Source organism: Agelaius phoeniceus, chromosome 10 (assembly GCF_051311805.1).
Source record: "Agelaius phoeniceus isolate bAgePho1 chromosome 10, bAgePho1.hap1, whole genome shotgun sequence".
In the NCBI taxonomy this organism is placed as follows: domain Eukaryota; kingdom Metazoa; phylum Chordata; class Aves; order Passeriformes; family Icteridae; genus Agelaius; species Agelaius phoeniceus.
The window spans coordinates 25,182,907-25,254,995 of NC_135274.1; the positions used below are offsets into that span (position 1 = coordinate 25,182,907).

Sequence of the window (72,089 nt, forward strand, 5' to 3'; positions counted from 1 at the left end):
ACTGCCTTGATTTGGGAGCAAACAGGGAAAAGAGCCTTTCCTCTGCCTCTTTCAAAGCTTTCCCAAAGAGAACCACGAACTGATGGGAAATGCAGTTTGCGAGTTAAAGACGAAAAGCGGGAGTGGGGAATTAACACGTGGAATTTGGGAGGTGAGTCCTCCTCTGGAAATGTTTTTGTATGTATTTCCAGATCAATTTGGAATTTCCCCAGCCTTTTCTTTGCCTTTCCCCTTTGCTACACAAGAAAAAAGCTGAAATTAAGGGCCACTGCTCATCTACAGCAGATTTGGAGGGGACAGGTGACAGAAAAGTGAGGACACCATGAAGAAGTCTCAGGTGAGAAAGGTTCCCTGCAGAAGAGACAGGACACAAGGAATTAATGCCATCTGCTCAGTTCCACAATTCTAAGGGGTTGTGTTGTTTTCTAAGATGTTTTAATTGGTTTTTTTTCTCCTTCAAGGACTGCCTAGAGAGGTTTGGAGTTCCCATCCCTGGAGGTGTCCAACGAGTGACTGGACTGGGCAGGGTGACAAGGTGGGAGCTGGGCACAGCTTTGATGATCCCGGAGAGTTTTTCCAACCAAAATCACCCTGTGATTTCCCAGTTTGTCTTTTGCCACTCTCCACCTCTCAGACTTTTGATCAAATCTGCTCCTATTTCCCTGCCAAAGCATTTTAAGCCTCCAGGAGTGTGGGGGGCACTACATATTTTTGGTTTATGCTCTCGTAAGAAACCCCACGCCCTCCCTGTGTTCCTTTTCCAGCCTTGTCTCCCAGTTTGAGCTGCACTACTGCTGTTTTCCCTGAGCTGCTCTGTCAGGACTTTGGCTCATCGTTTTTGGCAATCAGAAAGGATTGTGGAGGATTTCCTCCCCAGCTGGGGCAAGATCTGGAGCCCAGGAATGAGCCCAAGCCAGCTGGGCTGTATGAAACCTCCTGTGCACATGAGAGTGAATCCCCTCAAGTTGATTTTTCAATTATTGGAAAATGGGTTTTTAAATACCAAACAAGGAGCCTGAGATTGTATTAAAAAAGATCTATTTTGTCCCTTTGGAAATCAATTTATTGCTCAGAGCTGCTATTGAAGCTGATGTTTGCTTTTCAATCCCATCAAGCCGCTCCAGGATACTCGGTGTCCTATCACCCTCAATATCTGTGGGATTTTAGGGATGCTGGGAGGGAGGATTGGAGGGATGCTCCGAGGGAGAATCTGCCCTGCAAGATTAAGAATCATATTTAAAAAAAAAAAAAAAGAGTAATTTGAAGTGTTTGGAAGGGGCAGGCTTTGCACAAAACCTGTCCCAATAATTCCAGCCAGCAGCAATTGAGTCCCCCCAGCTCACACCCGGCCACTTTCTGCTTCTGGTGCCTTTTACGGGGCTGACAAAATCCAGAGGCAATTCCAGATTTTCCATGGGAATTTGGTGTCACAATGTGGACATTCTGTCCGTTCATTCAGTGTGGTTTCAGGTGAATTTAGATCAGCCCTGGGCACCCAGGCCAGGCGGGATCAATCCAGCCCTGTTTGTGTCAAAGGCACCGACAGCAGCTTGAAAAGGGCTCAATAAACAACTTCTCTCTGAAAGACAAAGTCAGCCCTCAAAGGCAAAGTTTCGCAGGCAGTTCCTTAAGAAAGTTGGCCAGGAAAAACTGACTTTATTAATTATTCAGCTTGTCTATTTGACTCCCAGTTAAATAGCTCCATGCATTCTCTAAGTAGGCAAAAAAATCACCTGAAAATTCCTTTTAAATTCTGCTTTTCTGCTCAGGAGTGGGGTGTGCTTGATCAACACCTGAAATATAAAAATACATTTTTGAACTAAAAGAATCCAAATACCAGGAAGTCATCTGCAATAAAAATGGCTTTACCTATGATACATGAAATTAAACAGCAAGAAATATGGATTGAGAATCCAAATTAGTTCTTTATAAAGAAATGGGGTTGGACCAAACAAATTTATCAGCATTTCCAGTCAAATGACATTCAGATTTTTATATGAACAATATTTGCTTAGCAGGCTGAGATATATTTTATGCAAAATTAATGTAATTAATCCAAATTTAAGTAATTTCCGTTACAAATACTCACCCACCACAAAGTGGTGTAATAAAACAGGTTCTGGTTTATTCCTTTCAATCCCTCCCTGTGCTCATCTCCCAGCTCTCTCTGTCCCCTTCCATTGCTTCCCACAATGTTTTTATCCACTAAAACCATTTTATGCCTATGAAAACATTTAAATAACTCTCTAATTTCCAATTTCAGCCAAATTTTGCTGTCCCTTTCCCCTTTGCTGAATACAATCCCTGCCTTCCAGGTGTGCATCCCTCCTTCCATCTGCAGCAGAGCCCCAGACATGGATTTGTTCCCTGCTCAGACACTCCACAATCACCAAACAGAGCAGCCACCTCCTATCGACAAAAAATCTCCACTTGCAACTAAGAATGTCAATTATTCAATATTTCAGGATTCTGTCTTAAGCTCTGCCAGAAGTGTTACTTCCACAAGTGACAGGATCTGGCTTCTCCCCAGCTCCACAAGAGGCAAACACCAAAGGCCACTTTTTGCTGATGCTGTTGGAAGGATTTGGAGCATAATTAAAAAGCCAAAAGGATTTGCAGAAAGTTGGAAGGAAAGGTAAGGAGGGTAAAAGCAAAAAAATTCAAAAATATAAACCTGGGGGAGGAGGGGAGGGGGGAAAATGCAGTGCTTTATATTCTATTTTTTTTTTAATTTTAGTTTTACCATTAATACAATTTTCCTCCTCAGATGCTCTCTGGGCATGAATGATCCTGACCAAGGGTTACTGGAATCAGGTGGCTGCTCTCATCCCAAGGCAGGGATTTAACACAATCTGGGGTGGTTTCCATGTTTTATTGGAAGAGACCAGGAGAGTTCGTGTGCTGGGTTAACACTGCACAGAAATTTCCAATGAGGAGTCTCAGCTCTCCTGCCTGGGAGAGCTTCTCTGTTCTGCCCTGGACCTGGGAAAGCTCTCCCAGCTAACCTGGAATGGAGAGCAGCACTTCAGGAAATGCTGTTCAGTGCATTTGGGGCCTTATCTCTTGGTCTTTCCTGGTTTTCTGTGGAAAGGTGCAATATTCCTTTTCAAAGGATTATTAAAAAATCCTACAGGTGGGTAAGAATATTGGGATGAACATCTGAAATTGCCTGTGGTGGGAACAGACCTTGGTGTCCTGTTGGGAATGCGCAATCACCTCACTTGTGGAGAGCTGGCATTGATCAGCCTGGGGGAGAAAAGGCTCCAGGGAGAGCCCAGAGCCCCTGGCAGGGCCTGAGGGGGCTCCAGGAGAGCTGGAGAGGGACTGGGGACAAGGATGGAGGGACAGGAGCCAGGGAATGGCTCCCAGTGCCAGAGGGCAGGGATGGGTGGGACATTGGGAACTGGGAATTGTTCCCTGTGAGGGTGGGGAGGGGCTGGCACAGGGTGCCCAGAGCAGCTGAGGCTGCCCCTGGCAGTGCCCCAAGCCCAGGTGGGATGAGGCTGGGAACAACCTGGGATAGTGGAAGGTGTCCAGGGCTCTGGAATGAGATGGTCTTGAAGGTCTCTCCCAACCCAAACCACTCTACAATTCTCTCACTCAGCAAAAAGAGAATTGTATTATTATTCTCCCCATATTTTGCTTTTAAGAATTCAGTTCTTTAACTGGTGCTGGAGATTATCCACAGAAAATCTTAGCCTGATTTTTTAGATAATTTTTTTGAAGCAAGAAATTTGAGTTGAGCTGGGTTTTGGTGCCATTGGCATCAATCTGGTTGTGCCATAATCACTCTTCACCTTCCCCAGGAGGTTCATGGAACAAAACAAACACAAGAAAACCCTCAAAAGAAACCAGAAACAATCAAAAAACACAATATTGAAACCTGGGCTCTAAGTGCTGTTTGGGAACTGGTACAAAACTGCACAGCACTGATTTGGGAAGCCACAAAAGGCTTGGACACCTTTGGAGAGCACAGGGAAGAGCTTCTCCAATGCCACACCCCTACAGAAGCAGCCAGCCAGGAGACAGCCATGGTCTGATTGATCTGAGCCCCAAACAATCTGATTTTCTGCCCAAGGAATCAAGCAGGAGCAGGAGGATTGATGGCTCTGCTCAGAAATCTCCTCCTCAGCACCATCCCTGCACCATTCCTTCCATCCCAGAGGGAATCCCCTGCCTCCTGCTGCATCCTTGGAACGCTTGGAGATGTTCACCAGAGCCACAGCCACCTTCAGAGGGGACAAGTGAGAGCCTCAGGGGCTTTGGAGAGAGAGTTTGGGCAGCTGTGCTCACCAAAAGCAGCATTTCCATGACCAGGAGCATGCAAAGATCTGTCACTAAAAGCCATCATTTCTCCCAGCCTCCCAAAGGTGACACTGAGTGACTTTGGAGCTGGAATCTGTCTCTGATATAACAAATTCAGGCTGTCAGCTCCCTTTGAATTCTAATTCTAGCATTAACTCAAAAAAAAAAATAAATTATAATCAATTACCCCTTCAATTTTTTAGGAAACCTGGGAATTCTCTGCATTTAACAGAAGGTGACTGCAGTACCTCAAACTCCTTTTGCATCAACTGCAAGGAATTGTGATTTTTCCCTGGCAAGGCTGAATTGTTGAAGGTATCTTTTATTTTGGGAACTTCAGGCACCTCTCAGACATTGATTCAGGAGGGCTGGCACCAGCTCCACCTTGGAGAGAAGCACTGCTGTCCCTTTTTCAGGTGAGCCATGGACACTTTAAGTGCTTTGCTTGAGGCCAGGAGTGAGTCACTGGGAGAACCAGAACATTTCTCACATTGCTGCCAACACCAGCTCAGGAAAATAACTGCAATAATTCATGGAAACCTCAGAATTTATGGCAGAATTTAAGGAGTTCGTGGTCTGAGCCCACTGGGCTAAGAATCCTTCAGCTGTAATTGATGTGGTTAATGTTCATAGCCATTCTCACCTGACTACTTGGGAAAAAATCCCACAAACTGATCCTTTATAATGCTAAAATAACCAAATTTCCCCAAAATACACAAGTGCTGAATTCATTAAAAACAACCCAAATGCCACGAAAAACCCTCTAAGACCCAAGTCACAGTTTGGGGCACCACACCAGCCACTTTCCATCCCTAAAAGGAAATTGCAAACAGGAAAGGACATTTACTCACAAAAGGGAACAAGGACCAGGACTTTTCCAGGGGCCTTCACCAAGCTGGGATTTGTTTTTCATTCTCCTAAATGAAAATTTCCAATGTACAGCTGTCATTTGTAGGAGAGAGCTGTTTATGGATCATTTCCTAATATTTTGTGCGTTCTCCTCTCCTTTCAGCTATAAAAAGGAAATTGTTGGTTATGATTCATTGGTCAGACCAATGCAAATGCTGCCCTTTAAATATGGCGTGATTAATTTAATACTTTACTTCTGCTGCAGGAAATTATCCCCTGGATAGAAACAAATAATCCAATTCCTGAGGAATTTCACATTGTTTTTACAACACTTCCAGCAATGGTATAAACAACTCAGAAGTCTCTCAGAAACGTTTTGAGTGGTAATTGCCATATGTCACCATAAAAAATTACCTTAATTCTTGCTCAATTACAATAAAGTGAAATATTTCCACGGAAATAACACCGGAGTGTTTACCTGGTGGTTTCGCAGCCTTTGGGATGTTGTGATTCCCAGAGTAACTGGGTTTTTAAATGGCTTTAGAAAGGGGAGGCTGAAATATGCAAATAAGTCCAAGGCATAGAAAGCAGCTCAGTTAATTCTCGGGAGGTGCTGAATGGGAGGATTTTGAATAGAACTTGGTTGTAGGGGGAGAAAAAAACCCCAGCATTGCCCAAATCCATCAATCTTCTCACAGGACCAAAACACTCTGTTGTAGCACTCCATATTCATCATCTTTTTGGGGACAAACCACTCTTTTTGTTCAGTGAGAGGTATAAAACACCTCGACTGCTGAGCACGGCTTTGTGATGTTCCCAGGGCAGGGATGGCAATTTTTTACATGGGATTGCAATGTTGGAGACATTTGGAGTGTGCAATTAGCCACGGCACTCTGCAATTTGGCTGTCAGCAGGGAGGAGGAGATTCCTCCTCCGAATCCCTCAGGATTTTCCTGCAGTGCCACGAAAATGTCACCACGTGCTGGTGTTGCAGGTGCCTGATGTGACAAATTCCTGTCCCCACAACCCACCTGCAACTCTGTTTTGGGGCTGGGAAAAGGCTGGAATTTTCCCAAGGTGGCTCCAACTAAACCAAATGTGCTTCAAAACCACGCTGGAGGTGACAAACTACATCTAAAGCACTTCAGACTCGATTTATTTGGACAAGGAAGGGCTGGGTGGGGTTTGATCCATACCAAGAGCAGCCCCAAGTGTCACAGTGAGTTCTCCAAGGCCAGACCTTAAGAAGATACCATGGACAGCCCCATAAAGTCACACCAGCCACCCCTTTTTGCCAAGATCCCAAGTTCTGTCAAGGCATGCAGGGGATCACTTGCAGAACACCAGGCTCACTCAGCCCTTTGCCATGGAAAGCACCAGGAAAAGCCCAAAAAGTGCTGGAGGTGGTGGGTCTGTGTCTGAAATGGAAGGAATCTCTGCAGGAAGACCTGGATTGGCGACATGCCATGAGCCTACAATCCCTGAAGTCCAAGCAGAGGCCCAATAACACATTCCCATGCCAAGGAGATTCTGACTGACCACATCCATCTTTAATGATGGAGGACACAGGAAGATCCTCTTGGATTTACCAGCTTGGGCTGTTGCTTTTCATTTCAAGCGAGCTCAATTTTTTGAAGAGTAGGAACAGGTACAGCAGCAGCCTAAAAAAATAATCAGTGGGGTTTGCCTCCTCAGCCTGTGATAAGAGGCAAAAAACCAAACCTGAGTGTCCTTGTTCCCATCTCCTCCTGGAAAAATGAGGAAGAAATGACAAAGGAGCAAAATGCCAGAGCCTGGACTCATCCTGGTGCTTGAAGTCAAACATCTCAACACTGTCATGTTCATCCAGAGCCAGCCTGAGCTTCAGCGTGTCCCCAGGGTCTCCAACACATGAAAGTGCTAGAGAAGGTCCCCTGGCCTGAAAAGGAGGTCACATTAATATTTCAGACCACATTTAAGCACAAGTCCTTCAAGAGAGTTTCCAGCACACTTCTCTGCGTACCTGGAAATCCTCTGTTAAGCTGCTTTCTTACCCAGGCTGTGTCCAGCTGTGCTCTGCAGCTGCAAACATCTGCCTGCAGCTCTGCCACCTGCCTGGGCCAGCTGTGACTGCATATTCTGTCACCACTCAGATGATGAATGACACTGAGGAATGTTTTGTGGAGGACATCAGTGACCAGCTGGCAGCACAAGGGGACAGAGCCTCCAGCTGTGCCAGGGGAGGCTCAGCTTGGACACCAGCTGGAATTTCCCCATGGAAAGGGTGGTCAGGCTTCGGCAGGAGCTGCCCAGGGAGGTTTGGAGTGCCCATCCCTGGAGGTGCCCAGGGAATTCCTGGAGGTGGCACTCAGAACTCTGGGCTGGGCACAAGGTGGGAATCTGGCACAGCTTGGCCTCAATGGTCTTGGAAATCTTTACAACCTTAATGACTCTGTAATTAAGCTAAAAAATTAAACCAGCTGAATTTCTTAATGGAAATTATTCACCCCTTCCCAATCACCTGAGCCCAAAGCCATCCATCCCCTTTATCAACACTACAGCGCAGCAGGGGAGCAGAGTTCATAGGGAGACCCAGAATCAGCTCTGCAATTGTCTCCAACAATTATGGAAATTGGCCATTTCCATAGATTTTAAACTTCTCAGCATTCCCTGAAGATCTTCCCAAGAAATAAACCTTTTTATGTGATCAATTTATCCAGCACAAACTAGAAATACAGATCTGTATTACACACATCTCCTAGTCCAGGCAGCTTTCCAAAATACCTTTGCCATGAATTTCAACTAATTAAGTCATTTCCAAGGTACAGTATTGCCTGGAAGAAGAAGTTAATGAAATGAGTATATGATCCTTTAGCTAAGCTTCATAGTTTAGGAAAGAATTTGAACCTGTCATCAGGTCAGTCTGAAATTATTCATGTTTAAGGCAAAAATGATTCTGAATTAGCCTTAAGTTAATAATATGCTTGATAAAGGTTTTTGTGGAAGGAAACCTTAGGAAAACTCTTGTGGAATTTTTAGTTTAGCTTTTTTTTTATGATGGAATTTCCCAGAGGAAAGACAAGCCATTCAAACAGTGCCTTTGATCTGCTAAATTTCATATAAAAATTTGTCATTAGCACTCACAAAAATTAATCTTTCTGCATCCAGAGTGATTTAAGCCATGCATGCTTATGAGATGTACATCTCCACACTATATATGATAAAAAGTGAATTTGATCAACTCCACTCATCCTTCAGCAGCTCTGATCACTTCTGAAGGTACTTTGCCCTCACCAGTTCGTTTTCATCTGAACTATTTCTTATAATCCCCATCTTTGTGCTCCCAGCAGCTGCATAAGAACAAAGCCCTGCTCAAGAAACATTTCCTTGCAGGACATGTAATTATTAAATTGGGTTCTAATTACAGATCAGAAATTACAGACACTTCTTTAGCGAGAAAATACCCAGAATGCCACAGAGAAATTCAATGCCCATTTTGAAGTCAAACTAAGACCATTTTAGTTCAAAAAAAAGAAAAAAAAAAAAGAAGATATTTAGGGCTCAACTCATGCCTCCTGTATGAATTACATGTGATGATATTTCAGATGCTGCTAGGCATTATTGTACACAAATATTACTTCCTATTAAAACATCTAAAAACATATGTCACTTCTGTGTGGCAGCAGCAGCAGAAGAGTCGTTCAGTCGGCATTTTCTGTGGGAACAGAAAGGGAAGGTGCCTCTGGATATGTTCTTTCTATAGAAAGACAGACATCAGCGTGCTGCCAAAGCCCTCCAGGAAAGCCTGAGCTCCAACAGGAGCACTCAGCTCCCAAAAAGCAACTGGGAGCCAAGGGAAGATTAAAGAGATTAAAGCAACCAGCAAACGCTTGGTGCAGGCTCCAGCTGAACCTCAGCTCCTCAGCAGGGCCTTGGCAGCACCCAAAAACTGAGTGAACAGACACCCAAGTGCAAAATTCAGCACTGTTGGAGCACAGCAAAGGTTGGTGGCTGGAAATCAGAGGCAATGTGGAGGTAAAACCTGAGGTTTGGCTCCAGAGCTCCTGGCAGGGAGCCCAGCGCTCAGCAGGGGCGATGGCAGGGACAGGCGAACACCCACACCCCACAGGTGGTCATCCCACAGACACTCCCACAGGAAAAGTCCATCCCAAGTGATCCCAGCAAAGAGAGATCACCCAAAACACAAAGTTCTTGCAGTAACTCAGAATTTGGCTGGTGCAGCCAAGTGACACAAACCGGAGCTGGGCCTTCCCCCCACGGCCAAGGACGTCGCCCTCAGGATGTCAGAGAGGGCCTTGGCCATGGCTGGGGAACCCAGAGTGGAGCCCTCCCAGCTGCACCAGTCCCCCCAGCTGGGTGAGATGAGCTTCCAGATATCACAGATATCCCAGATTCCAGATGGGAATCTGGAACCCCAGGATGGGTCAGGCTGGAAGGGCCCACAGGTTGTCACTGGTGCCACCTCCCCGCTCCAGCAGGGCCATCCCAGAGCAGAGGGCGCAGGGTTGTGTCCAGAGGTGGTGCCACAGTTTTAGCTTTTATATTTTTCACATTCTGTGCTGCTTTAGTGTGCAGTGCTGAGCTTCACATGAGGGGATGGTGAGCTCTGTGCACAGAGCAGGGAGACAAAACAATTCCTGCTCCAGCTGGGCACCAAGGACAAATGATCCAAATCTCAGCCCCAGAGCACAAACCCCGTGGGCTGGAGAGAGAAAAACAAGCAGGGTGGGACTGCAGGGGCTAAAGCTGGGATGGGACAATGAACTGCAAGGTGCAAATGGAGCAGAACTGATCCAAGGCAGAGAGCCCGGGAGCGCTGGTGCATTTTGGGGCCATTTTGGTTCATCTTGGGTGCAGCCCTGGCTGGGCTCTGGTGCTGCCCAAGGTGGATCCATGGAGGAGATGCTTGGAATGAATCCCTGCTTTATTCTGGAGCTCTGCCCAGCCTCTGCTCCAGGGCAGCCTGCACAGAGGGGGCATCAGAGGGGTCTGGAACATCCCAGTGAGGGACACTCCACACCCTCTCTGGCCAGTCTGTGCCAGTCACCCCCACAATAAAGATATTTTTCATCACGTTCTGGTGGAATTACCTGTGTAATTTCTGCCCATTGCCTCTCCTCCTACTGCTGGGCCCATGGAGCAGAGCCTGGCTCCAGGCTAAGGAGGTTTTTGGGATCTGTTTTTCCCATCCAGCACAAAGAGAGTGGCTGTGGAAGCACCTTTCTAGCAGCTGAAATGTGAATCCTCCCTGTGAAATCCCTCCCTGTGAGATGAAGGGAGGAGAGGATCCAGCCCATCTGATCTACCTCATCAGGCTCTGTCTGGGGTGGCTGGAGAAGGAAATGGGGTCAAAGCTGGCTCCAGCAGACCCTGCCCAGCATCCCACAGTCCCTGACGGTGGAAATGTGTGAGGAGAGCCAGAGATGCAGTTAACAAGATTTTGCTGCCATCTTCTGATGAAAAGACATCACAGGGGGAGAAATGCAGCTACTGGGCAGCACCACATCCCCTGTGCCCTGCAATGATCCCATGGGAAACCTGGCTCCTTTGGCTCCCAGCAACCTCCTGGGATTGTTTGAATAAATTAATTAAATTCCTGCTCCAAAATTCAGAAAACAACCCTGAGTATACTGCAGTACCTCCATCACTACTCAGCAGTTAAACACCATCATATTGTGTTTAATAGCAAATATTTTATCATTGAAAACCCCTCCATGCTTCAATTTCCAAAAATCAAAGGTTACATCAAAATTACAGCTTTAAATCAGAGGCACAAATTAATTTTCTTCCAACAGTTAATTGATTTTCTTCAAATTTTACTTTGTTCTCTAAAAATGGGTTAAATATTTCAGTCTCTCACTTCATGGAATGTTTCCACATTGGTAGTTCTTGAAAATAAAAAAAGGGACTTTATATAACATGCAGAAAAATCAACCTAGCATTAAAATAAACTTCTTCTGAGGATAATAACGAACAGCCTACTTCTCTTTTGCATTAAGAAGCACAAGCCCTGCTCCTTTCTCAAAAGTACCACACACAACTTCAGCTAAAACACACAAAACAGTGAAACTGGAGCAAGAATGGTTCCTTGCAGTGCCTTAAGCTGCAAAGTTTCTGCAGTAACTCAGAATTTGGGTTTTTCTGTGCCACAATGAAAACCAATCCATGAATTTCTGTTCTGGTGCTGTTTATCCTCATTAGAGACGAACTGAAAGATTCCTTTGAAAGCCTCCCTCTCCTGCTCAGTGGAATGTCACAATAAAAACACTTCAGACTATGGAATTGAGCCATTGAGGGGCTTTTCTTCCTTCCTGGAATCACAACATGGTTTGGGTTGGAATGGACCTTAAAGCCCATTCAGTGCCACCCCATCCATGGCAGGGACACCTTCCCCTGCCCCAGGTGCTCCCAGCCCCAATGTCCAGCCTGGCCTTGGGCACTGCCAGGGATCCAGGGGCAGCCCCAGCTGCTCTGGGAATCCCATCCCAGACCCTCACAAGGAAGAATTCTTCCCAATATCCCATCCCATTAAAGCCATTCTCTGGGTCCTGTCCGTCTGTCCATCCCTTGTCCCCAGTCCCTCTCCAGCTCTCTCCCCTTCCTGCACTTCACTGCACTTGGGATAATCTTGTAGGTACTCCAAAATTCTTAATATTGTGCCTAAATATGTAATTAAATAGTACAATTTAAAAAATCATCTGTTTGTATTTTTTTTCCTCCACTATTCCTCAGCTTCTGTGGCCTCCTACATTTACCCCAGGGGCAAACACTGGACAGAGCTGGGGAAAGTTCTCTAATCGTGGAAGAGAGTTACTGACCTCAATTATAAATTTGGGCAGGAGAAAAGCTCTCTCCCAGCCCCATTTCCTGCCAGCCTTTGGAGAGGAGCAGTTCAAGGTGGGTGAGTGTCAGATTGAATCAATCCACCATGTTCTCTGGAAATTGGCATGAATTCCAGGTGTATTTGAGTCCCACGCTTTGTGCCTAGCAGGAACACGTCCAGTTTGTCCTGATTTCCTCACCAGATCCTCTCTAGGATGGACCAGGGATTTATCCCAAACTCAGATAACCTCTCATGGAATAAATCCCCAATTTGTCTTCAGCAATGAGCTCCACAGCATCAGACTAAATTTAAATGATGGCAATAATCAGAAATCCATAATATCCCATGATTATTGCCGAGCTTTGTTTACTTCTGCAAACCTAATGCCATCTGATTAAATTTCACCATGTTTACACATCACACCCTGGAGTTCCTCAAACAGCAGAAAATGAGATTGACTCTTCAACAGAAAGTGATAATGGGATGCAAATCCATCCATTCCCAATGTAGCAGATTGCATTGTTTGTCATGGATGTGGATCTCCAACACTGGCACCAAACACGTCCTTAACTGGCTCACAGCTCGTCCAAAGAACTTTCATTTAATATATTTATCCTCATGCATAATTGATTGAGATTTCTTGCATAATTGTGCCTTTTTTATGAGTTTAATGGTTTTAGTTCATCAGTTGGGAATGGTGTGGGAATTGAGGCAGGAAAAGTCACGACCACACAGATACAGAATTGACTGCCAAAAAAACCCATGTTCAGCAGAAGATATTCACTTTCCATGAATTGTGTTCATCTTTAACCAATCTGCTGAGAAAGGTCACATCCAGAACATGGATCAGAATTTTAAAAAATAAAATATTTCTATTCAACTTCTCTCTTCCTGCTGCCTTTCAGGAACACAAATAATCAACAATACCAAAGTGTCCTCCTTAGGGACAATTCCCCTTATCCTTGATCAAACAGCTCTTAAGCTGAGTTTTCCATCACAGGGTATTTCAATCTCTGCCTGTGCTGTCTTAAAGTACACAAAAACTTCTGTCTAGGCTTCCAAAGAAGCCTAAATCAAGATTCACTGAATAATACAAAGCTGATCAAATCTCCTGCAGTGAATAAATGAGAAGCAGAAATGTTTGCTTCATTTTCTGGAATAAAGCATGGAAAAGGCCCAATCCAACAGCTCTGTCCCTAAACCCTCCTTTTTCCTGTGATGCCTTCAGAGTTAGAATCCTGGTAGAAAATTCCATGACACCTAAATCCACCCCTATTTAGGATTCCTACAGTCTTAAATCACCCTAAGCACATATTATGATAAAAATTAGGACTCCCCTAACAGTGCTGAACTATACCCAACACAACATTTCTCCTAAATTCACAGTTGGCTGCTAGAGCCTTCCAGGTCCTCAAAATCCATTTCAAAGACCTATTTTCCTTATTTTTTCCCCCTAAGTTCAGAAACAGAAGCCTTTCCTATAATTGCAGTGATACCACCACGGTGATGATATCACAGTGAAGGAAAACAAGAGACAGAATAAACAGCAGCCAGGGGCTACAGTAGAATTTTTCATGACCATTCAATGCTGGGCTGTAGAATTATCCCCTCACACAGAGGATTTATAATTTCAGGCAGAAATTCAGGTAATTATGGTTACAGAGAACACTGAGTCTATTGAAAGTTTATAAGACCATAGAAAAATGGCAAACCTGGGGAGAAATCACCCTGGTGACTCACAGAAATGTGTGCATTTATCAACACCATGTTCAGAGGTTACCAAAGTGGTCTGATTTGCCCAATTTCCTCTCTATTTTCCTGTTATCCATGAGGATCATCACATCCTATTCACTGAGTCAGGCAATGCCAACATTCCTGGTGAATTTAGTTCACCTGATGTTTATTTTGCTGAAAAATACCTTTTTTTCATATTAGAAAAAGTATTAATGCATAGGAAATGTAATGATCTTCTAATAGCACAGCTAATTACTGATATTTTTTCCTATTAGTGAAATGTCATTAATGCCTCCCAACAATGAGCTCAGACAAATATTAGGAGACATTTTTAGATGTCTTGTCCAGAATGTTGCGAAGATAATGATAAATAGACATTCTCAAGTGTGGAAAAGATAAAAATCTCTTAGTCCTTACTGTTTAGTCCTTAACTATAAGGAGAAAACAAACTCCTAATGGATTTTGACAGATAATGAAGTTGCAGGGATGAAAAAAACAAAGTGTGCTGGTTGTCTTTGATGTATTGTTTCTTGAGGTGGTACCACAGCCTAATTTTGCTGCTAAAATTCCTCCCTGATAAATCACTCGGTCGTGACATTTAAATGAAGGCAAAAAGAAGAGGCTTAAAATTAAGAAGTCTTTATGAATATGTTGTTGCAGTGGATAAATGGATTTATAGCAACAGCACAAAGATCAATAATTCTATTAAAATGGAAAAGTGATTTTCTCCCTCACCCCACAGCCAGTGGGATGCAAGTTACTCTGAAAATACAGAAATGGGATAAATTGAAAAAAATATCGAATTAGGGCACTAAAAGTGGGACTATTTGGGCTTAGGACACTTTTAATGAGTGCAGCAGTTTCTTCTTAGAGTATCAGCAATCCAGCTAACTAAAGTTGGGGTTTTGCTGTCTGATGTTAAATCAATTCCCAAAAACGGGAATGAAAATGAAGCCAGCTCCTCCACAGAGCTGCTTCAAGCCAGAGCAGCCAAAATCAATGGGATGGAGGTTTGGAACTGTGCCTCAGCCCAGCTCCCCACACCACAAACCACGTCCAGACAATCCATGGGCACAGGAAAAGTTTGTGTTCCCTGCTGTGAGGAGCCACTGGAGTGACACATCCCCAAAACCACAGGAGCCACTGGGGGAAAATGGGAATTCAAGTGACAGAATTGGTCCCACACTGACTTAAACTTGTGGGGTTTTCTCCTCTGGCATTTGGCAGGGCTGTGGAGTCAAGGAGGAACCAGAGAGGAGAGCTGGATGTGAGCCCATCAAACGTGGGCCTTCATTTCAGCTGCCACAATTGTAGGGAAGGACACTGAGCCCACGGGATGAGGGGTGTGGAGGACGTTCCTGCCCTCCACCCAAGGTGGCTCATCCCCCTGTGAGAGCTTTGGAAGAGCCTCTCTGCTTAAATTGTGGCTCCAGGGGACATGGAAATGAAATCTTTATCCCAACCTGGCTTATTATCCTGCTTCCCACCCCTATGGATAACACCTGCTTGTTACCTGCACCAGAGGCCTGCAGTGGAAGTTCTAACCCAATAAAACCATAGAGAGAATTTAAAAATTAAAACTTCCCCTCTGAACCTGAGCAGAGCAGCAAAGGACTGGGCAGTGGGGGTAAATCCCTTTTCCTGACTGAACTTCTAGAAAATAATCCTTTATTTCCCTGTTGTACAGCTCTGATTGCCACAGGGCTCCTTCTCCTGGTTCTCCCTGTCTCCACATCTCCCATCTCCAAGTCCTTTCCCACTTCCTCCACCTGCAGTTTCCCAATAAGTCCCTTCTCCCTCACAGTTCCACTCCACAAGGGTCTGGAGTGATAGGACAAGAGGAGCAGCCCCGAACTGCCAGAGGGCAGGGCTAGATGGGATTTTGGGAAGAAATTCCTGTCTGGGAGAGTTTTTTGGGAAGAAATTCCTGCCTGGGAGGGTGATGAGGACTGGCACAGGCTGCAGCCAGCAAGGGTCACCCCTGGCAGCATCATCCAACTGCTTCTGCTGTGACAAAATAAACTTAACTAGACCTACATTTATTTCTTGGATGTAGAGCTCACAGCTAAAAATCCTGATCCAGGAAAGTCCATAAATAAGTTTCCCTTAAGTACAAAGGAGCTCGTTCCTTTCCATGAGGTCACCCAAGCGTTGAATAATCAGATATTTAGTCCTTGCAGAAGGGATGTGAGAGCCTCCAGGACAAACAGGAGCCCTGAGGGAGCACTGCACCCCCATGAACACGATATTTATCTGTACCTGATGCCTTGAGAAGCTCAGTCACACATAAATAATCAGGGCTAGAGCAGTGTTGAGAGGAGACAACTGCTTTTAACCAGCACAGAGTTGCTAGAAAAATACTTTCAGCAACAATTTTCTTCATTTGTCCTGCTGATAAATTCTCTGGGCAACAACTTTCACCATTTTTCCTGCAATCAAGCACATCAGTTTCCTTTCTATTTTAATTTTTGATATTGAGAAGCAGATTCTTTTGTATTATTTAAGTCCCCAGCTTAGCCCTGGCTTTCAGAGAAGTCTGATTTTTGTGTCTGAAGCTCCCAGCCCCATCCACTTGTGCCACCAGTGGAAATCTGAAAGGGAAAGTTCAGCTGCTGACGATCCAAATTAAAATGGTTCCCTCCATTTGAAAGGATGTGGAATTTTCTCCTAGATTGAGTTTGACACTGTATCACTAAAGTGAATATAATTCACTGTGATCTCCTTACCATTTAGAGCCAATGGCCCATTCATGTGTAAATGCACAGTTAAAGGGGGAAAAAAGTACAGCAAAGACAGACCATAATGTCATCTGTATCCAAGCAATCACTTCCATTGTGGTCCTGGGATAAAAGGAGAGGTAAATATTAAACAGAAAAAAGGATTGTGGTTTCACAGGCATTCAGCAATGTCCATTTCAGAACAAAATCCAGTCACTCACTGTATTTCTGTTTTAGCCTACAGACTTGGGGATTAAATTCTGTTTAATACTGAATCCCACCTACTCTGCAGCCGGAAATTAAACAACCCTGCAGGCAATAATAATCCTGGATAATTTCCCACCAAAAGATCCCAGAGCAGGAACCCTTAGATAGGAGATGACCACCACAGTGGAACAGCATCCTCAGCTGTGGATTCCAGGTGTGTTCTGAACACCAGGGCATGGAAAATGCCTGAAAGACACTTCCTTACCCATTCACTAAGCCAGAAGCCAAGCCTAGAATCAAGTGGGTCCTACAGCACTAAGGGAATAAGGAGTGACTGACAGAAAGAATAATTTTAGAATGATAAAGTAGGAAAATAATGAAGGCCAGTCCTCAAATGAAATAATCATCAGGGCACAAAAAAGGGGAAATGCCATCCAAGAGACAAAGGCAGAAGCCTCCCCTCTGCCATGATTTTCATGTAAAAGTCCCTGATTTGGTTACAGACCCAGGTGCAAAGGTTTTTAGACACCACAGTTTCAACCCTCAATGCTCCTGGGTAAGAACCCTGAGGCACTTCCTGCAGTGCAAAACCTTCCACAGTGTTGCACTGGTTTGAAAAGTAAAATAGAAGCAAATAAATTAGCAGAGGAATCACTAAAACGGGCTGTAAATAATCTTTCCCTTTCTTCAGCGGTCTTTAGGTGAGGGCCCAATCCTGCAAGTCCTTCCCAAACTGAGGAACTCAGGAAGGGACTGGGTAAAAAACTCCATAGGATTTTTTACTGAGGGAAAAAAAAAACAACAGTCTGAGCTCATCTCGTTTCCAATCTCTCCTTCCCTGTCACCATTTCTAATCCAGATCTGATTTAATGGAAAAGACTGCACTCTCTAAAGGGTCCAAATTGTGGGAATTCACTGCTGGAGGGTTTTGTTCCTGTCCAGCCCAGCCTGGCTCCGACTGCTGCCCGCTTTGGTACAGTTGTAGATGATTACAGGAGTCATTAAGCAGCATAAAATCATGCATGCTGGCTAATTAATGTGGAATTGATTCTCCTTTTAGTTTCATATTTTATGCCTGTTGAACTCCACTGGAATCAATAATGGCAGGCTCAGTAAAGATTGCAGTAAAATTGATGTAAGTGAAGGACGTCAGCTTGGAGTTTAATGAGTTATAAAATCCAGAGAAACAAAGAGAAAATCAAACTTGCAGCTCCGTCCATGTATTTATTGTAATTGTACGTGATCAGGAGCGTTTGGGAAATTTCCCTCAGTATCAGAGTCCAAGTGATGCACTGCAGGCTCAGTAGAGCAGAAATGAAAGCTCTCAGAGTGATGTAAAAAGGGCTGAAAACCCCAAAAAGTTCAAGCTGAGGCTCTGGAAGTTTCCATTCTTTACTCCCACCTCAAACCCTCTCCAGATTTACAAAGAATCTTCCCAAACTTTCCTTTCATTTGCCAAGGGTTGCTATCTTCATCTCCTTTCACTGCCCACCCTCAGTGTTCAACCCAGTTTCTGTCCTTACAGATCTCAAGTCTAAGTTAGGAAGTTCTAACCCAATTTAAACCACAGAAAGAATAAAAAAAAAAAAATTCACCTCTGCATCCTGGTACTACAACTTGAGCCAAGCAACATTTCTTTGGTTTCCTTTCTCCCTCATCTCACACTGCCCCTCTCAGAGCAGTTTCCCCAACTTTGGTTAAATACAGCATTTTCAGGAGTGTCACCATGTTGTGACACGCGAAGTGGGGCTGTCATGTCACATTATGGGATGTGACACAACACAATTTGATGGGCAAACCTGATCTGACACTGATGCCTCAGGTTTGAGCTTTTCTGTGTTTCACATTCTGTGCTGCTTCAGTGTGTGGGTCTGAGCTTCCCATCAGGGGATGCTGAGCTCTGTGCACAGAGCAGGGACACAAAACAATTCCTGCTCCAGCTGGGCACCAAGGACAAATGATCCAAATCTCAGCCCAAGAGCACAAACCCCGTGGGCTGGAGAGAGAAAAACAAGCAGGGTGGGACTGCAGGGGCTAAAGCTGGGATGGGACAATGAACTGCAAGGTGCAAATGGAGCAGAACTGATCCAAGGCAGAGAGCCCGGGAGCGCTGGTGCATTTTGGGGCCATTTTGGTTCATCTTGGGTGCAGCCCTGGCTGGGCTCTGGTGCTGCCCAAGGTGGATCCATGGAGGAGATGCTTGGAACGAATCCCTGCTTTATTCTGGAGCTCTGCCCAGCCTCTGCTCCAGGGCAGCCTGCACAGGGCATCACCAGCACAACTCCCAGAGATTTGTGTTTATCCAACCATGAGCTCGTGTCACCCTCTCTGTGAGAGATACACACTAAATATTTGCTATTTATCTGTTTCTTTTTTAGCTGTAGATTCAGCCCTTGACCTTTCAGGGCTGGCTGGAAATGAGCAGTGCCAGATTCGCCTGCCGTGAATGTTTTGACAACAATTTTGCTGATGAGAGGATCAAGTTGTCGCCGTGCTCAAAACCAACCTGCTCTGTGCAAAAAAATGAAGAGCTTGCTTCAAAAATAGTTGTATTTAACAGCCTTAATTATATTAGAGCTGGATGGAGCACAGCTTTCGTGCCAAATCCTTCAAAATTTTGGAAAACCAAATTAGAAAAAAGAAAGAACTTCAGAAATTGTTGATTCCTCACAGAAAACAAATAAATAAATAGTCAAATTTTTACAATCTGTGTTTAGGTTTTTTGCCCGCTGGGGCATTTTCTATGGATATTTCATGGCATCTTTGGCTCAGATTCCCATCAAAAGTTAGCTCCAGCAATTAGGCAGAAATACAGGAATATTTCTGTCAGACACATTCCATGATAACCACAGCAACACATCCAGGCAGCCTCTCCTCAGGGCACATCTATTTTTTAAATGGAAATATACCCAGAATGAGCTGAATTTCCTTCAAATTCCCAGCCCAGAGAAGGTGCAGGAAGGGGTTTTTAATCCAGCCTTACTCATCTATTACAGCTCCATAAACTGCATTTGTCCTAAGGAGTCATCTGGAATTTGTAACAGGCTAAAAATGGAGCCTGGGTAATTGGTCTAAAGAGGTTTCTTATTTATCCTCCCCATTTTTTATGTTTAATATGAATTATCCAATGCCAATCTCCCCAAATCACAGAGGAGGTGTTTAAAAATCAGTGGGATTATTTTACCTTTGATGGCCATTTTATCAGGGGGGTTTGAACCAGAGTCCTGCTTATTCCTCCAGACAAAGGACACAGATTCATCCCACTGGAACATCTGCAGCATCAAGGAGCGCCTAAATCACCTACCAAGGTGTGTGCACAGCTCAGCATTCCCTAAATTCTGCTGTAGGACCTTATTCCCTGGGATATATCCACTGTCTGCTTGCATCAGTGGGGAATTCCTCAGTACGAGCAGCTGGATTTGCATCCATCAGAACAATACCCACTCTTTCCACACATGCTTCAGATCAAGGGTTTTGCCCAAAAAAAACACAAAAATTGCCTCATGCTTTAGGCTTTAGATTTACTCCATATGGAAAAATGACCAGAATTAATTCTAATATATTTTTAAAATCACGATCCAAGTCAGTGTTCAAAGGGGGTTCTCTCAGAGGGGTTTTTTTCCTCCCCAAGAGCAGCTGCTGACTCACTCAGCTCTTAGTTGCTAAAGTTTATGACAACAATAAATGTTGAAGTCAACCTTCCTTGGAGAATGGAGCTTGGGCTGGAGAGCATTCAGTGAAAATCCAGGGAGGTGGCGCAGGGAGAGGGGTCCTGGGATGGTCCCAACCATTGATCCCAACCAAATCTGTCTGCATTATTCCTCCTGGCATGCTCCAGACGGTGTCAGGCTCAGGGAGCTGAATCCCAAGGGATTTGGGCTCATCTGCAGCTCTGGCACGTGCTGAGGGGAGAACAGACTGAGCAGGAACCAGGAAAGGGCTCAGAAAGGGCTCCTGGAATTGCAGGACATCCTGAATTCCAAGGGATCCACATGGATCATTGAGTCAACTCCTGACCCTGCCCAGGTGACTGGGGTGGGAGTGGGGGCTGGAAATTGGGGCAGGGCTCCTCTTCACTGCAGTCACCAAACCCAGGAAAACCACATTTTCCCTGGAAAACCCTATGGAATCTGAGTTTGGTTCAAGCATCTCCAACAAACTGAGTCCAGAACCACTCACAACACTTGGGTGGTTCATCCACCCTCTTCACAGCCCTTCCTGTCTCTGGCCTCCTCATGTCTGATTAATTTGATTTGCACTGATTGCATTGGTTGTTAGGCAAAAAAAGTGTGATCTGAATAAATATAATAATAAAAATATAGTAATGATAAATTTATTGAAAAAATGAATAATGATAAATAGAATAAAGTAATAATAAATAGAATAATAAAATAATAATTGTAATGTGATAATAAAAATAATGATTGTAAAAAATATAATGATAAAAATATAATGATAAAAATATAATGATAAAAATAAATATAATGATAAAAATATAATGATAAAAATATATATAATGATGAAAATATATATAATGATGAAAATATATATAATGATGAAAATATAATGATAACCCTGCACTCAGCAGGTCAAGCACCACAGACCAAGCTTATCCCTACCAGTAAATTAAAATTAAATAGCAAGCATTTGGTGAGAGATTTAGATTAAACATTGGGAAGGAATGCTTCCCTGTGAGGGAGGTGAGGCCCTGGCACGGGTGCCCAGAGCAGCTGTGGCTGCCCCTGGATCCCTGGCAGTGCCCAAGGCCAGGCTGGAACAGCCTGGGACAGCGGAAGGGGTGGAATTTGATGAGTTGTAAAGGTCTCTATTAATCCAAACCTTTTGGATTTTATGGAAACGGTCCCCACTCTGTCAGTGGAGAGCAAGGAGAAAGGAACAATTTAAGGGCAGCTTGCCCAGGAGGCAGAGAGGGTTGGGATGGAAGGACTGACCCCTGGATATTTCAGTGTTGGATGGGTCAGACAGCAGCAGTGACTCAGGCTCTGAGTCAGCCCTGCTGCTGCTGGGGCCTGCAAGAGCCCCCTCACGCAAGCTGGAAATTTCACTTCATTAAGCAACCCACACACCCTAATTGGTGCTGGTTTATGCTGTGCCTCAGCCTCTCTGGGTCACCTCATGCCCTGCAAAGCATCTAAAAACAAAAATCATAGTCATTCTATCCTCCAGGAGCAAACATTGCAGGGCTGGGTTTACTGCGCATTTCCAGGGGAGTGGGACGTCACTGAGGTGTTTAATTAACTCCAAGTTACTTTTCTGACTGTTTAGTCAGCCTGGGAGGAATTTCCAGTGCTGTGGAATTATCCAAAGGAGCAGCAACAGGAAAATTGGGATTTCTATTTCAGGCAGCCAATCCCCAATGTGCAGGAGAGTGCCTGAGCTGTTCTTCCTTTAATGAAGACACATTGATCATCTGCAGGAGCTTCTGAGAAACAGTTCTGTGTTCTCATGGCATCAGACTGGGAAAATCTGCCTGGAAAGTGGTGGAGACCCCATTCCTGGAGGGATGGAAAAGCCATGGAGATGCTGCACCTGGGGACAGGATTTAGTGGGGAAGATGCCAGAGCTGGGTCAGAGGTTGGACCCACTCCTAGAGTGTCACAGACATATTTTATGAAAAATCCTTTCATTAGAGAAAGGATTCTCATTCTTCTGAGAAGCTGAGAAGCTTCAGCTTCTCCATGTTTTGCTGCTCTGGAATGTGATTTGGAGAATTGTTTACCCAGCATGTGAAATTGTTTTTACTCAGTGACCAATGACAGCCACCTGTGTCAAGGCTGTGAGCAGTCACAAGATTTTATTATCATTCCTTTCTATTCCTTTCAAGCCTTCTGATGAAATCCTTTCTCTCTATTCTTTTAGTACAGTTCTGATACATCATTTTCTTTTCATATAATATATATAATAAAATAATAAATCAGCCTTCTCAAACATGGAGTCAACATTCTCATCTCCTCCCTCATCCTGCGCCCCTGTGAACACCAGCACACTGGAGGACTTTTTCAACCTGGAATTCCACAGTTCTGGGACTCCTGGGACTGCAGGACACAGCACACTGTGAAACACTTCTGGAGGAGTTTCTGCTCCCCATTCCCAGCCCTGGGATCCCCTGGGACAGTGGAAGCAGCTCCCAAGGCAGGAATCCCCAGCATTAATCCAAATCCACACTCCTGGCTCCTTTAGCTGCCCCCAACTGTTGATACAAGCCCAATAATCTTGTTTAGGTATTTGTAAAGCATTAATAAATCATTAAACACTAATTATATTTCCTTTCTTTCCCCTTCCATTCGAGCTGCTCCTCTTGCTGGCCCTTACTGCTATGAATATTTCCAGTCCCCATTCCAAGGAACTATTCCATCAAGGATGGCTTTTAAATCATTTACCACTAACAAATGCTCTCAGCCATCCTAGCAGACAGCATCTGTTTATTTAAATGATCTGAGAGGACTCATTAATCCAGAGCACACAATAAAATTGGCACTTTGGGTCAGGAAATGCTGTTTCCAGCCTTGACAAGGCCCAAGGAAGATCATATCTTGTGCTCTTAAGGATTTATCCAGAGAAGTTGGATCAAAGCAAGGCAGACACAAAACCCTCCCCACCTCTCAGAGCCAGACAAGCCCCAGCTCCTGCCCTGCTGAACTGTGAATTTCCAGCATGTTTAACTCAGTGAAATCCACACCCAGCATGGAATAAAACCCATAACTTCTACTCCTATCCATAATTTAGAACAACCTTCAGGCGTTTGCAATGGCTGAAATTAAATAGGAAATTAAACTATTCCCCCAAGGTGGTGGGGTGGAGGCAAAAAATGCATTTAGAAATAAGCACACAAGTAGTTCATGCTGCTTTTGTGGGGATTACTCAGCACAACTCCTTAGCAGTCCCCTGACACGTTTTTTAGGATATTCCCTGAAGCTCCCTGATTTTAAGCTGCCTTAATGCCTCCAGCATGCTCCCAGCTGCCCCTTCCAAGGGCATTCTCAGCCTGGAAAATTAGTTTTCACCCATTGTAAATCCATAACAACCACACCAGGCCTCTGCAAGGGCTGAAGGCCAGGTTAAAGTGCATGCTCCCTCCTTTTTGGGGGGTTTTAAATGAGTACAGAAATGAAATTTGCTGTTATTGTGGAGTATAAATGAAGATATTCCCCTTCCATCGGGCCCTGCCTCGGGTAACCCTCAGACTTTTAAAAGTGCTGATGCTCTCAAATCTCAGCCTGAGCTGAGACAAACATTTCCTTTTGCAAAGAAATAAAACCTGGAAAACGTTAAACTTGGAGTCACAAAAGGACTGGGCACCTGTGGGATGTTGAGAATGCCCCAAATTTTTCATTCCATAAAAGCGACAAAATGGGAATTCAAGAAACGGAAAAAATTCCAATTCCTGTGGAAGGTTTATAATCCTTCCCTTCCTGCTGGAATAAACTGACATTTTAGGAGTGCTGCATTTATTTAAATGCCACCCTGGCATGTAAATATTTGATTCCATAATGATTATTGGCAGTCATGATAAAATAGCTCACGAGTTCACCCCGTGAGTTTGTTTATTGCATGAAAGGATTTGCCCAGAAGCAAATTTTGGTGGTGATGAGAGCTTGTATTGACACAGAAAAAATTAAATGGGAATTTTATTGTCATAAAATATCAGGATTAAGCTAATCATACCCCAGCTGTCAGTGACAGAGAGAGGTTTATCAAAATATTGCAAAATTACAAGGTTGTGGAGCAGGGTTGGGTTTGGGGGTTTTTTTCTGTATCATTTTGATATTGGATTAGACAAGAGCCTATCTCAACAGTGCACTCAGTTGCAATCTTTAACAGTTAACTGGGAAAATTCAGCTTTATGAACAGGAGAATATCAGTCATTAATCATTAATTATAAAACCTGAAGAGACAATACCATCAAGCTGATATTTAATACTGAGAGGAGAGCCATGAAACCACAGTGTGCACAATAAGAAGCCCTAATTATTGAAGGAGCTGCTCCATGGGGTGGTTGATCTGTTCAGGCAGTGCCACAGGAATCAGATTTGGGCCTGGTTTGAAGGAAAATGGGGCTCTGACAGCAGGAGGGTAGGAAGGAGCTGGAGTGTGGGGCACAACATCCCAAAGCCACAGTCCCACGAATGTTTGGGTTGCAAGGACCTTAAATCCCATCCCATTCTGATGCCTCAGGATTTTATCTTTTCTATTTCCATCTCTCTGTAGCCCTGCAGCTCTTTAGTGTGTAACTCTGAGCTCCACACCCAGTGCCAGCTGCTGCTTTCCCATTTTGGGCAGACACAACAATTCCTCTCCAGGCCTGGCAATCAAGGACACCTCAGTGCCTCAGGGCCCAGAGATGGAAACCAAAGTGACTTGGGGCAGCAAACTGGGGCTCAATGACTTCATGACCTGAAGCTGGAATTGGAGGATGAGCCCCAAAATGCAAATGGCCCAAAGTTATAAAAGTGTGAAACCCGTGAGCCGTGGGGCATTTTGGGTTGGTCTGCCCTGGATGTACCTGAAGGCCTTCAATAAACAGAACTGCTTTTATTGCTTTAACTCTGTCTGCCCTCTGGTTTTAGGGAGCCCCAATAAGGCATCAATCCCACCCCTGCCATGGCAGGGACACCTCCCACTGTCCCAGGGAGCTCCCAGCCCCAGTGCCCAGCCTGGCCTTGGGCACTGCCAGGGATCCAGGGCAGCCCCAGCTGCTCTGGGAATCCCATCCCGGCTCCTCCTCATCCTCCAAGCCTGGAATCCCTTCCCAAATCCCATCTAACCCTGCTCTCTGTCCATTTACAGCCATTCCCTGTGTCCTGTCCCTCCATCCCTTCTCCAGAGTCTCTCTCCATGTTTCCTGCAGCTCCTCCAGGCCACTCTGAGCTCACCCCAAAGCTTCTCCTCTCCAGGCTGGACAATCCCAATTCTCCAGCCTTTCCTCCCAGCAGAGCTCCTCCACCCCTCTGACCATCCTGGTGCCTCTCTGGAGTCATTCTTCAAATATTTCCATGAAAAACTCCAAAAAGTCCCATTTTCTCATGGAAACCATGTTGCAGTTGGTCACTTTTAAAGCGATTCCCACTTGTCCTAAGCCACAACATTCCCAACACTTCCCTGCCCTCGTACCACATGGTTATAACACACAAAGTTCCTGGGAAAGGTCCTGCCCCATCTCCCTCCTTAATCCTCATCCAGAACTTTCCTTTCTGCCCCACCCATGCCAAAGGCAAGGCTTGTCCTCTGAAGGAGAAAAAAATAAATTAAGGAAATTGAAGGGAAAAAAAACCACCCTCAGATAGGAAAATGTCTTTCATGCTCTGGAAGCAGAATTTAGAGACTTCCTTTATCTGGGGTTTTTGTCCATCCCAAAGTCTCAATTTGTTCTTCCCTGATTGTTTTCTAACTTTTCCAATTATCTCAGGGGGGCATCAATTTGTTTTCAAAGTCAGGCATTAATTTAAAACAACACTTTGAGCAATCCTGCTTGTTTCTTTCTGAAGGTCTTTTTAATGGCACAAGCATCTGCATAGCCCATCAATCTTCCCTCCTGGATATCTGGAGAGCCATCTCTGTCCTTACAGAAAGGCTGCTCCAGGAGTATTTATTAATTCCAAAAGATTCTGATATCTCATTATGCCTTACCTGGAGAGCCTCTTGCTGGCTGGGGACACATGGGGAATGTTTTGCTGCAATTGTCTCCAATTTGACTTTTTTCTCCCTCCAAAATTACCCCAGAAAGCCACAGATTTAATGGAAATAATTGTAAATAATGCTGATTAACAGTAATATCACTTTAGTGGGCCTGAGGTGTCTTGGGAGGGAATATAGAGCTGGGCTCTCCTTCAGGGATAAGGAGAATAATTTCTTTGTATTTGTACCTTGTGAAATCTTACAGCGCTTATTTCAGATATTAATTAGGATTATCCAGGCAATTCTCCATACTGGCCTTAACTGTTGATAACTGAGTTTGTTCCTGAAAAAAGATTTGCTGGGATGAGTGGAAAAACGGGATCAACAGCTTTTAACCCTCTCCAAGGGATCGATTTGGCTCCTCATTCCCTTCTCTCTGCCCAGAAATGATTCAGTATTTCCACAACTTTTCTATCCTTTCTTACCAAAATTTGAGAATTGAGACTTAAAATCAGCAGGAAATCAGCACCCTGAACAACCCAAAGTTTTCCAAATGCTTCCAGGGAGACTCTTCTGTTTCCCTGAAGAAAATCCACCGTATTTTTCTTGAATTAATCTTTTAAAGAACCACAACTTCCTAAAAAAAAAAAAATAAATAAAATCACTGAATGCTTGGGATATTTTGGATCTGCAATGAATCTCACCAGAAATTACAGACAACTCCTTGAAATTATTGTGGAAAAGGAATCCCAGAGCTTGCAGAGTCCACCCCACCCACACCATCTCCTCAAGCCCTAAATGAAACAGCTCATTACTAACTCAATAATTAATTACAGTCTCTTCTAAGACTTTCCCCTTTTAGCATGAAGGAAATTAAACAGAACGAGAAAGAGGAGAGAGAAATCATTTCCACCATCCCCTTATTAAAGTTTCTACTGCAACACTGCAGGTGTTATTAAAATACAATAAAAATGCAAAAGGTCAGATGTGAGAAGGAAATATGGAAGGATTGTACTTGAAAAACCCAAATATTAAGCAGCTGATGCAGGAGATGAGTCAGAACCCTGAATAAACTTAAACTGTGTATTGGGAGGGCAATACCCCCATTTTTTATCATACTTGAGCCTCAGGATTATTATTTAAATTTGGGGTGCTTTTCTTTATGATAAAAGTACTGAAACACCCCATTTTCCATGGTAATTATGCAGAGTATTGCCAGGAGCCAGGAAATCAAAGGGACATTTCCTGCTTGGTTTCCCACATGGGTTTCTCTGTTTCAGGTCAATAACTGAGCTCCAAACTGAAAACGAACATTCAAAATCTGTTAACAATCGTATTTTAATTAAAGAAAGCCCCTTACAGATAATTAAATGTAATTAATCACAATTTGTGGTTCCAAGGAAATCCTCACTCAGGACAAACCAGTGAGCTTTATATGTTTTATAAAAGGTTCCAGATTCCTTTTTAAGCGAGGCCCAGAGTTGAACCCCAATTTTGTGGCCTGCCCACAAAAGTCATTATCCCTCAGAACAGAATTCCTGTGTTAATAAGGCACCAGATTTGGGATAGAAGGATTAATGTTGTGCTTCCCATGGGATAGGCGGGATTTTAGAACCTCAACGTTTTCAAATGGCACATTTAAATAATAGTTGAAATATAAACAAGAGGCTTAAATCAACATCACTTTGAAAAAGCAATAAATATACACATTAATATAATATAAAATATTATTTTTAAATATTTCTTTTATAATATAATTTCTTATAAAAATTATATTGGATATTATTTCTATATCTACTACCTATACTTAATATTTATATTAATAAATTCATATTCACAATTTTTATTATATCATTATCTATAATAAAAGTATATCTAATTTATTTATATGTTATAATATAAACATTATAATTTTATAAAATTATTAAATAATATAGATATATTGGAGAAGTAATAAATATACACATGCTAATAACTATACACATTAACCAAGTTTATCATGGAATACTCCAAAAGTGCTGGAAAATTTTCACAACTTACCCTCCTAGACCAGGCCAAAAGCTGGCATTTCTCTAAGTGAAATAATTCACTTTTCACATCTCTGCCACTTTTTAACCCTGAAACACCAACTGAGAGTTGATGCTCCAAACCCTTTACCTCAAACTCCACCTCATCCCAAAAGCCACTCATGAGGCTTCCCTTTAATTTCTGGCTGCATTAAAGAAATTTAATCAGGCCACAATTGCAGGCAGCTGAAAATGCAGAGCCTTTCTCACCAGTTCTGTTGCATTAATGGTGAATGATCGCTGAGTTGCATTTATTGGCTAAATCAGCCCAGGGACCAGATTATTTTAACTAATTTGGGGAAAAATTCTGCTCTCCATGACAGGGTCGTGACTGCAGGAGAGTTTCCCTGGATTTCTCTGGGAATCTTGCTCTCATTCCTGGATGTGAAATGCCACCACTGAAACACAGAGCAAGTTAGAGAGGCTCAAACTTCCTCAGAAATCTGAGTGGTTTTCCTGTCTCAGGGAAATAGTCTCATTTCTGATGATGAATTTAAACCAATCTCAGAAAAATCGTTAATTAAACATGCAGGGGGGATAAGCATGGTGAGCTTAATCAGAGAATTTGTCCTGATTGTTTGAAAAGCTGCTTTTTTTTGTTTGCTTCTTTGCAACTGTTACGCTTCCAAAGAAAAGTATTGCAGCTTCAAGGGGGAGAAATCTTTCCAATGGGAGATCTCCAAAACCAGATTTAAATTGGATCTTGGGAAGGAACTGAGGAGGGGCTGGGATGGGATTCCCAGAGCAGTTGGGGCTGCCCCTGGATCCCTGGCAGTGCCCAGGGCCAGGTTGGACACTGGGTTTGGAGCACCTGGGACAGTGAGAGGTGTCCCTGCCATGGCAGGGGTGGCCCTGGATGAGCTTTCAGATCCCTTCCAACCCAAACAATTCCATAAAATGTAGAAATATCAGAGAAAGTATGAACCTGCTCTTGTAGAAACCAACATAATAAGAAATCTTATTATTATTTTGATTTATCTAAGCACATGGATGGCTCCTGACCCAAATTACTTCTTGGAACAAAATAAAATACAACTTCCCATGGCATTAAGAGCAACCATCATAAAGATAAGAAGAGAAAAAGTTATTTTTTCTTGTTAAAATGCGGATGTAATTTTTCATTCTCTCATAACTGAAGCCTGAGTCCATTTCCTAGGAATATTTTTTATTCCATTAAAGCTCTCCCTATGCCTGCACACACTGATGCATGAAAACAGTGGTTTGGGATGTTATTACATTCCAACAGCTGCTTGCTACTTTTCATTAAAAAGGGACAGACAGTGGAAATAACATTTTTAGGGGGAAAAAAACCCCAAACCTGGAGAATATTTTGATGACCGTGGTTATCAGGTATTTTACCTCTGGAAGTGAAAGGGGTTTTGACAAAGCAGCGCAGGGGAATTGTGAGGGCATCACCATGGGAAATTCAACTTTTGTACGGGCAGGAGGGTTGGGAAAAAAATCCAATTCAAGGGCTCCAGTTCTGCAAGATATTGAGAATGACCTAAAATTAGGGACTGGAAGCTCTGCAGCTTCCCAGGCACATCATGTGCCAAAGAAGATGTCACAGTCAGCAAAAACCTGCCCAAACTGCAACGAGAGCCTGAATGGAACTGTTGAAGGCAGAATTCCATCCACACCACCCTCCAGCTTCAGGTGAACTCAAGGATTCCAGCATCCCAGGAAGTGCCCAAGGCCACGTTGGAAGGTTTGGAGCAACCTGGGATAGTGGAAGGTGTCCCTGCTCGTGGAACTGGGTGAGCTTTGAGGGCCCTCCCACCCCAAACCCTTCTGGTTTCCATGATTCCATGGTTCTTCCATGATTCCATGGTTCTTCCATGATTCCATGGTCCTTGTACTGCCCCATGCCTGATCCCATCGCAGCTGTAACATCAGATATCCTGGCACAACATCCCTCTCCCACCTGGATTTGGTATTTTTAAGGGACACCCCTGCAATCCACACACGTGGAGTTGAATATTCATTTTATTTACATTTTGGATTTGAGGGTAGAATGGCAAAGTTAGAAGGAGAAGCCTGGACTGGTTTCAGGGCTGTATTTTCCTGTTACCAGTATGAGCTCCTTACTCCTCATCCATAATTCCAGCAGGAGGGATAAGGTAGGAAGCACAAGAAAAATCCTGCAAAGTTTCTCTCTGTGAGGAGAATCCATTTTCCCTCCTCTCACACAGAAAATGTTTGTTCCACAGAAGGCTGAAGGCACTGGCTAAGCAGAAAAAGCTCCTGCTCATCCCAACAATTGGAGTGATGCAAAATGTGGTGTCAGGAAGAAAATTTGCTGGTGTTCTCCTAATTATGCAAAAATGCTTCCTCATCAATGTGTGAACTCTGCTAAAAGTCAGTTTGCAGCTCTAATTGTTCCTTTGGGCTCCCCAGAGGTGGGGATGCTGCTCCCTCCGTGCCGTCCCAGCTCAGATCCCAGTGTCTGCAGGGAATGGGAATGTTCCTCTCTCGGGGTCACCCATTGGGGTGGTGTTCTCAGGGCTCCCAGGATGAGGGAGGAGATGAGAATGTTGACTCCACGTTTCAGAAGGCTGATTTATTATTTTATTTTATATATTATTATTTTATTTTATATATTATATTAAAAGAAAATTATATATTAGAGCTATACTAAAAGAAGAGAGAGAAAGGATTTCATCAGAAGGCTTGAAAGGAATAGAAAGGAATGGAATGATAATAAAATCTTGTGACTGCTCACAGCCTCGACACAGGTGGCTGTCATTGGTCACCGAGTAAAAACAATTCACGTGCTGGGTAAACAATTCTCCAAATCACATTCCAAAGCAGCAAAACATGGGGAAGCTGAGACTTCCCAGCTTCTCAAGAGAAAAGATCCTAATGAAAGGATTTTTCATGAAATATGTGACATGCAGAGGAAATTCCAGGCTGTTCTGCAGTCAGGGAAGGGGGCAGTGGGGAGGAGCTCTACCCTTGGTCCCCACACCTCACTCTCCTCCATCTTCCTGGGAAGAAGCAGCAGCACAAAGGGAATGATCATTTTCTAAATCAGGCTTGAAAGGGGGGGATAAACAAATCTAAATTTGGAATTTTTCAGTGAGAGGAAGGAAAGTTGTAAAAGACACTGAATTACCAGAGCATCTGAGGATGGACAGCAACAGATAAAACAAACTGAGAGCCCAGCCCCAGCCTGGTGCCCATTCCCTGACCCCCAGCATGGATTGTGCTGCCTGATTGGGACACTGGAATAAATCAGGACATTTTTATCCATGTGCTCCCGTCATGAATTTGGAGCCTTGTGGAGGAAACCTCTTGTCCATGACAAACACAGGGAGCTGGGCTGGCTGAGGGCTGGCCATGGAAAGAAATGTATTTTTACCCTGCTGTTGGCTCAGGCTCAGGCTTTTCCATCTGGAGCAGCAAATATTTCATGTGAAGAGGGCTCTTGACCAGGCTTGGATCATCCAGGATTAGACTGGAAAGGTTTGGCAGCAAATCTCCACGAGGCTGCTCCCAGGAATGACTTCAGCAGGCCTGGGGAGAAGGGATGGGGACTCAGCACCCCTGGGACTCCCAATCTGCCAGGGATACCCGTGGCCAGAGAGAGGGAAAAGTGCTGATATTCCAGCTAAATTTGGGGAGTTTTAAATGGAGGCTGTAATTGACAGAACAGCTCTTTATATTCCTGAGAATATCGGTGGCACCCAGCTCGGGGCTGGAATAAAAGAGCTGCAGTTTACCCAGGGAGGGCCCTGCTCAGCATTCCCTGCTGCCAGAAATCCCCATTGTCTCCAGCAGGAGCTTTGCCTGCCTCAGACAAAGGGAATTCTGAATAGGGACAGAAATAACCCAGCACAATCCCAGGCTCTCCATCATTCCCCTCTCTCCGAGGCCACAGGGCACAACCCGCCCTGTTCCCAGGGATTCCTGCAGATATCCCACCTGTGTCCTGGCATTCCCAACCACCATCACCTCCAGCTCCAAGGGAACACCCAAGGGGAACCATCTGGGACCTCAGGTTGGGCTGGAATTATTGTTATTTAATATAATATTATTATTGAAGTGTCCAAGACCAGGTTGAAGGGGCTTGGAGCAACCTGGGACAGTGGAAAGTTCCTGCCCATGGAACTGGAATTTTTAAAGGCCTTTTTCTTTGCAGTAAGGTAGAAAAATTATCAAGAAAAGCCTTATAAAATCAGGGCTGCTCTGGCTGGTCTGCCATTTCTGCTAAGCCAAGGTATCCCTCTGCAATTCCCATGTGGAAGCAATCCTGGTGTGAGCAGTTCATTGACACAACAATCTATTCCTGGGGAAAAAAACAAGCAGCACCTGGATAAACTGTTTGTGCACCCTTAGAAAAATGAAATCTCTCACAAACAACTTTTCAGCAGGTACACACCAGGGTTTGAGTGGCCAATAAATACAGAAAAACAACTTGTTACTGACCAATAAAGGCATTGGCAAGAAAGCTCCCGACCAATGGGAGTCTGTAAAACTGACAGACAGGTCTGTAAGACTGGACAAAAAGGAGTTATGTGAATAAAGAATGGGTTTGCGTTTTTTTTTTTTCCACCCTGAAGAAAATGGAGTCTGTGTGATTTATTCCCATACTTTCCAACCCAAACTATCCCATGGTTCCATATAATAATGACACATTCCAATGAGTGCACAATTCCAGAATGTTTGATTAGGAAATAAAGAGATTTGTCCAAAGAGTTGGTTGTAATTTGCTGTCGCAGATATTCTCACTGCTTGGGAAATTGAGATAAATAAAGTTGGTGAGGAGAAGAGGATGAAAAGCTGGAGAGGGAAAGGATGGCAGGGTTTGCCTTTCCCTGTGTCAGCAGCTGCAGTGTGCACAAATCCCAGGGGAATTTTTGAAAAAAATGAAAAGGAAAACTGCTAGCAGTAAGATCATAATCTGGAAACATCTCTGAGCTGAGAACAATCCACACAAATGTTGTGTTTAATCAAGCAGCCAGAGCTCCCTCTCTTTATGGAAATCATCCCCACACTGGGGCTGGGTCATCCCAGCTGCTCCAGTTCCCCCAGGGAAAATCCCAGTGGGGATTTCTCATCCTCATCCACGTGGCACACAAACAGGGGTGCTTTTAGTGTCTGCTCCCCAAACTGGGGTGGGATTTCTTTGGAAGGTGCAGATGAGAACAGGATTCAGTTATCCCCTGGGAGTGGAGGAAACAAGAAAAACTATTTAAAAATAACTCCCTGATTCCCTCAGGATTTGTCTTTCTTTTCTTTAAGCCATTCTAAGACTTAAAAAATTCCATATTCTATAAAAAGTCATTCCATGAGTCTTTATCTTGTTGTTTTGAGTCATTCTCTTTAAAAGCACCATTTCTATTAAAGCCAAATGTTCTGGTTTCAATTCGAGGGCCCATTTAAAAAATGGGAGTTTTTATTCTTTTTAAATAGAAAAGAGAGAAGGAGAAAAGGAGAAGGAAAAGGAGAAGGAAAAAAGGAGAAGGAAAAAAGGAAAAGGAGAAGGAGAAGGAAAAGGAAAAAAGGAGAAGGAGAAGGAAAAAGGAGAAGGGAAAAAGGACAAGGAGAAGGAGAAGGAAAAAAGGAGAAGGAAAAAAGGAAAAGGAAAAAGGAAAAGGAAAAGGAAAAGGAAAAGGAAAAGGAAAAGGAAAAGGAAAAGGAAAAGGAAAAGGAAAAGGAAAAGGAAAAGGAAAAGGAAAAGGAAAAGGAAAAGGAAAAGGAAGTTTTCTTCCCCTTCCCCCCAATTCCCTAATTTTTATCATTGTAAATGAATGTTTAGGTCTTACAAGGAACATCAAGGTAGGATTTAATGCAGAATTAATGGGATTTCTGGTCAACTTTCTGCCTTCAGGAAAAAAATTCCCAATTCTTTGCCTATTTTTTACTTCTCATTCATTTTAATTTTGCCATCCTGGAATTATAAAATGAGTGCTGAGATTTGTGACAATTTTGGGAATGAATTAATAGACTTGGGATTTGAATTTTTGTGGGGGTGCTGATAATTGAATATATATTTTTTATATATATAATATTATATAAATAGTTTTAAATATATAGAATACATTGGAATACATTGCATAATATAATAATATATTACATGATATATATAAGTATACATATATAGAGTGTATTGCATAATATAATTATATATAATCATAATTTCACATCAGATTTTCTGACAATAAGAGCTTTTGTAGCAGAAACCATTCCTTTTTTTAATTTTTTCCCATTTTTTCCTCCTTTTCCCCCTTTCTCCTCATTTTTTCCTTTTTTCTTTCCCTTTTGTCCAGGACATTAATTAGGATAATCACTGTTTTCCCCTATGGTAAGAAGTTTCAGGATCTTTACCATGCTTCCTCCTCCCTCATAACTCAGCAGTAAATCCTTCCATCACTGACAAGGCCCAATAAAAATGCAGAACTCTTTTCATAATTTTTGGAAGTTAAAGCCCAATTAAATTTCCAGCACAGTCCCAGCAATTTTGGAACTGGAATTTCCTTTTTTTTTTTCCATTTCCCATCATTTCCTCTCTTTTTATTGTAATGGGTGTGCGTGGCATAACACTCAATGCTGATGTGAAAGCACCACCATTCACTTTTCCTCTTTTATTGGGAGTTAAATTTTAGTTTGAGATTGAATAACTACTTTATTATTGAAATCCCACTACTTTAAATGGGAAGAGATTAATATTTGCCTTTTTTTCCTGCATTTTGCAGGAAATTTAGGATTTTCCCATGTTAACTTCCCAGAGTTTTCCCTTGTTCATTTTCAAGTCGAGAGATTCTAAATTTATCTTTAAAAAAATATTCTGGAGCTGCATTTCCCCTTCCAAGCAGTTTCAGTTCCCAGCTCACACAAGTTCTGCAGTTTTATATTAAATCCTTCAACTCAGACAAGATGAGCCCTTATTTCTGGATGGTTTCTCCTGCTTTTTCAAAAATAAATATAAATAAAATGCGGCTGTGGGGTCGGGAATGTCCCAGGCTGTCGGTCCTTGGGGTCCAAGTGCCATCTTGTGTTCACACACTGCATTTCAGGAATTTTTTGCCCTGAAACTCCTCAAAACCTCAGCTCCTGCTCACCATGGAAATGCTGGGAGAGGTGTTTGCATCGTTCAACACCGAATTATGGGCAAATTGAAACAGCAGCAAAGCCACTTCATAATAAATGAAGCTGGAGATTTAGAAATATGAGCTGTTCACACAATGAATTCTTGGGGTGTGGTATTTTCAGGGTCCCCAGGACAAAGGAGGAATTGAGAATCTGACTCCACATTCTTAGAGAGATATTATAATATATACATATATATTATATAGAAATATTATATTATATTATATTATATTATATTATATTATATTATATTATATTATATTATATTATATTATATTATATTATATTATATTATATTATATTATATTATATTATATTATATTATATTATATTATATTATATTATATTATATTATATTATATTATATTATATTATGCTATACTAAAGAAATAATAAAGAAAGGATTCTTCCAGAAGGCTTAACAAGATACTAATGAAAAACTCGTGATTCTCCAGAGTCCTGACACAGCCTGACTGTGATTGGTCATTAAGTTAAAACAATTCACCTGTTGGATAAACAATCTCCAGCCACATTCCAAAGCAGCAAAACACAGGAGGAGCAATGAGACAATATCATTTTCTTTTTCTCTGAGGCTTCTCGGCTTCCCAGGAGAAATCCTGGCAAAGGGATTTTTCCAGAAAATACGACAGTGACATTGAGGTTTGCTGTAAAACCACTTCCAGTTCCTCCAGTGGGGTGCAGGTCTGGCTGTGCCATTGTCCCTCTCCCAGCAGGATGAATCTCAGGGGAACTGGAGATGCTCAAATTGAGCAACTGCTCCAGCAGAGCCACAGCTGGCACTGCAGGAGGGCTGAGCCCCCTGGGATGGGGCTGTGCCACCCCCCTGACACACAGGGGACAGGGCATGGTCTCACTCTGGCAGTGCTGTTTTGTATTACTGCATTTTTATTTGAATTTTCCTAATAAAGAACTGTTATTCCTACTCCCATATCTTTACCTAAGAGCCCCTTAAAATTCAAATTTATAATAATTTAGAGGGAGGGGATCCACATTCTCCATTTCAAGGGAGGCTCCTCCCTTCCTTAGCAGCCACCTGGCTTTTCAAACCAAAACACCCAGATTTGTTCCATCCCCTTTTCCTGCTCAGTGCTGCCAAAATGCAGCTCCACATTCCCTGAGCTGCAGTGACAGACTGACAGGGGCTGGCAGCGAGGGGCCAGGGACAGCAGGACAGCCTTGGCTTTCCATGGAAGTCAGGAAGGCACAAAAGCAAGGCAAAGCAGCAGCACGTGCAGCTCCAGGAGGCCCTTGGCAAAGCAGCCTTGAAAATGCACAATTCCAGAATGTTTGATTAGGAAATAAAGAGATTTGTCCAAAGAGTTGGTTGCAATTTGCTGTCACAGATATTCTCTGTGGGAAATATCTGTGGGACATTTCCCACAGAAAATATCTGCTTGGGAAATTGGTGCTACCAAACCTTCACCTTGTGGTTCATGTAGGTTTAGGGTTTATTGTGAGTTTGTGGTTTATTGTGAAGTTTGGAGTTTATTGTGAATTTGTGAGATTTGGAGTTTATTGTGAGTTTGTGAAGTTTGGAGTTTATTGTGAGTTTGTGGTTTATTATGAGGTTTGGAGTTTATTGTGAGTCGTGGTTTATTGTGAGTTTGTGGTTTATTGTGAGGTTTGGGGTTTATTGTAAGTTTGTGGTTTACTGTGAGGTTTGGGGTTTATTGTGAGGTTTGGAGTTTATTGTGAATTTTTGAGGTTTGGAGTTTATTGTGAGTTTGTGGCTTATTATGAGGTTTGGAGTTTATTGTGAGTCGTGGTTTATTGTGAGTTTCTGGTTTATTGTGAAGTTTGGAGTTTATTGTGAGTTTGTGAGGTTTGGAGTTTATTGTGAGTTTGTGGTTTACTGTGAGGTTTGGAGTTTATCGTGAGTTTGTGGTTTACTGTGAGGTTTGAAGTCTATTGTGAGGTTTGTGGTTGATTGTGAGTTTCTGGTTTATTGTGAGTTTCTGGTTTATTGTGAGGTTTGGAGTTTATTGTGAGTTTGTGGTTGATTGTGCTCAGCAATCTGAACCCTACAACCTCCTGCAGGTTAAAATGTGGTAAAAAACTAATTTAGCCACTTTAGCACAAAGCTGTGCCTTAGCATCTACTGCCACTTCATTTAAGTGTTTGTTTGCATGCAGAAAATGCTGATTAAAAGGCAATAACTCCTTCCATGAGCTCAGAGAAATCTTGTGGGGTTGGACTGGGAGGGACCTCACAGCCCATCCATTGCCACTCCTGCCATGGCAGGGACACCTCCCACTGTCCCAGGTGCTCCAACCCCAGTGTCCAGCCTGGCCTTGGGCACTGCCAGGGATGCAGGGGCAGCCCCAGCTGCTCTGGGAATCCCACTCCAGTCCCTCCCCACCCTCCCAGGGGGGAATTCTTCCTTTTTCTCTTCCAGCCCTGTCCTGTGCCAGTTTGCAGCCATTCCCCTTGTCCTGTCACTCCGTCCCTTGTCCAAAGTCCCTCTGTGTCAGCCAAGCTGTGGAACACCAATGCTGGAACCCTCCCTGGCTGAATCCTGTTGGGATTCACTGCTCCTGAGCTTGGAGGAGCTAATCCTTGAATATTATCCAGCTTTCCTCCCTGCAGGCCTTAATCCCAGGCTGCTGAACCAAGCAGATCAGTTTATCAGCACAGTTATTATCAAAAGCAATAAGCAATGCTGTTTGCACTGTAAATAAAATAGGAAAGCAGCAGATAACAAAATCTCCTGCTTGAAAATAAGAGAAAACTGAATTACAATTGTTCCTGCACAGTCCTAATCCTCTCAGGACTAATGAAGCCCCAGCCATTCCACACCCCTGCAGGAACAGCCCAAAAGTGCCAATGTCCAGTAGAGATTCCCATGCCTGGAGCTCAGCCATGCAGGCAGAGGTTCAGGATATCGTGGCACAAGCATTTAACAGCACATTTCCCCCTTATCTGTTGCTTTTTATGTCTTTTTTTTTCCCATAAAATTCACATTTCAACTCCAGCCATCAGCAGCTTCTCCCTGAGGGGCGAGCAGGAATCAGCAGCCTCATGAAGGGAACCTGTTCCCTGGGAAATCAGCATATTCTCCGAGGGGGAAAATGGATGAAAAGAAGAAATCCTTACAAGAGATGGCAAAGAAAATCCTTGTTATTCCTCATATGTTGCAGTCCTTGCTCAGTCTCTCCTGGATGAAAAGTTAAACTTGACCTTTGTGTTCCTGCCAAGGTCAGCAAGTGCTGCTCCTGCAGCTCAGACTTGCCTGGGGCCTGCTTTACCTCACACAGCAAAAAAAAAAATCATATAACAAGTCTCAAAACTTCAAGGAAAGGAGGACAAATTGAAAAGTTTGGGCCTGTTCTCCATAATTTCCATTTTTCCCTGCTCTTCCATCCATCTGCAGGGAATCCTTAGTTTGCAGTGGTGGGAATGTGGGTTTGGAGAGGCTGTGGTGGATGTTTCCCAAGGATTCTGCTCCAAACCAGCCCTGTCCTCCATCACCCTCCAGAATTTATCCCTCTGGATGTGTTATCCTTGTTATTTTTTTGTCCAAAACACAGAAAATTGGGTTACATCCCATCCTCCAAAGCAGCTTCCAACGGGTTACATCAGCCAGTCCATGCCTGAGTCTAAAAGTGAATTTCTGTAGCCAAAGCAGGACACAAAAACATTCCCATGCTGAGCTGCATGCAGGAAAAACACAGCCCAAGGAACTTTAATAAAGAGCTGTGCTCCAAAACCATTATTTTTATATTTAACTAGGGCTTCATAATGTCATTAAAAATTTAGGTCAAGCACACGATGTCTAAAGGTTCTCAAGGAACACGAGGATAAAATTATCTGCCAGGAATTGATGTCCACTGTTGGGCAGCAGCAGGTAGCAGTTAATTGAAAAGTGCCTTATCTCTAATTATTCTGCTCCATCCTCCTTAGCAGCCCCATTAGAGTGAATACACAAGAAACAGCCTTAAATACTCTTGAGCCTGATGTAAAAATGAATATTGGGAATGGTGATACTCTTATTTTAATCCATGTTTTCCAGAGGCTGCTCTGCAAAGCCCTTTTTTTAGGCTGTATCCCTGATGTTTTCTGAAGCAGGCCTACACATTCCACGATGTTGCTGCCACAAATATAAAATTTAATTTCACTTTAGCTTGGTTTGTTTTTTTTTTTTTTTGCTTCTGGGTCTCCCATGTGGGTCTGCAGGTCTCCCATCCTAGGGAATTCCACCTGGAATAAATAAAATAAAACAAATTTTTATTTTATTTATTCCAGCAGAATAAACAGATTTTTCCAATCTATCCACCATCTATAAGTGCTTCTCAGGACCTCTTTTGATTCATATCCTGATATGGATTGAGAGCTGAGGATAAAACAGCCCCAGCCATTTAAAGGGAGATTATACTGAAATTAAAACCCCACTTTAATACAGGGATCATTCTCCCAGCTCTGCCCTAACAAAACTTTGTGGCAGTGACAGAGAGGGAAAACTTGGAGGCTGGAAAACAAGATCATGGAATGATGCTGAGTTAGCAGGAGCATAAAGCAAAGCACGATAACTGATTTTCCAATTGCATTTAATTTGGGGAGTTTAAGACTTAAATAAAAAGAAAATCGTGGAAACTTCTTGGAGCCAGAAGCCATTAGCAGGCTCTAACTCTGTATTAGTTTAAAGGGATTCTGTCAAGTGCATTTTGAACCTTTAAAATTTTTTTTCCATGTAATTAATGTCCTTGCAACATTAGTTCCAGTGGCTTTGAAGCTGGAAAATGGCGTTTGCTTCCTCCTCTTCCCTGACATTGCACCTCCCCTCACAGCTCCTGTGGAGACTCCTTCCAGCTCTAGTTTGATTTATTCATTTGGCCCCAGTGATATTCCTGATTCCTGCTTTCCCAGACATCCTCTCCTGGGCTTTGGGACACTGACAAATTCATCTGGTGCCATTTAGAAATGTGAAACAACATTTTGGGGCTCTGTTTGGGCCAAATCTCTTCTAGAACTGTTGGGAAAAGTAAAAACTATGGATTGATTGATTGATTGATTGATTGATCCTTATTTTCCTCCCATTAAGCTGACCAGCACTGCAGTTGGTGGGATACAGAGAATTAAGGAGCAGCTTCAGGTGCCTGAGTTCCATAAGTTCCCAGGCAAAATTCCTTCATCTGGGGGAATCCTGATTTATTAAATCCAGGAAAACCTGCTGAAATTCCAACTGCTGGACTCGGGTGTGTCCAAGCAGCAAACCCAGCTCCTTTTCCAGAGTTAAGGACCAAGCTTGGAAGTTAAACCTGGATATAAATAAGTTTTGCAGTAATTAGCATTCCAAATGTTCTGTGGCAATTCTGCCTGGAACATTGTGTTATCACTCTCCTGCTCTTAACATGGCTTCGGGGGAAAATAAACACCTCCAAAATGTGTGTGGAGACTAAGCTCCAATTCCTTATTTTTGCCATGGATTTGGAGGTCCCTTCAGTAGAGGATTTTGCTGTCTCTGTGAGAAAAGTCCAAAATTGTGTTAAGAGAAGTTTTCCTCTGCTGAGCATCTTCCCATCAGGAATATTCCAGTTCTTGTTCCACACTGGGACACTCTGGGATCAGTGCAGATTCCAGCTGCCAGGAAACACAGGAATAACCTGTGTTTACATCACCAAATTGAATTATTCAGACAGAAAAACAACCTGGAAAAGCCACGAAAAGCAGAAATTCCTTGGTGCCCTGGGGATGCTGCTCCCTTTGGAAGGAGAATGGCCCAGTTAGATTCTCCAAATATCAAGAATGATCCAGGAAAATTATAATCTTATTTAGACTTCTGATGCTTTTATGGTACTTAAAGAATCAGAAAAATGCTGTGCCCTAAGTTAGCACAATTTATCTGCCACAGATTTCATATAATTTATTTTATAACATCAATTCACACGGAAATCTCTCTCAAGCAAAATTGCTCGGAATAATTTTAAACCTCTTGATTTTTCTGGTAATAGTTTATTAACCACAGCACTTTTTTTTTTTTTTAAAGCCTCCTCAATTACAGCTTGTTTTATGTGAAATACTTGCAATATTTTTGAAGATCTTACAGAAGCAGCCCCGCTGCAGCCACTTTTTCCATCCATGCAGGAACCACTGGGCTCCAGATGGGCTCTGACCCAAATCCCTCAGTGGTCAAACTCCCAGGGCTTCTTCTGAGTCCTTCTCAAAGTCACTTTGTAAACACTGGTGCTTTGAGGAGCATTTTAAGGGACATTTTCCACAGGGTCACAAGTGGCCTGAGCCTTTGCTTCCAGCTAGAACTTGGCATGTGAGATATCTTCAGCAGAGAAGATTTTTTTCCCCAGCAAAACTCCGACTCCCTCTTTCCCCTGGTGTCCAAAATTGATGTTGGCAGTTTTGTGCTCTGAGTAAGAAGCAGAGTTTATCAGTTTAAGTGACTTCAAAAAGCTGGGATGAGCATCTTTGATAACACACAGAAATTACCAGGCTGCTCAGCACTGACAGGCTCAAATTTGCAGCCACGCAGAGAAAATTCTCAGCTCTTTCCAGTTCATATTTTATTCCTCCCCGAGCCTGGAGCCTCCTGAACCTTTCCTAAAATTCCTGCTCCACCTAGGAGCAACAATTCCCACAGCACATTCCAGGTGCTGCAGGGATTTGCAGGGAATAAAAGCCCCAAACTGACAACCCTGAGCTGGTTTTGATGTCAAAGCCAAGCAAGGAGCAGCTCCAAAGATAAAAATCCCAAAAGTAATAAAATAAAATAAAAAATATAAATAAAATAAAAATATATCAAAATATATTTTATTTATAGTATATATAATATATATAATGTATCTTGTATATCATAAATATTATACATATATCTTGTATAATAATAAATAATAATAATAATAATAATAATAATAATAATAATAATAATAATAATAATAATAATAATAATAATAATAATATATTTATAAATATAAATAAATAAAATTAAAAATCAGATCTTTGGCAAAGAGAAGGCACCAAGTCCCACCTGTCTCTGAGGGAAAGATCTGCTCCCAAGCATTTAAATTACCTTAATGATAATCTCAATGCAAATTCACTGCTGCTGAGCTGTTCTGCACCAGGCAGAAAAGACTCATTTGTTTAAAACTAATCTGCAGTTTCTTTCTGAAAGTTCCTAAGCTGTTGGGCTGGTAAACCTTCAAATAAAAATAAAAATTCAGTAAAATTCAGCTGCATCAGCCCATGTGGGCTGTTGAGAGCCTGGCAACTCCAGGGCATCTCAAGCCTGAGCGTGCATTAAAGGAAGTGACTGGAAAAGTTGGAAGAAAATAAACAATTTTTAAAAAACAGCTGTTTTGTCATTTTTTTTTTCAGTCTTGGGTAAACACAGAAGGTGCCAAACTGCAGCAGATTGCAAATACCCAAAGCTTGGCTTTTTCTGCACCATTGCCACCCGAGCTGATCATGGGAAAGAATTAATAATTAAGGGTAATTATCTGAGTGGACACTTTTTAATATGCTGAACTCAGGCTCGTGTTGGTTATGGGAAGGGGAGGAAAGAGGCAAGGGAATTCTGGAAATGCCAGCCTCATCATCTGGAATTATTTTGACTGGATATTTCATCTCCCCTCTCATGACCACCACGTTCTTCTTCTCCCCATCCCCTTTCCCTCAAGTGCCAGAGGTGACAGGAATGGGAAAAACACTTCCTAATTCAAGGATCAAATTGTGCTGGAATTTCACTGCCCTGCTTCTTTCCTTCCTCTGCCTAGAAGGAAGGAGTTTTGCTAAGGAAAAGCTCAACAAAGGAATGACAAAGCTGTTAAAATACAATTTTGATTTGCGATCTTTATACTGAAAAAATTCCGTCTCTTTCCAGCTTAGCTGTTAAAAAATATGGGCTGGGAAAGGTTGACTGGAATTTGACAGCTGGAATAGAGAAATATCTCAGGATGAGCTGGTGAGGATCAAGGAGTGCTTAGTGCAGGGCTTCTCACAAACTCTCAGCACCATGGAATTATGGAATCATGGAATTATTTAGGTTGGAAAAGTCCTCTAAGATCATCAAATCCAACCATTAACCAGCACTGCCAAGGCCACCTCTGACCCATGTCCCCAGCTGCCACAACCACAGGGCTGTGAAATCCTTCCAGGGCTGGACACCCCATTCCACAAGAATTTTTCCTTATTTTCCAGCCTGAGGCCGTTCCCTCTCCTTCTGTCCCTGTTCCCTGGGATAAGATCCCAAATCCCCCTGGCTGTCCCCTCCTGTCAGGAGCTGTGCAGAGCCACAAGGTCCCCCCTGATCCCCCTTTTCTCCAGGCTGAGCCCCTTCCCAGCTCCCTCAGGATTCCCCAGCCCCTTTCCCAACCCCATTCCCTTCCCTGGCCACGCTCCAGCCCCTCCAGGTCCTTGTGAGGAACCCAAAAGTGCCCCAGGGCTGGGGGAGCCCCAGCAGTGCCAGTACATCCACTAATTCCTGATAGAGATCCCTGATTCCTGACAGAGATCCTTAATTCCTGACACAGGTTCCTAATTCCTAACACAGATCCCTCATTTCTGACACAGATCCCTCATTCCTGACACATGTTCCTAATTCCTAACACAGATCCCTCAATCCTGGCATAGATCCCTCATTCCTAACACAGATCCCTCATTCCTGACACAGATCCCTCATTCCTGACAGAGATACCTCATTGCTCATTGCCAATTGCTAATACAGATCCCTGATTCCCAACACAGATCCCTCATTCCTGACACATTCCTGAACAGATCCCTGATTCCCAACACAGGTCCCTCATTCCTGACACAGATCCCTCATTCCTGACACAGATCCCTCATTCCTGACACTATTTTCCACACCAGGTTTTTCAGAGCTGCTGTAACTTCGTGGCTGTCACTGCCAAAATCCCAAATTCCCCTCTCCTGAATTCCCACCCAGCTTTAGCAGCACCCATGCCTTTGCCACTGCCTCTCAGGCCTCACTTTCCTCATCCTGAGCCACAAAACCCCATGAAAATACCCAGGTGAAAATCTGTGTGCTCCTGGCACTGCAGCTGCACCTTTGTGGGCAAATCTTTCTGTGCATTCCTAAAACATGGATGGGGTATGGGAATGTTTGAGAGCTGAGCCCCGACAAAACCCTTTCCACCCATCACGTGCTGCCTAAATCCCTTCTCTGCCTCCTCTCACTTTCCTGACTATTTTTCTCTTCATCTTTGTAGCCAATCAATTTAAATGTGACACTTCTGTCTCTTGCCCAGCCTGGATTGTTAAAGGGTTTGTACATACCAAAATAAAATCAGTTATTATTTTTAAAGTACCTTTAAACATGGAAAATACAATCAAACTTATTATATTGCTACAAGTCACAAAACCCAGCTTCAGTTTAATTTACTTACATATGTCATTTATACTCTCTATTAAAGAACAAGTCTTTTAAAGAACAAAGATTTTAAATAACAAATCTTTTAAATAACAAATCTTTTAAATAAAGGGGAAGAGCAAGAACTGAAGGAAAAACAACTTCAGCTCTTCTTGCCACTCTACTTTGCTTCCTGCACAGAGAATTTCCAAAATCCAAGCAATAATTCCATACCAAATGGGAGCAGTGGGGTCACCAATCCTCTTTAAGAGGCACCTTTCCCCAGGAGGGGGCAGCAGGTTTTTATTCCTGTGTCTCTGCCTAAACGTCGGATAAATAATGTGCTAAAAGCAGATGGTAAAACTCTTCCTAGATATGGTTGGGAAAATTGGACTTGCTCGGAGTAGTCCCAGGGGCCTTTTCTCAGAGCGTTCCTGTACAAGGAGAAACAATTATTTTCCTTTTGGCTGCTGCTGTGTCCTGCTGAGGGAGTGCTGCACTGGAATGATGAACTCTGTCAAGGGTGAAATGAGGGCTGCTGCTGTTTCCTATCTTCAGTGCTGAAGAGTTTGGGCTCCCACGGACCTGGCAGGACTTTTCTGGCTGCAATCACTCCAGTTTTGCTCAAAGTGGTGTTTTCTGGTGTCACCTGGCTGGGGGGGACCAGGGCAAGGAGCTGCTGCTGGGGGTGAGGCCTTCAAGGTGGGGTGTGGAGCACATTGCTGTGACGCATTAAGTTTTAGCTTTATATTTTCCAGATTCTGCACTGAATTCTAACTCTGAACTTCACACACAGTGCCAGCAGCTCTGCTCACAGCCCAGGCACACAGAACAATCCCTGTCCAGCCCCAGAGCCAAGGACAGCGCTGCAGCTTCAGCCCAAACACTGCAAACAGCAGGGAATGGAGGGGAGAAACTGGGAGGGTGGGACTGCACAACCTGGAGCTGGAATTGGACAATGAACCCAGCATGGAAAGGGACCAAAACTTATAAAATGTGAAAACTTGTGACTTGGGGTCCATCTGGCGTTCATCTTGGATCCATCTTGGGTCCATCTTGGGCAGAGCCTCAGTCAGGCCCTGGTGCTGCCCAAGGTGTATCTTTCAAAGGCCTTTTAATAAATCCCTGCTTTATTCCTTTAACACAGCCCAGCCTCTGTTCCAGGTATCCTCTTTAAGCATCAGCTTCCCCTCACAATTAATTCCCTACCCTTTACCAATAAATTGGTTTTTCTGGAGCTGAGCTAAGTTATGAACCCTCAGGCCCCACTAAGTGAGTTCAGCACCACATCTGCCCAGCCCACCCATGGATTTGCCCATCAATTTTCCAGTAACAACCTTGTGTCCTCAACACGCACAGGATGGAGGAAAGACCTAAAAAACCACAACACAGAAAGCATCCACCTCCCAAAAATAACTCAGCTTCCTGGGAATGAGAAAAATAAGGCTGGCATCCCTAAAACCCTGCTTAAGCTTTTGTCAGGCACGCCCTGATCACAACTGCCAGGAAAACAAATCCTTTCTGAGCTCGTAGCCCTCAGTTACCATCTCAGTGATTTAATTAAAAAGGAAAAGTTTCCTCCTACAGCCAGCAGGCACCTGCAAGTATTGGACAGTTGGAAAGAAGAGCAAAACAGCTCAGGGATATTGTTGAAAACATCTGGGTATGAAAAAATCTTCATAATTTAACAAGTTGTGCTGACCAAATGCTGAATTTTAAACTAGGCCCAAACCAGAAACTCATTTCCTTGAATTTAACCTGGGCTTTAGAGGCTGCAATCCCCACCTTCAAAACAGCATTTTCAGCATCCCTGTGTGCAAAATGTGCATTATTCTTAGGAGAAACAGCCCATCCTTGTGGATCCAAAGCCAGGATTTTGGGCTCACCCAGCTCAAACCACCCAGACTTATCAGGAGCAAACAGAACCTGGAGCCTCTCACAAAGGTAAACAAAATCCAACTTATATCCCTGAGCTTTTGTCCTTCTCACTGCACCAGGGGGAAATGGAGTTGACAGCTCTGCTGGAGAACTCCAGAGAAATGTCCCGAGCCAAATTCCAGTGGGAGAGCCCTCCCTGAGCCTCTCCCCTGCTCCTTTGTCAAACAGGGACCTCTTCTCCTCACCCAAATGGGAAATAAAAAGCTCAGCTCCAGCTGGGATCCAGCTGAAGGAATGAACACTTGTTTTCTCTGGAGCTGGGGAAGTTGTCTTTGTGTTGGGGTGAATTCAGAACACCAATTAAGCCTGGAGTACACTCATTACTCTTCATGAATGCTCAAAAAACACAGGAGAAAATCTGCTTTTTACCTTTGGTAGCGACAGCCTCGTTTCACCAGTGACTTCTCCAAAAGCCTAAAGGAAAGAGATTTTCATGGATTCAGGAAAGAGACCTTGGAAACTGCTCCATTCCTGAATTCACTCATTTATTTTCAACCCCAAATGCTAATAACAAATCATCATTATTCAGATTCGTGGGTAGTTTTTTCTAGAAATCATTGGAAGCCTTCCAGCTCCAGAGCAGATTCCTTAAGGAGAATGGAAGCAAAAAACATTTCTCTCAAACAGAGCTTTTATACAAAGAGCTTTTTTTTTTGGTAAAACATCATTTTCTTAAGCATCAGCACACAAGTTTTTCTCACAGTCATTTTGTACCTTTTTAACTTACAGCACTTTTAGAGAATTCATTCCTATTTTCACCTTGGATGTCCCAAGAAGCCTCTTTTTGGCTGGAATGGCTCCTGCTTTTTCTACCCTGAGAAAAATACCTCAAGCTCGATTATTTTTTTAATGTCATTTTTATTCAGCCCTCGCGCCGGTGCCAAACCCCAGAACGCTGCAGAATTTTACTTTTAAAGAGGTGTTTTTATCAAGCAGCCATTCTCATCCTCCTGTAATATCTCATTTTCCCAGCAGTTGATTAAAATCCATCCCGTTTCACTGGGATACACCCAGTGACACTCCCCTGCTAGAGAGATACACAGAGGAGATAAAAGAAAATAATATATCACTGGCAGTGCTCAGAACATTGGTAAAAGCAGATATTCAGCACCTACTTATCTTTTATGTATACAGATATCCGTGGTGACAAATAGCCTATTATGGTCTGTGATTGACTGAAAATTGGGAGCAGAAGCTGGAAAAGAATCCTGAATAACTCTGAGGAGCAGTTCCCGCTGATATTTCACATTATGCACTCGCAGATTGCCCGCAGGGAAAGGGAAATAGGAAAGAAAACAATTTAGTTTGAGTGCGGCTCCAGCTAAAACTGGAGATGGTTGTGGATTCTTCCAGTAATTAATCCAATTTACAGGGTTTGGGTTTGGCACTGGGTGAAATTCCAGCATCTCCAGGTATTTCTCCAGCAGGACCAGGAGGCCTTGACCCTACAGGGCTCATCAGGAAAGAGGGTGAGGGCTGCAGCAGAACTCGTTAAATAATTAAAAAGTCATAAATACACCAGAAGTTTTTGTCTCTGAGCTCAAGGACACTTCTGCCCAACACCTTCAGTCAGATTCTCACAGCTGGCAGGGAAAAATCCTTGAGCTCCTTCTTGGTTTTCTTAGTTTTTATAGAGACAGAGTAACTGAGAAGTGTTTTAAAAGATTTGATTTTATTATCAGTCTCGAAGAATAGTGAGACACAAGAGATGTAAAACTTAATGCTATTCCATCAGAAGTTAACTTATTTCTTGGTTATAATACTTTATAGATGGTTCTCAGGTTATTAGCTGGAAAAAAATCCATTTCCCACGCTCCTTCTTGGGTTTCTGCTCCCTTTCCACTTGGGCAAATTCCCATTTTATTTTTCAGGGAATACAGCCCTCAGTGGTGTCCCTGGGAGTTTTGATGTTGACTTCTAAGGATCCAAATGTCACAATTCAGAGACGGAAACTGAAACTTTGGCACCCAGAATCCATTTTGGTGCGAATCCCACCCAGGCTGTGGTTTCACTCTGTACTGGAATGTTTTACAGCAAATTTCCAGCAGCTCTATCCCAAATCTGTCAGAGCTGGCCACCAAAAAATTCCCAGTTAGATCTGGTGCCTTAACCAAGGATTCTGTAGCCATACAAATTAGCAAACCTTTTATAAAAGTTCCTTTTGTCCTAATTACTTTCCACCTTCCCATCCATAGACGTAAAGCTAAAAACTCCTCTCCTCAGACAGATAAATCCATAATTATCCAACAGAGATTTCTTTGCCTTGGTTTTTTTGTGAGCATCAGCTGCCAGAGAGGAGATGCAGCTCCCATCCTGCTGATCTCACCCAGAATCACTGCTCCTGCTGCCCCAGCAGATCATCACTCTTTTCATCCTCCTCCTTCATGCCTCCCAATCCATCACTGACTCAGGAGAGCTCCTGGAATGTTTGGGATCCGTCATTTACATGGGCAAGAAATTCAGATTTAAGCTCCCTTAATAATTCTTCACCCATCAAGCCATCAATCTCTTTAGTCCTTCCATCGTTTTTGTTGCTCTGCTGGGAATGCCTTCCTGCTTTTCCCAAACTTTCCAGTCTGGAGTGCTCAGCTGAGAATGCAGCGTTTCACCTGCCCTCCCACAGGAGCTCCATCCACAAAAACAAACTCCTCCTCTTTTACCAAGTATCCAAAATCAGAATTGTTTTATTTGCCACTTTTTTAGTTCAAATTCTGGCACTTAAAGTTTCAAAATCACTGAATCAGCTTTGCAGATGGTTAGGGATTATTTTCTTCTCAATTAATTTCTAATTTCTTTTTTTCAGGGAGTTCAGGTTTGAAAAAAGCTGGAAACACCAAACTTCATTAAATTGGCTGCATTTTATCTCAAAAAAAAAAAGATGACAAAAGCAATTTGGTTGCCATACAGACAACAAAAATCATTATTTGCTTTCTGATTCCTGTTGAATATTTTTGCTAAGCTCCTTGAACTTCTCATTTCACCAAAATGCTCCAAGGACTCCTCTTTCAGGCTGTGACCAGATCCAAAGCAGTTTTCTCATGGACACAAACTGATTTAGGCTCATCTGAAGCTTTCAAAAACATTTTTGGAGGGAAGCTCTGGAGCTCCCTTCTGTCTTTTTGATTCTCCTGAATCTTTCTTCTTTCCAGGCCTGGGTTTTTCCATGGGAACACTGAATTTCGAGGTGAAAAGCCACCTTTAAAAGGCTCACAAGGGAGGTCAGGAGCAGCTTAGATGCTTTTCAAGCTGAATAAACACCAACAACCCCCAGAAACCCAACTTTGCCCAGCACGGAGCGAAGTTCCTGAAACAACACTTTGAACCCTGCGCTCATTTCAGGCTGTTAAAAATCACCTCATCCCTTCCACTCAATAATTTTCTGATTTATTACAGAAAGGTGAGAGGTCCTCCCTGCCCTCACCAATTACCTGAGCCCTGGGTGCTCTCTGATGTGTCTTTGCATGGATAACTTTGTTTTCAGACTTCCTCGTCCTTCTCTAACTTGAATTATTTGTCAAACAGGAGCAATTTTCCCCTGGCAGAAGGCAGCTAATTAGCGTGGCAGGCTGTCACTTTGTCACACCGTGGTGACAAACAATGCAGGAGATTAAAGAGTTGCTAATTGGCTGATACTTTTAGTAGCAATTTCAGCCCGTTAATGCAGCAAGAAAACATCGAAAAGTTGTTTTGATCAGGCTACGGGAAAAAAAAAATTCAACAAAATCAGCTTTTTCAAGAGGAAGAGTGTTGTCCCACAGGAGAAATCCCAAAGGCAGGAAGCCCTTCCAATATGGGATTAAGGAAAATTATTGTAGGAACGTTCGGCCAGAAGAAAGTTTATTATAAATTATTCTTGGATTTAGGGCCTTTAATAAAGACCTGCATTTCCAGACCACAGAGTGCTTTCTAAATGGACATTCAACAATAAAGACTAGAGGGGTTTGGGGATATTTTGGGTGGGTTTTTTTACATGTTAAAAGGATGATGGAATCACAGAATGATTTGGGTTGGAAGGGACCTTAAAATTATTTTATTCCACCCCAGCCATGGCAGGGACACTTCCCCTGTCCAGCCTGGCCTTGGACACTTCCAGGGATCCAGGGGCAGCCCCAGCTGCTCTGGGAATCCCATCCCAGCCCTCCCCACCCTCACAGGGAGGAATCACTTCCATATTTAACCTAAATTTCCTTTCTGCCCGTTTGAACCCTTTCCCCCTTGTCCTGTCTCTCCAGTTCCTCTCCATCTTCCTCAGAGTTTCCTTCAGATACGAGGAATTCTGACCTACTCCAACGTGAAACTCTGACCAAAAAACTGCTCAGATTGCCCCCAAAATAATTCAAAACTTCTCTGCAGCCACCGAGGATGAGTTAGAAAAGCCTGAGATAGGATAAAATGGCCTTTCAGTTACCAGCAATTAGGCAGCACAAGACAAGATAATCAGGGTAATTAACAGCATGTAGACAAAGGCAGAGCTATAAAACCCAACAGAATTAATTCGGTGGCTCTTGGTAAAGGCAGAGATTTGCAGAGGGTGGGAGCAGTGAGGTCCGTGCTCAGGGTTCATCCCCACACCTGCCAGAGCCCTGAGGAAAACCAAACTTGAGCAGCTGCAAACACATCAGAGAATTGTTCTGAACCACCCCGGATCTCCCCCTTCCTCTGGGGAGCAAAACCAGGGAGACAGAAACATTTAGAAATGCAAACAGTACTCACAGTTTGGGAATATTGGGATGCAAAAGCCTGGGTGAGCTTCAGTCCTGTTTTTCATTGCCAAGGCCTTGCTAAATCTTCGTATTTCTTAAGAAGTCCCGGAATGGAGCTGGTAAATAACCCCACTTGGGGAGATGCTGCCTCCTACCCTGGCCTGGGCACTTCAAATGAGCCAGAGCTGCTCCTTCACTTCAGCTGCTTTCACCTGGGATTCCCTGGTTCCTGCAAGGAAAACAAGGAAAGGAGATAAACCATGAGAGGAAATAAAAGCACCTCCACCCCATGATAAACAATGCAGAGGCGGAGGCAGCCTCCCCGAAATGCAAAAATTCAGAATTTTTTAGATGTCCTAAAGGGCTCAGGCAGGGATCTGCCATTCTCTGGAGAGTATTTTTAATTAGGAAAACATCCTGGCAAAAATGGGCAAGTGTGGATGTCAAACCTAATGGAAAATTCAAAAAAATGCCAGTTATTGCTGGGGAGCAGAGCTGGGAGCTCATTTTTAACAACAGAATCATTGAAAGGCAAATGAAAACCCACAGGAAATAATGGAAATTTCTTTCCTGGCTTTCTGCTCCAAGTTCTCCCCTTCAGGAGCTGAGCACTCCACAATGGAAGAAGAGGGAATTTGGAAATGTGGCAGACCCAGGGTCCCACCTGGCTCAGCCATTCCCTGGATAATCAGCAAGGACAGGACACCTTGGCCAGGAAAAAAAAAAAAAGAAGAAGAAATTAATGAGGTTTCTGCTGGCAAAGTGTTGCTTTTTGGCACCTTCAGCTCAAGACCAGGCCACTGCTAGTTTTATTCCCCCTTAAAAAGCCCAGAACCTTCTCCTCAAGACATCCAGGAAAAAATAAATAGGAAAGTTTATATGTTTTGGGGGATCCAAATGTTCCCATTCTATATTTGCCCTCTATTTTCCTGATTAAGCTCAACACAACCACTGACACATCATCATTGCTCATTAAAGGAGGAACAGAATCCCACAAAAGAATCATTAAAGGAGAAAAAGAATCTCACAAAAAGAATCCCCCAGAACGAATTCCAGCTCCAAGCAAAGCTCCCAATTTCTTTCCAGGTCCTTCCCAATGTAAGGCACTAATTAAAACCACTCTGCTCCTTGCATCAACAAATGCAGGGTAATTATGTTGTTCCCTCAACCTTGTGCTCACAGATTGCATTGATCTTCATTATATTAATAAGTCAAATGCTTCCTTCCTTTCTGCTGGCTGTGGAAGCAGGGAATTACCCAGGAATGGATAAACTGGGATGCTGGGCATTGAATAAATCCCTTTTTTCCCCCTCTTGCTTGTTTACCATTAACGGTTGTACTTCATCTGCTGCTTAACACCATTAGTGCCTAAATGGGGTGATATTAATTCAGGATAATTACAGAATCTCCAAGGCAAAACCACGGGAATGGCTGCAGAATTCTGACCAAATTCCAGAGGATAAATAATTCCTGCAGGCTGGGGGGTGCAGATTCCACTCCTTGCTCCACACCTTACCAGGGAAGGGAGCCATGGAAATGCAATAAAAACTGATAATTCCTGCTTGAGTGAAATATCTGGGAATTCTCAAGCATCCCTACTTCTTGCTAAATCCTCCTGAGTACCCATAACCAATCTGTCTGGAAAACAGGAGAATATTTCAGGAAGAATTCACTGCCTGTATTTATCTCAGTGCCCTCCCGACCTGGAATTGATCACTTTTTACCTTCCTCCATTTCTCAAAAACTTTCCAGGGGAGAGAGAGAGAGAGAGCAGAGAGCTCAAAAATATAACTGTGAAGAAGCAGAGGGGAAAAAAAAGCATTTAAACTTTGCTCCATCCTCATGCAGCAATTTTAGATGCTGCATGTGCAAGAAATTCTGGACAAAATTGGCTTTTCCCTTGTGCTAGGAACTAATTTTGTTTTAAAAATGTAAATTTATAAAATCCTCCTTCTTCTAAGCAAATTTAAAAAGTCACCTGCGAGCCTGCAATGTTTTAGAAACACAAGTTCCAACAACAAAGGAGGAATTAATCCAACAGGATATGAATTCTATATGAAGAAAAATCTTGCTTTATGCATAATTTTATTTCTTTCATGTTCAAATCTCATTTTTAGGGTGGTTGAATAACCAGAAAAGAAGTGGAGAAAAACAACGAGTGGTTAAATAACCAGAAAAAAAGTGGGGGAAAAAGAACTTACAGAGCACAAAGCAGTTTTTTAAGCATTCCACCCATGATAATCCAATGTAATCTGCTGGAAATTTAACCTCTTATTAATAGGAAGGAGAAATCTGAGAAGAGTCTAAGAAAGCTGCTAATGAGGTTAATTTAGCACAGATTTTAATTACACCAACCCAGCCATTCCAAGCTGTTCTGCTGAGATCTGAGCAGAGTTTAGCTCCCAATGCACAACCTAAAGGGTAAAAAATGAGAAATAAGACAATGTGCCATCTTCTTAAATGACAAACAAGACATTTTCAAGACACATTGAACATTAAATAATGAATCTTGCAGAATGTTAAATCCTTCAAGCCCCATTTGAGACCCTCAGGGCTGGGCCAACCACCCTGGGAATGTCCCTCACGGAGGAGAGTTTGACCAATCCATGAGACCTTTAATTCTCAGCCATTAACTCTTTCTCAATGCCATTTTTTCCCTGTACAATAATGAAGTTTGATGAGTTTATTTTTCCTTTTTTTTTTTTTTAATATTTCTAAGTAGCTTTACTAGAATAAATCACAGCTTTGTTTTCAGAAGCAGCAAATGAGATCCATTTATTTTCCCAGATTCCACACCAGGCAGGATCAGGCACCTCCCTCTGAGGGGTGGGCACAGCCAAACCCATTCTTCTGAATCTGTTTCCCTGTTTATTTTTTCAAGGAAGTTTCAACCTTTTGGTTAACCCGAGCCATCACACTTTTCTATTTGATTTTTCACATAATTTATAAGAAATGCTGAGACACTGTTGGGTCAAGCCAGCAGCTCTGCAGCCAAGGACATCAAGCATGATTTGTGCTGAATAATTCATTGTCAGAGACTTCTGCCTTGGCATCCCAGCCTGGAAAAGTCTGAAGGAACCTGGAAAAACCTGAAGGAACCTGGAAAAGCCTGAAGGAACATGGAAAAACCTGAAGGAACCTGGAAAAATTTGAAGGAAACCTGGAAAAGCCTGAAGGAAACTGGAAGAACTTGAAGGAACATGGAAAAACCTGAAGGAACCTGGAAAAGCCTAAAGGAAAAGCCTGAAGGAACATGAAAAAAACTAAAGGAAACTGGAAAAACTTGAGGGAACCTGGAAAAACCTGAAGGAACATGGAAAAGCCTGGAGGAACCTGGAAAAAATTGAAGGAACCTGGAAAAGCCTGAAGGAAAAGCCTGAAGGAACATGGAAAAACCTGAAGGAACCTGGAAAAAATTAAAGGAACCTGGAAAAGCCTGAAGGAAACTGGAAGAACTTGAAGGAACATGGAAAAAACTGAAGGAAGCTGGAAAAACTTGAAGGAACCTGGAAAAGCCTGAAGGAAACTGGAAGAACTTGAAGGAACATGGAAAAAACTGAAGGAACCTGGAAAAACCTGAAGGAACATGGAAAAACCTGAAGGAAAAGCCTGAAGGAACATGGAAAAGCCTGAAGGAAACTGGAAGAACTTGAAGAAACCTGGAAAAACCTGAAGGAAAAGCCTGGAGGAACCTGGAAAAGCCTGAAGGAACCTGTAAAAACTTAAAGGAGCCTGGAAAAGCCTGAAGGAGCCTGGAAAAACCTGAAGGAAAAACCTGAAGGAACCTGGAAAAACCTGAAGGAAAAACCTGAAGGAACCTGGAAAAACCTGAAGGAAAAGCCTGGAGGAACCTGGAAAAGCCTGAAGGAACCTGGAAAAACTTAAAGGAACCTGGAAAAGCCTGAAGGAGCCTGGAAAAACCTGAAGGAAAAACCTGAAGGAACCTGGAAAAGCCTGAAGGAAGCACAAACTCTGCATCCCAAGAGAAAAGGCGGCTCAGAAGGGAATTTATTTCTCTCTACCACCACCTGAAGGGAGGCTGGGGTCAGTTTTTCCCCAGGAATAGGAAAAGGACAAGAGGAAACAAGGACAAGAGGAAACGACCTCGAGTTCGTTGGGAGGTTCCAACCTGGAACTTGGTCCCCCTGCCAGGGGAGGTTTAGGTTGGATGTGATGGAAAATTTCTCCCCAGAAAGGGTTGTCCAAGCCTGGCACAGCTGTCCAGGGCAGGGGGGGAGTCCCCATTCCTGCAGGGATTTAAAAGCCCCGAGGATGTGGCATCCCAGAGATCCTTTCCAACCTAAAGAATTCTGTGACTCCACAAAAAAAGAAACCAACTTTGCTCTCCCAGACAGATTCCAAGGAAGAAGGAGGGTGCTGCATCCCAGCTTGGCTCCCCCCACAGTGCCTGACCTTGCAGGCTGCAAAATCCAAATTCCTTGGGAGTGTGTGGTGAATGAACTGCTCCAGGCTGCCACGGTGGGGATGGGAGCAGGGATATTCATAGAGCATCAAGCTGTCATTCCCACAAAATCATGTTTTTTTAAACTAGAGGCGCTTCAGAAAGTGCCTTAAAACACAGCAATCTTTCAGACAATTTTCTCATGTTATAACATCCCCAAGGAGAAGGGATGAGGGCTGTGCTCGAGCGCTAAAGGACAGAGAAAAGGGCATTTGGAAAATCTGCAGTGCTGAAATCACCAACGTGGCAATTGCTGTTGGTAAAAGCTTGGAAACAAAGGAATAGGAAGCAAAGGAGTGGGGAATTTAGGAGCTCCATGAATGTTTACTGCATTGAAGTGGGGAATTGGGGTGGGGAATTTAGGAGCTCTGTGAATGTTTACTGCATTGAAACCTCCCCATTTAACTCGGAGCACTCAAAGCTTTGGTTCATTTGCTCTCAAGTTTTATTCATTTAAACAACTCTTAAACCAAAATGGGATAGAACATAGTGAAGCACTGATGAAACTGGAGCCTGCCAAGTGGGAATTCTTCTTATCAGAGAATCACGGAATGGTTTGGGATGGAAGGGACCTGAAATCCCATCCAGGGCCAGCCCTGCCATGGCAGGGACACCTCCCTCTGTCCCAGGGAGCTCCCAGCCCCAGTGTCCAGCCTGGCCTTGGGCACTGCCAGGGATCCAGGGGCAGCCCCAGCTGCTCTGGGAATCCCATCCCGGCTCCTCCTCATCCTCCAAGCCTGGAATCCCTTCCCAAATCCCATCTAACCCTGCCCTCTGTCCATTTGCAGCCATTCCCTGTGTCCTGTCCCTCCATCCCTTCTCCAGAGTCTCTCTCCATCTTTCCTGCAGCTCCTCCAGGCCACTCTGAGCTCACCCCAAAGCTTCTCCTCTCCAGGCTGGACAATCCCAATTCTCCAGCCTTTCCTCCCAGCAGAGCTCCTCCACCCCTCTGACCATCCTGGTGCCTCCTCTGGAGTCATTCTTCAAACATTTCCATGAAAAACTCCAAAAAGTCCCATTTTCTCATGGAAGCCACGTTGCAGTTGGCACCTGCCTGTCCTTACCCTCAGCAGGGCACAGACACTCCTGAACACCTCAGGTAACCCCAAATCCCATTTTCCAGGGAGGGAAAAAATTCCTACCTAGCCTTGAAATCTGTTCTCTATTCTCCTAATCCCCACCTGATTGCTGGGATTGTTGCACCTAAAGCTCACCATGCAAATATTTCATTGAACTCCAAAGAAGCTGAAAAAGCAGAAGGAAGTGTTGTTCTTATTTCAGCCCCAGTGCCAAATTTCTTGCTTTATTAGTGATTGAAGGTATCAATTTTAATAACACAATTATTGGTGATATAACTGGGGTTTATTATCTGTGGGTAGGACTTCAGCACCACTTTTAAAAATTATGCTTGTGCCTGGAAAATCTTCATAATTTCCTAATTAACATGCAGGATATTAAACAAATTTAGGCTTTTCAAGCTAATATTTTATGAAAGAGCAAGAGTGTCCCACAAAATAGCAATTAATTATTTAAATTACACCATTCATTTTAAGTAAAATAAATCTGGAAGATTCAATGGGAAATCAGAGAATATCCTGAAAAAATCATTTTAATAGAAGATGAAAGCAATTAAAACTATCTTTTAGCATTATTATGTTACACCAATTTACTTGCAGCTTGTACTAATTACTCCAGTCAGTGCATTCAGTAATGCAACAATAGTATCACCAAAATCATTATAAATATTCACTTATTTTAAAGCTTTATTGACTCATTTTACCTCTTGTCTCTCCTACACTGATTTTCGCATTTCTTAATTAAAAATATTTTTAAATGCCATTAGTCCCTCATGAAAAAAAAAAAAAAAACAAACCAATAATTAGGGCAAAGCAAGGAGATTTCAAGAAAAAAAACCCAAAAATGTCCCGAGGGCTGTCTGGTCAGTGCTGCTGCTCCTCTTTATCTCAACCCAGCAAGGAACAAACCCCTGGCACTGTGATTTTCCACACATTTTCTCTGTGTGTTCCTTGCAGCTCCAGCCTCATCCCCTGGCCCAGAGCAATCCTGGCTGTGAGTGATACAGGAACACCCAGAATGGGAGGCAAACTCCTGGAAAACTCCAAATATTCCATGGATGAGTGTGGGAATCAATCACATGGAGTCCATTTTCTTCATACTGGAGAAAAGTCCCATTCTTTATTCACATTTTTATCTGGTTTTACAGCCCTGTGTGTGACTCCCATTGGCCAGGAGCTCTCTTGCCAATCCCTTTATTGGTCAGTAACAAGTTGTTATCCTGTTTTTATTGGTCACTCAAACCCCGGTGTGTACCTGCTGAAAAGTTGTTTGTGAGAGATAGTTTTCATTTTTCTAAGGGTGCACAAACAGTTTATCCAGGTGCTGGTTGTTTTTCCCCAGGAATGGATTGTTGTGTCAATGAACTGCTCACACCAGGATTGCTCCCACATGGGAACTTGAAAAATGCTGGATTTGACAAGCCCAGCCTCTGATTCCTTGATTTTATGACGCCTTTTTTTATGATTTTCCTACCTTACTGCAACAGGCAAGGATCCCACGGGGTTTGTTTGCTCTACAAACCCCTCTGGAGGTGTCCTGAGGGTTTCAGAGGATGCTCTGCTGCATCCACAGCCACTCCCTGCAGGGTTCTCACTTCCCTTTCCTCCCAGAACAGCCCAAGTTTAAGGTGAAAATACAGAAATGGTTTGAGCACACAAAAGGGCAGAAAGTTTTCCAATGCTCAAAATCAAAAATTTTCAATTGAAATAATTAACTGGTTTGGGGACACTCTTTTCTCCTGCTCCTTCGGGAAATTTTAGCTTTAAAAGGTTCCATTTGTTTCAGATCCTGCCTATTAATTAGAAAATTATGAAGATTGTTTATGGCCTTCCCCCCCTTTTTTTTACAAGCTGTTATTGGAACTGACCTCACACATCACTGAACATTAATTCATTTAAAATTTTAGCAATAACAAATCCATTTCCCAAAGTTTTGGGGTTAATGGTTTTTATTTTAGTGGATCCAGGCACATAATGCAGCTGGCAGTAGTTAATCCAATTGTCTTCCTCTCCAAGGTTTAATATTCCCCACATATTTTGGGAGATGTGGAATAACTGAGCAGTGATCTGCACACACAACCACCAAACTCATCCCATCACAATTCCCTTCCCAGAAAACCACAACATCTCCTGGTAGGACTCAGCAAAAGAGCAGAATTTGAGGTTTTTGGGGACATTTACCCCAAATGTTGGTAAAGGATCTGATCCCTCCAAACTGAAATACTCCAACAGAAAAGTTGCCTTGATTATTTTCACCACCCCCAAAAAAGGCCACTTCCAACTGCTCAGGAAAAATGGGAGCAGGACATTTGGCACACCAGGAATGTGCCACCTTTCCCAGCTGAAACATCAAGTTGAATTCACCACTGGCAACCCCTATAAACAAAATAATTTTATATGGGGAATAAAACACTGCAGCAGAACAAAACAAAACTGGAGCCTGACCCAATTTCACGTTCCCTCGGTGAAGTTTAGAGGGTAAAAAACAAAGAAACTTCTTTTAAGCCGAAAAAATAATGCAGAAAGTTAACAGGGAAACATTTAAATGGAAGTGGAATTAAATGGGAGATTTGGAACTATGCAAAAAAGCAGCTCAGCTCTTTAGGGTAATGGTGAAACATTGTCCCTCCAGGTGCTCTTAAAGGAATAAAGGCAGGAATGGAGCCATGAATCACCCACTAAAACATCCCAGCTCCAGAGCAGGGACAGCAGGGATGGAAAAGCAGCCAGATCCCAAAAACTCAATCATGCACGGGCTTTGTATTCATTAAATTTTTATAGTTAATTATTTATTACATTTAGGGGCGGGAAATGGAGGTAGAATTTCATCAAAGAAATAACTTTAAGACATTTTGCTGTCTATACTGTGCCCCCCAAAAGGCAAAATCCTGGGGGAAGGAAGGAGGGAAGGGAGAAGGGGAAAGGGAGAAGGGAGAATGGAAAAGGGAGAAGGGAGAAGGGAGAAGGGAAAAGGGAGAAGGGAGAAGGGAAAAGGGAGAAGGGAAAAGGGAAAAGGAAAAAGGGAGAAGGGAGAAGGGAAAAAGGGAAAAGGAAAAGGGAAAAGGGAAAAGGGAAAAGGGAAAAGGGAAAAGGGAAAAGGGAAAAGGATCATAGAAAAATTCCTTTGACATATCTACCAAACTGGGCCCTAAAGAGAAATATTCTTCAAAGTTTGACTGAAATTCATTCAGAAGAGAAAAAAACCTACCAGAGCAGGTGCACAAACCCTTGTAAGGCAAACACAGCCTCAGTTTCTTTGCTGTTCTTTGCAGTTCAAAATGTGAGGAGCTGAGTAAGCAGAACAAAAAATAAATAGTTAGTGAAATGCAGGAGGAAATGTGGTCAGCAGATCACTAAAGCAGCATTATTCACCTGGACTGACTATTTAGCTCAGTTAAATTCATGATCCATAAAATAGAGAGCAATAAAATCCATTTTTTTGTTGTTGTTGCAGTGTTGAATTAAAGTATCACTAATGCTTGAGAAAACATTGCTCTCACCCCGCCAGTGTTGTGGGTTTTTTAATCAGGAAGCTGAGCAATTGCAGGCTGTTATTTCCCCTTGACAAGTTTCAACCCAAGCCTCTTTCAATGCCCTGCTCCCTTAAAGACTCCCCTGAGTGCAGGAGGCCGAGCTCCAGCACCGAGACAGAGCTCCAAACTATGACACCACGAATTTGCAGGGTTTTTAAGCAAAGTTTTTTGGGTTTCAGCCCAAAGATGGGGCTGCAAATGGTGAAGGCAATCCCTGCCCCATCCCTGCCCTCCAGGACTGGGACATGGGCACAGATCCCTGGGGAAACTCCGAGCTGAGCGCGGCCTGTGGGGAGGAGAAGCAGCAGGACGGGGACCCTGGTGTCCCCTGTGCTCTCCTGCTCCTGGGGGACACGGCCCAGGGCTGGCCTTGGCTGGGATAATGCTTGGGCTCACTCCTGCAGAGCTTTTCTAACCCAAACCACTCCATGGGTGCTGCTCCTCAGCCCCTCTGAGGCTCCTCAGCCTCGCTGAGCTTGGCTCTGCAGCCAGGTCTGCAATTGTTTTCCAGGACATTCTGTGCTGACATTTCTGCTGCTGTTTCCCCCATGCTCCCCCATTATCCAGAAAAATGCTGGAGATTCCCACTGGGAACCTTCAGCTGTGCCTCTGGAGCTGCCCCTGGAGCTGAGGAGATCCCACTGTGGGGCCAAGATGCAGGGCTTTAAACTCTGAGTGGATTTGTGGTGGATATTGGGATGAAATTCCTCCCTGGAGGATGAGGAGGGGCTGGATGGAATTCCCAGAGCAGCTGGGGCTGCCCCTGGATCCCTGGGAGTGTTCAAGGCCAGGTTGGATGGGGCTGGGAGCAGCCTGGGACAGTGGAGGGTGTCCCTGCACATGGCAGGGGTGGAATGGGATGAGCTTTAAGGTCCCTTCCTGGCTAAAATCATTCTGTGATTCCATGATCCTTTCAACATGCAAAAAACTCACCCAGGAAAGCCCCAAAATTTCTCTAATCTTCACTGCTCAATGCCCTTTAACAAGCAGAGATCACTCTGTGATCTGGAAATGCAGGTCTTTAATAAAGGCCCAATTCCTCCCAATAAATATCCTTTAAATCTGATTTTGGCCTCCTGCCTTTCCATCTCCAAAGCTGCTCCTGCAGCTCCATTAACCCCTGGACTCATTTCTGCATTAACTCCAGCGATCCTCTGAGCTGACTCCAGCCTTTCCTGAGAGCCCCCTGTGGAGCCCAAATGGAAGGAAACTCCTTATCCCTGAGAGCTGAATTGCAAATGAGGATGATTTAGGCAGAGCCAGGCCACGTGAAGAGGCTTTGAACTACAGGTGTCTGACGAGAGTTCTTTTGCTTTTCCTCCCACAGCTTCCAAGTCAAAATTCATCCATTTCTTCCCCCAGTAAAATTTACCTGACTGCTTCAGTCCTGGAGCTTTGGGAAGTGCTCCCACCTGCAGGCTGGGAAGGGTTTCCAAAGCAAATATCTGGGAAAAAATAGAAATAAAAATCAGTTTTTACCCAGCCTCTCCAACAGAACTTTGTTATAGCAACAACTCCACCACGTACAGGAGCAATTTGGTGCTGATGAGGTTTTGCTGTCTGCTCTCCATGGGTTTTTATTGGAAATTCCCTCTCTGGAGTCATTCCAATCCCACCTGGATGTGCTCCTGTGTAAGATGCTCTGGATGCAGAGGGGTTGGAGCCGACCAACCTCCAGAGGCCAATTCTTCAAACTCTGATTCCATGGCTGGAATTGGATTGGCCCAGCATTGCTTGTTCCCAGATCCATCAGCTGCCAGCCTGGAATGAAACCTTTAAGGTCCCTTTCCCACCCAGACCAGTCTGGGATCCCACAAAAACCCCATTATTTCGTTAATAAGACAAACAGGGAATTTTCAGAGCACAACTACTGCCAGAATACATTAATTTTATCCCTTAGGTTGCAGCTGGATTTAGAAACTTGATGTTTGCCATCAGGATCCTGATGGATTCTACCGGTGGAAGAAACTTTGCATCCACCAAATGAGAAACTTCAGTGGCACAGAGGTTCCATAAATAAATATCACCCTGGTCACTAGCTAGGAGTGTCTGTTAGCTTTAATGCCTACCTGGCCCTTTACTGAAAACCACAGTAAAACAGGCAAAAATATCATTAAAATAAATACTTTCAGAATGAATAAAAAATGACTCAGCCACTTCAGAATCCCAATGAGGACAAATGACCTGTAAGTGTCATCTGCTGGCTGATAAAAGCAATTGAGCCAAAGTCAACGGAGCAAAGTGAGATGTAATTTAGTTTTTAGCATTTTTAGCATTCCTAGACCATCACAGCAGCAAGGAAAACACACAAATAAGGCTGTCATATCTCAAAAGCCAAAGAAATTAATTAATTAATGTCCTTAAAAGACACCTTGAGATCATTTTTAAAGGATTTCTTATCGTTAAATCCACTTAAACGGAAATGAAACAGCAAAGCCGTGAAAATGGATAAACTTCAAACTATTTAATCCAGATATCATTTCAAAATGAATCTGAAATTTACCCCAAATGTCTTGAACAATAAACCAAAAATTCACTCTGGAAATTCGCTGTGAATCAGATTAATTCTGAGATTTCCACCTTTTAGTATAAGGAAAGAGAATGTCAGGCAAGCTTCCCTGTCCCAAAGTCCCAAAGGAACCCAACATTTCCCATAAATTTCTCCTCTTAACCATAACATTTGAGGATTTTATTACAGCCCAGCACAGGAACCATTACTGTGTGGATTCCCTGTTAGGATCATATTTTAAATAACATTTTGTTCAGAGGGATTCAGACAGAGAATTCCTGATGAGCTCATCCGCAGGCCCCAGGGATGCTGGATTTGGGCTGGATCAGCTCATCCCAGCAGGAGCCACTTCAGGTGCTCAGCCCATCCTTACCCAGAGCTCCCTGAGTGCTGGCACTTCAATGTTTTACAGGATAATGTTTTATTAGATGAGAGCTGCAAGAGCTGTAGAATCATTTCCCTTTTTTTTTTTTTTTATTTTATTTATTTTCCTCCTTGAATATTGAAGGAAATGTTAAATAACCAAGGAACCCTGTGGGCAGTGGAGCCCTGCCCTGACAGATGAACTCATCAAGGGGGAAGTTTATTTTAATGAACAAGAAGAGATTTTCAGGATAATTTTTAGGATAATTCAGGTATTTAAGAGGCAGCATCTCTGCTGAAGTGTTTTCCAAAAGTGTTTTCCAATAGGGTTTGGAAATCAGAGAGTCCGAGCTCCTTTTTCTGCACACCAACACTTCAGGAAGAGGCATTTGCTGTTTCCCAGCTCCCATTTAGCTCCAGCATATGTTCAGGTATTCCCTGTTGTGTTTTTACAGCCACAAACAGTAAACTACCCAAAGCCCTGAGGAGCAGAGGAACAGCCTGTGGGTTGTGTTTCATCCCAGAAATCACAGGGAACATAAATTAGTGAAGTCATCTGTGCCATTTATCCCCCTAATTGGCCTTCCCAAAAGGAAGCATTTTCCCTTTCCTCCTTTTAAGCTCCCCCAGCACCTCCTGGGTCTGGATGCAGACACACCATCCCTTAAAGAGGAATAATAAACCCCATAAATCAGATCTGCACTGAAATGTCAGGAATAAAACCCCGGTGCAAACCTGATCGTTAATGGTTTGTCCTTTCAGGCTGAGGAGCCAACATCCACATCCCCAGATTCCCATCTGGATATGCAGAATAAACCACGCTTCAGCCAATCCCTTTGGATCCTTCCCTGGCACTCTGAGCGCGGCCTCAGACCTCGCCGGGGTTGTGCAGGCTTGGCTCAAGATCCCAAAAAACCACCAAGAGCTCTTGGAATCACTTCCCTGAGCATCTGTCAAAGGGAAGGGAAAGCCTTTGCCACGATCTCTCAAAATTGCCCAGTCCAGCCTCTCTCAGGTTCCTGCAGCAAAAGATCCCAGGAAACCGCTGCAGAATGATTCCATGGCAGCTCAGAGGCTGCACTGAAACACTTTGTAAAGTATAAAGATTTTTATTAAATATTTTCTCTTTTTTTTTTTTTAATTTCTGCCAATGCAGAACCAGGCCCACAGAGGTCTGTGAGTTTGTTTAAGCACCACTGCTTTTGCAATAAAGCTTTAACAGGCCCCATACCCCGGCTCTGACAAGGCAGACTTGGATTATTTGGAGCTGAGTGGTTTCTTTGTTCTCTCTTAGTAAGAGGTGTCACAGCCATCACAGCCTGGCTTGCATTAAACAGAGGGGAAATTTTGCACTTTTTATTCAGCTATTTAGAAAGATTTTCGATGGATGGAGGATTGGGAATGAAATAGAAAGAACAGTAAAATAAAAATAAGAGATAAGCCAGTAATTAAGACAGATACAAAAGAGGATTTCTTTACAGAAGTTATTAAAAATGTATTTCTACACCAACCATAAAATCATTCCAGAATGACCAGGAGGAGGGATCTGAAAATACAATTGCATAAATTCCTTTTTTCTCAATAATTAAGAAACCTGTTCAGGTGAAATAGGATCCTGTTCTTCCCTCATTTTAAACAAAATAAATAATTCCAAAGGACATCCAGAAGAAGCAAATTCACCCAAGGAGGTAACAGTGAGTAAGCCAGAGGAGGATGAGCAGGGCTGGACATTTCATCAAACAAAAAGCTGCCAATTTGTGAGGTGTGGGCTCAAAACTCTGGAACTCCAGGCACTCACAACCGCTGCAAAATGAAGCTTTGTTCAATGGAAATTTGTAGAATTTAAACTACTAAAACTGGGGTTTAACACTGTGATCCAGCCTAGGAGCCAAGGAGGAGCCCATGGCCCCCAGAACAAAATTAAAACAAAACTGAAAAACGGTCATGGAAGTTAAAAACAGCCTCAGAAAGAAAATATCATCCCTGGAAATGCCATTTTCCACTGAATATTCAGGAAGTCACCTCATGGTGCACGGGAGCTGTATCAGATCCAGCCCAAGAGGCTGCAATCAGAATTATTTTTACATGGAAAAAGTTTCTCCTTTGATATTTTTGAGGAGCGCTGATAAAACACTTCAAAGAGCCACAGACTGTCCTGCTTGCCCTCCCTCCTCAACACCACAGTATTCCAAGAGCTGGAGAAGGGCAGGAAATCCCAATATTTTTATTTTTATTTTTATTTTTATTTTTATTTTTATTTTTATTTTCATTTTTAGCTGTCACTTCTATCTCTGCCTGGGATTAAGAAAATTTCTCCTTCTTCTTAGAAAAATGAAAGTAGCAGGAATAAAACTGCAGAATCAACAATCAGCACCAGCTCAGGGAATATTACAGAGAGAATCCATTTCCCAGAGGGATTAACAACAAAAAAAAGCAGGGATCAATATTGCCAGAGCCAAATTATCCAGTTGCATGCATTCACTCATTTGCTGCTCCTGCAGATAAATTTTAAAACTTAATTAATACAATTCCTCATTACCAAATGTCTGCTGTGGATGGGCATCTTTCTAACTTCATCAAAAAAGGGATTTGAATGTGGCTCCTCCAAGCTTTAAAATCTTATTTTCAAGGATATTGTGGGAGATTTAGCAAATTATTTTGAAATTTGATTTTGTGTTTCTGAATGTATCAACAATCTTCATGGACTGGGAAATCAAAAAAAGTCAAATTTATGAAAATCTGGCAACACTTATTTAAAAAACAACACATTCAAATCTCAAAGTCAAAAACATAAATCACAACGGTTCCATTTTTGTCACAATCAGGTCTCTCAACTAGAAAGAAGTTTATGTTCCAGGACAATCTTAATTTAAGGATTTTCCTACCACTTTTTCCCCTCACAAACTACTTTAAAAATACCGTGGAATTTATGGGTTGTTGATTGCACTTCTATTTACCTGAGGATGGTGATGCTTCCCAATTTAAAGAGCAAATTAACTACAGAGGAACAAAGTTTGCACCTAAATTAACTAAATTTTGTTCCCCAGATTTTTTTTGCTCCCATTTAATTATAGCTAGATTGTATCATTACTAAATTAAAGCCAAGCCAAATTACTTCTCCAATTCTTGCTCCAGGAATTAATATTCTTTGCCTTCCAGGAGCATTAAAATACAGAAAGTACTTGAAATTAAAGCTTTTTTAAAGTGCTCTTTACCTACTTCTAATTAAAACCATTCATCACTGGAATAACTTTTGGGTTTTCTTGGATTTGGGGGGCTGGTTTGGTTATTATTCTAATAAACATTCCAGACTAAGCCTAATCTACTTAATTTTCAGCAAATCAGGGAGAGCTTTGTTTTCCTGGGCTGAACCCTGAATCTTTGTAGGATCACGGAGTGGTTTGGGTGGGAAGGGACCTGAAATCCCAATCCCAGCCCTGCCATGGCAGGGACACCTCCCACCATCCCAGGTGCTCCAGCCCCAGTGTCCAACCGGGCCTTGGGCCCTGCCAGGGATCCAGGGGCAGCCCCAGCTGCTCTGGGAATCCCATCCCAGCCCCTGCCCACCCTGCCAGGGAGGAATTCCCTCCACAATACAGGGATAATCATAATTATTGCATAATTACATCATTATACAGCGCAGAGTGTAACATTTCATACCAGGCCAGGCAGAGAGGAGGAGAAGAACTTTGAGAGAAACCAAATTCCACCAGGCTGGACCCTCCCAACTCCACTTCTGCTCTCCAGCACTGCAGCATTTCCACAAGAATGTGGGGGGGACTGGTGAGAAATATGGATTAAACTGCAAACTTCAATCCCACGGTTTGTGTCGGGTCTGTCTGTCTGTCTGTCTCTGCCCCGACACGGGCAGGGCGGTTCTTGGGTGGACGCGTTTCAAAGGACGAGTCTGGACTCTTCAGTTTTTCGATCTTCTGATTGTTTATTGTTTCTTATCTACAAAATTTTCTGTCTGCCCAACAGAGGTCTGACCTGCAAGGCAGCCAAGGGCACTCTGACCACCCACAGGGTGGTTGTGTCTTTTTATACTAAAATCTACGTACATGATATTTACCTTTATTTTCCAATGCTTTTCACCCATGTTAGCAAGTGCACCTTCACCATAAACCAATCCCCAAGTGCCAACATCACCACAGGAGATGGAGGACAAGAAGAAGAAAGAAGAAGGACGAGACACGCCCTGATCCCTCCATCTTGTCTCCATAACCCCCCTGTACCAAAAACCTTAAAGTCTATATTTCACCCTCTAAATGTGTCCTTTTCACACCTTTCACTCTAAAGTGATTCTCATGCCCTCAAATTCTTGTCACTTCTGTGGATGGATCAAAATCAAGCCACCAAACACTCTTGGCAACATTCCAGGATTTCCGAGACCCCCAAGGGTTCTCCTGGCATCTCTGGACATCGGGAACGATGTGCTGAGATCCCACAGGTTTGCACCTGTGTTAAAACAGCCTTGATGGCACAACCCAGTGGGTTAAAATGCCACTAAAACCTGTTGGAAGCGTGCCCACGGGGGCTGAGTGCCACTGCTGTGCCACACCGTGTGCAGGGAGAGCTCCAAAGGCAGGGAGGGAATCCGTGGGAACCCTCAGCTGAAAACAAACAATATTGCTCACCAAATTATCATCTGCTTGGGAAGCTGCAGCCATTAATTGCTGCGGTGGCTTTGTGGGTTTAGGTTTTTAAACACAGCACCGGAGTGCTTAAAGATCCTCCTGATTAAATAATTCAAAATGTTTGCACTATATAACATGATTGAAGGGGAGAGAAAATTCTGCTAAACACTTTGAATTCACGAGCAAGCACCTCATTAACATGCCCTGAAATCAAATATTTATTACCTTCTCCACTGTAATGAGCTCATTTAAGACAAATGTGAGAAAACCCCGTCCTGTATTAAAGTTGGCAATGTTTTATTTATGGGCACTCTAATATTCACTTTAGGCCACACCAAAATATAAACACGTAATTAATATTTCATTAATGAGAAAACAAAATCTATTTCTCCAGCTTGTGCAGGCTCAGAAGAGGACAAAGCAGGCTTTGTGTGCTGTGATGCTGCACCCACATTGCTCTGAGCTGGGAACAATCAACAATCAATTATTAAAATGATCTTTTCCCTCCCCTGAAAGGAACGCTGGGTGTTCCAGTGCCTGAACACCCTCTAGGGGAAGAATCTTTCCCTGATACCCAACCTAAACCTCCCCTGGCATAGCTCCAGCCATTCCAGAGGAGAACTCAGAGCCTGTTCCTGCTCCTCCCCTCTTGAGGAAGCTGCAGACACCAGCAAGTTTCCCCCTTGGAACTGAACATTCCAAGGGCCCTCAGCTGCTCCTCATCCTGCTTCCCCTCAGGACCCTTGGCCATCTTCAGTGACTCCTCTGGACACTCTCTAACAGTTGAACCTCTTTATTCTATTGCAGAGCCCAAAACTGCTCACAAGATTCCAGATGAGGTCACCCCAGTGCCCCCAGTCCAGACAAAACCTTGGGTTTGCTTTTTCCCACATGGAGAAATGGGAGTGGGTTTGGGGCAGAGGTGTGAGCTGCAGGGTTCATCACACATAAGGCTCTATTTCCCAAACTGGGCAGCAGATGAGCTGAAAGTTGTTCCCAAAGGCAGCATCCCAAATTCACACAAGGGATGTTCACACACCCCAAATTCCTGCAGTTTTCCTACACTTATTTTTCCTTCCAGCAGCAATATCAGTAACTCCTCACTCTGGACAGTGGCCAGATAAACACTCACCACCACTTATCTACCCAGAATTGCTGGGTAATGCATTCATGAACAGGAAACCTCATGTAAATGCAAATTTTTCACCCCTCTCCTCCCGAGGATGTTGCCAGCAGCAGCAGCAGAGTTTGGGGTCAAGGAGCCTTTTCCCATTATTCCACCAGTCTTGGCGGGTGCATCTCAAACCCAGAGAGTGAAATCCTCTCAGCTGCTGGGGTGTGATCCAAGCCCCTCTGGAGCAAGCTGTGATCCTGGAGCTGACTGCAACAAGCTCTGCTGGGCATCCCAGCCTCAGTGAGACCCCGAGTGCCCTCAGAATCCCTGAACGAGGAGCAGGGCCAGGCCCTGGGGTGCCACCTCCATCCCAGGCTGCTGGCACCCCTGGAACTGCCAAAGCTCTGGAGTGTGAGGATTTCTGAAGGAATTTTGAATGAGTTAGAGAGGGGATTTCTGAGCTGGTTTAGATGATGACATTTGTTTTTCTTATTTTTTATATAGGTATGAATCACATCTTCACTACATGGTTCAGAAGGTCTTAAGATTTTTAGTTATAAGATTTTTTTAAAGGATTAATTATCTAATTAAATACTGTTAATAAGGATATTTATGGTTTTGGCTTAATCTTTAAATATTTTGTTCAAGTGTCTCTCATTTCTGATTTTTTTTTGGGTCCAATCTCAGGGCTGTCCTTTTCCATCACAAGTGGAATAAATAAATCTTGGAAGATTTGCAAAGGGCAGGGACAACTTCTACTGTCCCAGGCTGCTCCAACCCCAATGTCCAACCTGGCCTTGGGCATTTCCAGGGATCCAGGGGCAGCCCCAGCTGCTCTGGGAATTCCATCCAGCCCCTCCTCATCCTCCAGGGAGGAATTTCATCCCAATATCCACCACAAATCCACTCAGAGTTTAAAGCCCTGCATCTTGGCCCCACAGTGGGATCTCCTCAGCTCCAGGGGCAGCTCCAGAGGCACAGCTGAAGGTTCCCAGTGGGAATCTCCAGCATTTTTCTGGATAATGGGGGAGCATGGGGGAAACACCAGCAGAAATGTCAGCACAGAATGTCCTGGAAAACAATTGCAGACCTGGCTGCAGAGCCAAGCTCAGCGAGGCTGAGGAGCCTCAGAGGGGCTGAGAAGCAGCACCCATGGAGTGGTTTGGGTTATAAAAGCTCTCCAGGAGTGAGCCCAAGCCTTATCCCAGCCAAGGCCAGCCCTGGGCCGTGTCCCCCAGGAGCAGGAGAGCACAGGGGACACCAGGGTCCCCGTCCTGCTGCTTCTCCTCCCCACAGGCCGCGCTCAGCTCGGAGTTTCCCCAGGGATCTGTGCCCATGTCCCAGTCCTGGAGGGCAGGGATGGGGCAGGGATTGCCTTCACCATTTGCAGCCCCATCTTTGGGCTGAAACCCAAAAAACTTTGCTTAAAAACCCTGGAATTACACAAAATTCTTTGTGGATTCCTTCCCAATATTCCACCCAACCCTGCCCTCTCTCCATGGGAACCCATTCCCCCTGCATGGAAATCTGAGCAGCCCTTGCACACAAGCAGGAATCTTGCTGTGATTCCCAGATTTCTGAAGAAATGGTTGCATCTTCCATTCCTACAATGTGAATCTGATCTTTGACCCCACCAGGGCACAGCTTTTCAGCAAGACAAAAACCTGCAGCACCATTAAAGCAAAATGTCAGAATTCTGCCCATCACTCACTTGGTGAGAGATGCAGGTAAAGGGGGGAAAAATAAGGAAAAAATCCTATAGACAGCTTGGACAGGATAAAAGCCTCTTGGCTTTGGAAATAAATGTCTGTGCTTCACCTCAATGCTTATTTGTGATAAATGTCCCAGCTTTGCCCACACAGCATCCAGGGCAGGGCCATTATCCCCTGACAGGGTCCCATTCCATTGGCATTATCTTAGCAGGGACAATCTGATCCATCTGAAAAAAAAAAACAAAATGCACAATTTTTCCATGAAGGTGACAAATACATGACAAAAGCACCACCCCCAGTGCAGCCCAGGGTGCAGTTTAACAATTCAGTGTACAAGGCTCACAAAACAGGGTGTAATTAGCTGCAATATTTGTGATGAGGTTCTTGCACACAAACAAGCGCTGCCACAATTCTTTGAAATGGATTTTTTCCCCTCAGGTTCCTCAAATCAAACCAGTGGCTTTACACCCATTATATTAACATAATGGTTTTTAATCACAATTATGCATAATCACAGAGTTTCTATTGCCTGGGAAAACATTTAGCACAGGTCTGCATCAGCTTTTGGCAAGAGAGGAAGGAAATGCATTTAGTGTAGCAAATGCAGCTAAAAATGCAATTTTATGCATGAATCAGTCCAACAGGATGCATGGTTTGGTGATCAGGCATGGTTTTAAGCTGGAGGAAAAAAAAAAAAAAACAACATTTTAAACCCAATGAAAAATTCATTGTCCTTCAGGGTACATTTGACCATGGAACAATCTTCCAGAGGAGAGCTGGCAATTCAAGCTCTCAGGTCCTGAGAAAACCCTGGGAAGAATCTCTCTGAGCAAGTTCTAAGCAAGGTATTTATTATTATGATTTTCCCTTTTTATTCAAACCATTGGTGTTAGATATATATATATATTATTTGTATATATAAATATATATATATATTCTATATATATTTTTTTTTTAAATATTCTTTATATTCTAACACCAAGCCATTGTTCCTAATAGAACAAAAGTGCCCTTTTTGACCTAAAAAATATAAGGAGGGTGGGGAGGAAGCTAAAAATTCCATAAAGTCCTCTGGACCCTCAGATGTTGCCGCAGATTTATATAAAAAGTTCATAAATAGGAAAAAATATTAAATCCTTAAACTAATTAGAGAAGTGCCCTGCAGTTCATCTCCATCTCAACACCCACCACGCTGCCTCTTTCATCTTCTCCCAATTCTCCTCACAAGCTCTCAAGGTCTTCCTTCAAAAGCTGATGGGATCTGTTCACTTCTTTGAGC

At 43.3% G+C, this 72,089-nt stretch overlaps 1 long non-coding RNA gene across 1 annotated transcript; it reads right to left on the bottom strand.

Annotated features, from left to right (window-relative positions):
• Positions 1-285: 285 nt before the first annotated feature.
• Positions 286-53,809, bottom strand: LOC143694836 (uncharacterized). Its single transcript, XR_013183562.1, has 5 exons — positions 53,760-53,809; positions 51,415-51,633; positions 47,071-47,115; positions 1,734-1,793; positions 286-351 (listed from the first exon to the last, which is right to left on the bottom strand). It is a non-coding gene; the product is annotated as an uncharacterized LOC143694836 (long non-coding RNA).
• Positions 53,810-72,089: the final 18,280 nt, after the last annotated feature.